Source organism: Lithobates pipiens, unplaced genomic scaffold (genome assembly GCF_037356315.1).
Source record: "Lithobates pipiens isolate NorthernLeopardFrog02 unplaced genomic scaffold, aLitPip1_a1.2 Scaffold_8, whole genome shotgun sequence".
Lineage (NCBI taxonomy): Eukaryota > Metazoa > Chordata > Amphibia > Anura > Ranidae > Lithobates > Lithobates pipiens.
Genome location: NW_027507903.1, coordinates 181604267 through 181676355, shown reverse-complemented (window position 1 = coordinate 181676355; position 72089 = coordinate 181604267).

Here is a 72089-nt window from a genome sequence, read left to right as displayed (position 1 = left end):
TGTATAAAAGCATCAAAAAAGGCCTTCTTTGGCACTCCTGTCACATGAATTGGACACACATGAACAATGTTGTCAAATCTGGCACCTCTGGAAATCACTCAGGGAATCCTCTGAAATGCAAAATATATACAGGTCGACCGGAAGACTCAAGCCCAGTCTAGAGTTGGGATGAATGAGGCGATGTCTGTCTATAAACCTAAGGCCGCGTACACAAGGGCGGATTGTCTGCCCAACTAAGTTCGGCAGACAATCCGACAGACAGTCCGTCCAAATTTTAAATGAACGGACTTGACCACACACGATGAACAGACAGTCCGCTGAAAACTTGCGCAATGACGTGTACAGCACGTACGACAGGACTAGAAAAACGACGTCCAATACACTGCAATGCAACCTTCGGCCGTGTAAATCCTTTCTGAGCATGCGCCATACTTAGTTCGTCCAACTTGCCTACACACGAGCGGACTGTCCGCTGAAACCAAGTTTGGACGGACAAAACCAAGTTTCAGCGGACAAAATTACGGAAATTCCAAAAGACAAAGTCCGTCAGACTGTCCGCTGAAAAAGTCCGCTGAAGCCCACACACGAGCGGATTGTCCGCTGAAACACGGTTCAGCGGACTAAGTTGGGCAGACAATCCGCCCGTGTGTACGCGGCCTAATCCGGGCTGCATCGTGTGTTTTTTTTTATTTTTTATTTATTTTCTCTTTTTCTTCTTCTAGTTTCAGTTTGGTCTTGTTATGTGTGAGGTGTCCTACACCCTTATGAGAGTTGAAGATGGGAAGTAGGAAACCATAACACAATTTTGTTGGGATGAGGAAGATTGGTTAGAGTTATTCTCGCAAGGGGTCCAACAATCTAAGTAACCCAGTGTATTATTTTATTACTTCCTTGAAACAGTGCCTTTCAAAAGTATTGACCCCCCTGGCTTTTTACCTATTTTGTTACATTACAGCCTTTTATTTCAATGTTTTTTTAACCTGAATTATATGTGATGGATCAGAACACAATAGTCTAAGTTGTTGAAGTAAAATTAGAAAAATATAAACATAAAACTATTTTTCAGAAATTAAAAACTGATAATTGGCATGTGCGTATGTATTCACCTTTTTGTTAAGAAGCCCATAAAAAGCACTGATGCAATCAATTACCTTCAGAAGTTACATAATTAGTGAAATGATGTCCACCTGTGTGCAATCTAAGTGTCACATGATCTGTCATTACATATACACACCTTTTTGAAAAGCCCCAGAAGCTGCAACACCTAAGCAAGAGGCACCACTAACCAAACACTGCCATGAAGACCAAGGAACTCTCAAAACAAGTAAGAGACAATGTTGTTGAGAAGTAGAAGTCAGGGTTAGGTTATAAAAAAAAATCCAAATCCATAACCGAATGGAAAGAACATAGTACAACAGCAAACCTGCCAAGAGACGGTGTCATGGTCGTCCCCGGAATCCAGTGGCTTATGGAAGGCCTGCCCGCGGAATCCCCTCGTTGAGAGTTAACAGGTATCCATGGGCACGCGTTGGCGCGAACGGACGCACGCGGGTGCGTGTAGGTATGATCGCGCGCACGCGGGTGCGCGATGTTGCAAACGAGCGCACGTGGGTGCGCGAGGGTACGAACGGGCGCACGCGGGTGCGCGGGGTCACGAACGGCTGCACGGTTTCACGCGGGCGCGCGCAGACACGCCGTGTGACCGTTCTTGGCGCCCAAAGGGCTACTTAAGGATTCTGTTACTGTGCCTCGGTGCTGTCCAGTCTACAGCGTGTCCGGTTACTCTGCCTCCTGTTTATCTGATTGTTCTTGATTCCTGTTACCCGGCCTGTTCCTGACTACGCCTGCTTGCTGCCAGCCTCTGACCTCCGGACTGTTTGACCACGCTTTGTCTTCTCCTGTGTACAGTTGCTGCCCCCCTGTTACCGACCCGGCTTGTACCTTGACTTCGCTTCTTCTACCAGCTGTTCCAGTTTGACCACCTGTGCCTGCTGCTGTCTGCTGACCGCCTACCAGTTGTTCCAGTGTGCCCACCTGTGCCTGCTGCTGTCTGCTGACTGCCTACCAGCTGTTCCAGTCCGACCACCTGTGCCTGCTGCTGTCTGCTGACTTCCTACCAGTTGTTCCAGTCTGACCACCTGTGCCTGCCATCATCAGCTGTCAACTCTTGGTCCGGTTCTACCCACACCAGCTCGGCACTTGTGCCCTCTGAACTCTAGAATTCCTGTTCCCCACTTCCAGGGATTCTCGAGCCAGAGGCTTATGAGAGGCCACTCCCTGCATTCTGGGCTCCTCTACCAGGTACGTGACAGTACTGGACAGCCATGTCCGAGCCCACGCAGGGAGCCTCTCCTATGGACGAACTTTTCCGTCATCTTGCAGGACTTACTCAAGCGGTGAAGAACCTACAAGAGGGCTATAGCCAGTTGGAGGAACGGGTCCAGGCCCTGTCTACTTCTACACCACCTGTTTCCGGGACTTCTGTTGCACCTTCCGTGGTGATGTTGCCTCCTGAACCTAGGGTACCCACACCCGAAAGATTCTCTGGCCACCGGGGAAGATTCCGGGCTTTCCACAACTCCTGCGAGCTTTTCTTTGCCCTTCAACCTAGGACCTTCTCCTTCGAATCCACCAAAGTGGGATATGTCATCTCCCTGTTGACAGGCGAACCCCAGTCCTGGGCTCATCGTCTATTGGAAAAGAAGGATCCTTCTCTCGATACTCTGGACACCTTCTTTCAGGCCATGTCACGGCTATATGAGGACCCACAATTAACTGCTACCGCTGAAGCAGCCTTGCACACACTACAACAAGGCCGTAGACCCGTGGAAGACTACGTATCGGAGTTCCGACGTTGGAGTTCTGACACAAATTGGAATAATGCAGCACTTCGTTACCAATTCCGTATGGGTCTTTCGGAACCCCTGAAAGACGAGCTAGCCCGAGTGGGCACCCCTGAGACTTTAGAAGCCTTAGTGGATTTGTCTATCCAAATAGACAGACGCTTAAGAGAACGTCGTTCGGAACGCTCCACGTCAACCCCTCGTCCAGTGTGGATGCTACCCCGGGTACCTAACTCCTCTCATCCAGCCTCTTCTACTTCCACCACAGTGAACCAGGACCCTCCTGAACCCACGCAGCTGGGCTTACTTAGACCTTCCCTGACACCTGAGGAACGCCAGCGCCGTCGGGCAGGAAACCTCTGTTTGTACTGCGGAGAACCAGGACACTTTGTGCGCACTTGCCCTGGCAAGCTCCGTAAGTGCCTCTCCATGTCTCCTGCCCTTACTTCTGACTTACCAAGTATTACTTCCCATCTGACTGTACCCATTCTTTTGCAGCTCCCAGGAGGGAACATCCGAGCCAACGCCATTATTGACTCGGGAGCCTGCAGTGGCTTCATAGACTTGTCCTTCGTCTCAAAATATAATATTCCCCTTCGGCCCAGGACAAAGGGACTTTCCGTACATCTGGCCTATGGTTCAAATCTCAAGTCTGGTCCAGTAACTCAAGAGACTCTGCCTTTGTTTACCACCATTGCTGGGATTCACCAGGAGTTACTGTGTTTGGACGTCATCACGTCCCCTTTATTTCCTATCATATTAGGCATGCCCTGGCTGAAGGCACATAATCCCCAGATTGACTGGTCCACCGGAGAGATGAAATTCCTTTCACCCTACTGCCTCCAACACTGTTTGTCGGGAACCGACCAAGCTTCCTCCTCTTTGCTCTGCCTGGAAATAGACGCAGAAACCAGTCAAGCCGTACCCCCAGTTTACCACAACTTCCTCGACGTTTTTAGCAAGAAGGGTGCTGAGACTTTACCCCCTCACAGGCCGTACGATTGTCCAATAGAATTGCTTCCAGGTGCAGAAATTCCTTTTGGGAGAATCTTCCCATTATCAGAAACTGAATTGGTAGCCCTGAAGACCTATCTGGATGACAACTTAAGAAAGGGATTCATTCGTCCCTCTACCTCCCCGGCAGGCACAGGAATCTTCGTGGAGAAGAAGGACCAATCTTTACGCCCCTGTGTTGACTATCGGGCACTCAACAAAATTACCATAAATAACCTTTATCCCTTGCCGCTTGTGCCTGAACTGTTTCAAAGACTGGGATCCGCAGCAGTGTTTTCAAAACTGGATCTTCGGGGTGCCTATAATCTCGTCCGCATCCGGAGTGGAGACGAGTGGAAGACCGCTTTCCGCACTCGCTTTGGGCATTTCGAGTACTTGGTCATGCCCTTTGGCTTATGTAATGCCCCCGCCACGTTTCAGCATTTCATAAACGACATTTTTAGAGACTATCTGGATCTATTCGTTATCACCTATTTAGACGACATCCTGATCTTTTCTCCTTCCCTGGCCGAACATCGGAAACACGTCAGGAACGTGCTATCACGACTCCGTCTTCACGGATTATACGCCAAGCTGGAAAAATGTACCTTCGAACAACAAAGTATTCAGTTTCTTGGGCTGATCATTTCCGTAGACGGCATTGAAATGGACCCCCAGAAGATTTCTGCCATTCGAGAGTGGCCCGCTCCTACAGACAGGAAAGGGGCCCAACGGTTTATCGGATTCGCAAACTTCTACAGAAAATTTATTAGGGGATTTTCTACCATCATTTCTCCCATCACAGGACTAACCAAACAGGGCCAGAAATTCCAATGGTCTCCCAAGGCTCAAAGGGCCTTTACCACACTGAAGGACTTGTTCGTTTCGGCCTCTATTCTTAAGCACTCCGACCCAACTTTACCATACATTCTGGAGGTCGATGCCTCTGAGATAGCGGTTGGAGCGGTACTTTCCCAAAGACATGGTCCAAGATCTCTTCTGCACCCAGTTGCGTTCTTTTCCCGCAAGTTATCCGAGGCAGAGAGCAACTATGATGTCGGAGATCGGGAGCTATTAGCCATCAAGGTGGCTCTTGAAGAATGGCGTTATCTGCTGGAAGGAGCAGCCCATCCTATCCTCATTTACACGGACCATAAGAATCTGGAGTACCTGAAGTCTGCCAAGAGATTAAGACCTCGTCAGGCCAGATGGGCACTTTTCTTCTCCAGATTCTCCTTCCACATAACTTACCGTCCTGGGTCAAAGAATACTAAGCCAGACGCTCTGTCCTGTATGTTCAACGAACCCGAAATCTCCTCGCATCCGGACACCATTCTGCCCTCAGGGAACTTCCTCCTGCTTCAAGGAAATTTGCTGTCCCAGATCAAGCAGGCATCCGTTAGTACTGCTCTACCACCTGACATCACTCTTCTGGCCAAGGACGAACTCCTCTGGTACAAGGACAAGATTTTCGTTCCTCAGGAAGTACGAGTTCCGGTTCTCAGCTCTTGTCATGACCATTTGTTGGCTGGCCATTTTGGAGTTCATAAGACCTCCGAGCTGCTTCAACGAAGATTCTGGTGGCCACAGTTGAAGTCGGATTGTAAGAGATACGTGGAGGCATGTGTCACCTGCATCCAGAACAAAGGCAGTAAGTCCAGGGCTTGGGGCCTGTTGAAACCACTACCTGTCCCAGAGAGACCCTGGCGGATGATCTCTATGGACTTCATTGTCGAGCTACCACCGTCAGAAGGCTTTTCCACGATCTTTGTGGTTGTGGATAGGTTATCTAAGATGGCCCACTTCTTACCAATGAAGGGTACTCCCTCCGCCGCAGAAACAGCCAAGATATTCATTAAAGAAATCGTGAGACTGCATGGCATTCCTGCGAATATCACATCGGATCGGGGAGTACAGTTCACGTCTAAGTTCTGGAGGGCACTTTGTGGGGTCTTGAAGATCGATCTCTGTTTCTCTTCTGCCTACCATCTTCAAACCAATGGGCAAACTGAACAAACGAACCAGACGTTGGAACAGTACTTGCGCTGCTTCTCGTCATTCTCTCAGGATGACTGGGCTCCCTTACTACCACTAGCCGAGTTTGCATATAATAACTCCGTTCATTCCATTCCATTCCATTCAGCCACGAAACAGTCCCCGTTCTTCGCAAACTACTTTTTCCATCCTCTATTCTTGTCCAACGATCTTCCGGAATGCCCGGTACCAGCGGTTCAGGAAAATCTTGACTTCTTCAGATCCAACAACAGGCTTCTGCAGGAGACCATGACCAAGACCCAGAAGTATAATAAAGAGGTGTTTGACAAGAGGAGAAGGGGAGAACTTAATCTCAAGGTCGGGGATCAGGTCTGGCTATCCACTTTGAACCTAAAAATGGCTTGTCCATCTAAGAAGTTGGGTCCAAGATTTGTAGACCCATTTCCTGTTGTGAAAAAGGTGAATGATGTGGCGTATGAACTAAAGTTGCCAGAATAGTTTCGGATTCACCCTGTCTTCCATGTAGCTTTGCTCAAGCCAGCCGTTCCTGATCCCTTTGACAGCCGGAAGGTTGCTCCACCTGAACCCGTAATCATCGATGGTGAAGTCGAGTATGAGGTGGAATCCATCCTGGACTGTAGGCGAAGACGCAATCAAATCCAATTTTTGGTAAAATGGAAGGGGTACGGGCCTGAAGAAAATTCTTGGGAGCCTGAGTCTAATATTCATGCCAGGAGACTGATACTTGCCTTTGAGAGGTCTCATCCGGGTAAGATGGCACAATTGGGCATCCGGAGGCTGCCCCTTGGGGGGGGCAATGTCATGGTCGTCCCCGGAATCCAGTGGCTTATGGAAGGCCTGCCCGTGGAATCCCCTCGTTGAGAGTTAACAGGTATCCATGGGCGCGCGTTGGCGCGAACGGACGCACGCGGGTGCGTGTAGGTACGATCGGGCGCACGCGGGTGCGCGATGTTGCGAACGAGCGCACGCGGGTGCGCGAGGGTACGAACGGGCGCACGCGGGTGCGCGGGGTCACGAACAGCTGCACGGTTTCACGCGGGCGTGCGCAGACACGCCGTGCGACCGTTCTTGGCGCCCAAAGGGCTACTTAAGAATTCTGTTACTGTGCCTCGGTGCTGTCCAGTCTACAGCGTGTCCAGTTACTCTGCCTCCTGTTTATCTGATTGTTCTTGATTCCTGTTACCCGGCCTGTTCCTGACTATGCCTGCCAGCCTCTGACCTCCGGACTGTTTGACCACGCTTTGTCTTCTCCTGTGTACCGTTGCTGCCCGCCTGTTACCGACCCGGCTTGTACCTTGACTTCGCTTCTTTTACCAGCTGTTCCAGTTTGACCACCTGTGCCTGCTGCTGTCTGCTGACTGCCTACCAGTTGTTCCAGTGTGCCCACCTGTGCCTGCTGCTGTCTGCTGACTGCCTACCAGCTGTTCCAGTCCGACCACCTGTGCCTGCTGCTGTCTGCTGACTGCCTACCAGTTGTTCCAGTCTGACCACCTGTGCCTGCCGTCATCAGCTGTCAACTCTTGGTCCGGTTCTACCCACACCAGCCTGGCACTTGTGCCCTCTGAACTCTAGAATTCCTGTTCCCCACTTCCAGGGATTCTCGAGCCAGAGGCTTATGAGAGGCCACTCCCTGCATTCTGGGCTCCTCTACCAGGTACGTGACAGACGGCCGCACACCAAAACTCACGGACCGGGCAAGGAGGGCATTAATCAGAGAGGCAGCACAGAGACCTAAGGTAACCCTGGAGGAGCTGCAGAGTTCCCAAGCAGAGACTGGAGTATCTGTACATAGAACGACAATAAGCCGTACGTTCCACAGAGTTGGGCTTTATGGCCGAGCGGCCAGAAGAAAGACATTACTTTCAGCAAAAAAACTAAATAACACATTTTGAGTTTGCATTATTAAAATCACTGCTCCCAAAAAATTGATGTTTTTAAAACTTTTTTTGCATTGACACTTGTCCCCTGGGGCAAGACCCAGGTCCCCAAACACTTTTTATGACAATACCATGCATATAAGCCTTTAAAATTAGCACTTTTGATTTCTCCCATAGACTTTTAAAGGGTGTTCCGTGGCTTTGGAATTTGCCCCAAACACCCAAAATTGTTCACTGTTCGGCGATCTGGCGAACAGCCAGTGTTTGAGTCGAACTCATGTTTGACTCAAACATAAAGCCCATCACTAGTAGCAACTGAGAAGAGGTATCTGATATAGGCTGTTAAAGGGGGGTGTGCCATATCCCAAAAACATATAGAACTAGAGGACCCCCTATGGGTGGGACTTTAAAGGCGCTACCACATCAAATCAATAAAAAATTGAATTTATTATACAAAATAGAAAAATACATATATGATACATAATACAGGATGCATGGAGATATACAGACACAAGTGAAAAAGACAAGTTACAACGACATTTCGGAGATAAGTTGTATTCTCCTTCACCAGGGGTTATTCACAGGAAGTAGACTGTCTATAAAATTTAAATGTAAAGTAATCAGCCAACAATTCCCACATATAATGTTGCATGGTCATGTAGATAGAACATACAAGGCTGTAGTTACATAGCAATCACTAACAACGGTACATCTAGGCATCCAAAAAATAATCCCTAGTAGTAACTACAACAGTTAGTATATGTGCCTCCCACTTTTTAGGGGACCAAAAGTAATGGGACAATTGACTGCTCAGCTTTTCCATGGCCAGGTGTCTGTTATTCCCTCATTATCCCATTTACAAGGAGCAGATAAAAGGTCCAGAGTTTATTTCAAGTGTGCTATTTGCATTTGGAATTTGTTGCTGTCAGCTCTCAATATGAGATCCAAAGAGTTGTCACTATCAGTGAAGCAAGCCATCATTAGGCTGAAAAAAACAAAGCAAACCCATCAGAGAGATAGCAAAAACATTAGGTGTGGCCAAATCAACTGTTTGGAACATCCTTAAAAAGAAAGAATGTACCGGTGAGCTCAGCAACACCAAAAGACCCAAAAGACCATGGAAAACAACTGTGGTAGATTCTTTCCCCGGTGAAGAATACACCCTTCACAACAGTTGGCCAAATCAAGAACACTCTCCTGGAGGTAGATGTATGTGTATCAAAGTCAACAAAAAATAGAAGACTTTACCAGAGTGATTACAGAGGGTTCACCACAAAATGTAAACCATTGGAGAGCCTCAAAGGCCAGATTAGAGTTTGCCAAACAACATCTAAAAAAGTCTTCACAGTTCTGGAACAACATCCTATGGACAGATGAGATCAAGATCAACTTGTACCAGAGTGATGGGAAGAGAAGAGTATGGAGAAGGAAAGGAACCACCTCATCAGCGAAACATGTTGGTGGTGGTGTCATGGCGTGGGCATGTATGGCTGCCAATGGAACTGGTTCTCTTGTATTTATTGATGATGTGACTGCTGACAAAAGCAGCTGGATGAATTCTGAAGTGTTTTGGGCAATATTATCTGCTTATATTCAGCAAAATGCTTCAGAAATCATTGAACGGCGCTTCACAGTGCAGATGGACAATGACCCGAAGCATACTGCGAAAGCAACCAAAGAGTTTTTTAAGGAAAAGAGGTGGAATGTTATACAATGGCCAAGTCAATCACCTGACCTGAATCCGATTGAGCATGCATTTAACTTCAAGAACAAGCAGGAACTGAGGACAGTTGCAGTAGAGCCTGGCAGAGCATCACCAGGGATGAAACCCAGCGTCTGGTGATGTCTATGTGTTCCAGACTTCAGGCTGTAATTGACTGCAAAGGATTGCAACCAAGTTTTAAAAAGTGAAAGTTTGATGGTGTCCCATTACTTTTGGTCCCTTAAAAAGTGGGAGGCACATATATAAACTGTGGGAATTCCTAAACCATTCACCTGATTTGGATATAAATACCCTCAAATTAAAGCTGAAAGTCTGCAGTTAAAGCCCATCTTTTTAATTTCAGTTCAAATACATATAATGTGGTGGTGTATAGAGCCAAAAAGATTAGAAATGTGTCGATGTCCCAATATTTATGGACCTGACTGTAAATGTGTTGGAATGGCCTAGTCAAAGCCCAGACCTCAATCCAATAGAAAATATGTGGTCAGACATAAAGATTGCTGTTCACAAGCGCAAACCATCCAACTTGAAGGCGCTGAAGCAGTTTTGCAAGGAGGAATGGGCAAAAATCCCAGTGGTAAGATGTGGCAAGCTCATAGAGACTCATCCAAAGCGCATTAATGAACTTTATATGCATGTGGAATTATCTTGCATTGTTTGCACAATTTTTTATATTTGCAGCACTGGCACTTTTGTTTTAATATACAGTAGGGCACTACTGATTTTTATGTCTTATATATTTATTTGTTATTTGCACAGTCACTTGAACTTCATTAATAAATTTGATCTATATATGGAATTTTTCCTTTTTATCTATTTATTCTGCTCTGTTTGCACATTTTTAGTCATGTGCGGCACTGGTGTTTTTAGTTGTAATATTCAGTAGGTCTAGAAATTAAGCTCTATAACAACAGTACTTGACATTGTTATCATATAGCTTACAGGTGGAAATGTTTCACTTATTAACTAAATGTGTAAAATTATGCATGAGAGGGCATGACTCTAAAAATGTACACTTCTGGAAATTTTGTTCTATCTTCACTTAACACATTTATAACTATTTGGCTGATGCTTTGATAGAAATGCCTATTATAATTATTTTAAATGATCTTATCCTTGGGTAAATAAATTAAATCTATCTTGGCAAGAAGGTTAGGAAAGGTTCTAGGATGAAAGAGAGATTTTCATTGTATCTTCATTTTTGTTCTTTAACTCAACCTGTGAATTGCTATGCTCATAGTCTCTTTCGCACTGGTGGAATTAGTTTCTCTGTTTCTGCAGTTGAGAAATGAAATGAGTTATGTGAAGGAAAACAACAGGTGAAGCATTGGCGGAGATTGTGCTCATTTATATTAGACTAGCCATCCTTTTAAATGATTAAAAACGAAATGAATACAAAGGGTGCAAGGCAATAAAATTGTATATATTCTAAAGATACTTGTAAAAATATTAAGAAGCAAATTTTTTTTTTTCTTTAATAAGTTGTACTTTATACCTTCTGTAAAAATAGATTGCTAATTGAGTAAATAGTATACATTGCCACGTCATAAATCTCAACTTATACACAGTAGCTGAGTTGTCATTATATTCACTAATATATAAAATATTCTGTGTCAGGAGAAAAAAAATCCCCTCTTGATGATCAATGTACATTGCATTGATTTTACCAACCTTTGTAGCCTACCTGTTTCTATTCTTAAAGTGCTTGTAACATCTTTTTTTAAATAACAAACATGTTATTCTTACTTGTGGCCCGATCCTCCTCTTGTATGGTTGCCAATTGGTGCTCCTGTCTCCTCCCCTTTTCTGTGCACGCCATAGGAAGTCACTTGATCTTGAGCCATGTTGCCTGTGAAAATAGACACACACAGAGCAGCTCAACCCCTCCCCCCCACTCCCTCATCACAAGATTTAACTGACAGTAGTTGGAGCTAATTTCTCCTGCTGCCTCAGCAAAGCCTGTGCGAGCTGAGATAGAGGATAGAGTCAATACAGATGGGTAGAGTGATGGATCAAGTGAGGACTAGGTAAGTTTAAGGGGGGATGAGGGGATGATACTACTTTCGGGGCACATTTTTACTTTAATGCAGGGAATACATTAATTTAAACAATGTTTTTTTTATGTCATAATGTAGAGTATAATATGTCCTATCATTTGAGCCCAGTCTTGCCACAAAGAGTTAATCCAGTTTTGAGCAATCCTCTTTTATTGTTCAGTGAGATAAATCTTGACAAACAGAGAAAAAACTTTGTCAAATCCTCCCCCTTAGAAAAAATGGGGTTCCCTCGCGCTATCAAAGTGAAAAATATCTGAATGTGGTATGTCGCTTAGATTGCTGCTAGACCTAAAGTGTATACCATGCACTTGAACAAAAATAAATAAAAAAGGTGATCAGTGCAAACTATATACCATATATTACTACAAAGATGCAAGATCCTTGTTTGATATGTATTCTACCTCATAGATAAAGTGCAATAAATCAATAATTATACCAATACTAATGGTGAATCCTAATCCAAATTGCTACTGTGCATGCAATTATTTAGCTGCTGTGCAAACTGCTACTGTGCAAGCTACGCAAATAAATTATTTGCTGTGCATGCGATTAGTTAGCTGCTGTGCGAACTGCTACTGTGCAAACTACGCAAATAAATTATTTTCAAAAAATGCACCCAACACATTACCATAAATTCATGAAGTGAATAAAATAGCTGCTGCTGTGCAAATAATTAAAACAAACAATTAATATAGTGCAAAATCATGAAAATCATCATCAGGTGCTAAATATTAAATAATAATTGAATGAACACTAAATAGTGCAAAATGGTGCAAGATTATCATAAAGTGCAGAGTATCAAATGATCCTTTTTGTACACCTTTAAGTGTGTAGTTGTACCAATACAGTCCTATTTATTAGTAGTAGTAGTGATACCCATAAACGTTCATCCATAAACAGTAAACGTGCAAATTAGTGCAAAAAGTGCTGGTGTGCAGCAATGTGACAGGCAAACTCTTCAGGCGGCATCCACTGTGTACTCTTCGTGTGCTCCACTCAGTGCTCTCTATGCGCTTACCTCTAAATGGGTAAGAAATGCCACTCAGATATTTCTAATGATGAGCCCTCCTGAGTGTGGTAACCAGGGATGATGTCCTTAAGAGTGCTGTATTGCAATAATGGCTCCCAGTTGCTTAGTTTGCCCATTCATCCACAGCAAATGAAAGCGGGGAATAAGCAGAAAGATCCCATAGCGTAATATGTCTCAAATAGGTTTATTTATGTTTAAAAAATGGCTACTTACAACAATGCTGAAAACGGCAGGCAGATCAAACAATGTGCGGTGTTACAAACATTTCTATGCATCACTTCCAATTGCTCCTTAATCCAGTAACTTTCCTATGCATTATGTCACAAGTCGTGACTTCTCCCCCTTGCTGTGAGTGACAGGTGATTTACATATCTCGTGCACTAGCCTAAGAGACATGCATTATTTTTTAATTCCCTCCCACTCCTTTCTTCTGCTGCTCTGCCAGGATTGGATGTTCCCCATCTCAGCATAATTGGGCATGCAGAAGTCATGTGGTTACTTTCCTGTCTTTTCACTGGATGTTAGAGATCATAGCAGAAGTCCAGTGTAAGAAATACACAGGAAAAAATGTATATTGACAAGGGGAGTGTAGAGGTGGGCGGGGAGTCTACTGACATCACGACTCCACCCGCCGAGCTCCAGACAACAGACCCACCCACAGAATCTGCAGTTTTTCGGTTCTCATAACAGACAGAGGGGAGACATTTGACAGGTAGGGATACATGCAGGAAGCATGTATATCCTTATAGATAACCCCTATGACAGTAGTTTAGAAGGACATTGGGTTTACATCCACTTTAAGCTTTAGAACCACTTTAAGAAAAAGCTGTATGTTCTACTACGTCCTTTGAATACTAATTCTTGAATGGGAGTGAGTGCGTTTAGTCTAATCAGCTGATGCACTTGAAGTGTTCTAATGAAGAAATTTGCAATGTCTACATCCCTTTAGAACTAATTAAACTTTAGGAAGTATCTCGTCAAAAGTATCATTCCTTTTGAAAAAGATGCATAAAATCTGAATTGCAGTTTTATGCTATTGGAAAATTCAGTGAGACAGTCACACAAGCTTGATATTTCTGGGGACGTTTTGTAGTTGATGTAGTCTGATGTGGAAACCTTGCAAAAAGATCTGAACAAATTAATGGGGTAGGAAACTACATGGCACGTGAGGTTCAATGTAAAAAAATGTAAAAAAATGCATTTGGGTGGCAAAAATATGAATGCAATCTATACACTGGGGGGAGAACCTCTGGGGGAATCTAGGATGGAAAAGGACCTGGGGGGTCTTAGTAGATGATAGGCTCAGCAATGCCAAACTGCTGCTAACAAAGCAAAAATAATATTGGCATGCATTAAAAAGGGGTTTAATTCCAGAGATAAAATGATAATTCTCCCGCTCTATAAGACTCTGGTCCGGCTGCAACCTAGAGTATGCTGTCCAGTTCTGGGCACCAGTCCTCAGGGAGGATGTACTGGAAATGGAGCGAGTACAAAGAAGGGCAACAAAGCTAATAAAGGGTCTGGAGGATATTAGTTATGAGGAAAGATTGTGAGCACTGAACTTATTCTCTCTGGAGAAGAGACGCTTGAGAGGGGATATGATTTCAATTTACAAATACCGTACTGGTGACCCCACAATAGGGTTAAAACTTTTTTGCGGAAGGGAGTTTAACAAGACTCGTGGCCACTCATTAAAATTAGAAGAAAAGAGGTTTAACCTTAAACTATGTAGAGGGTTCTTTACTGTAAGAGCGGCAAGGATGTGGAATTCCCTTCCACAGGTGCTGGTCTCAGCAGGGAGCATCGATAGTTTCAAGAAACTATTAGATAAGCATCTGAGCGACCACAACATACAGGGGTATACAAGGTAATACTGACATATAATCACACACATAGGTTGGACTTGATGGACGTGTGTCTTTTTTCGACCTCACTATGTAACTATGCAACTATATTGTTTGTCATAACCAGCATGCAGCAAGCACACCAGCATGGCAATATGAAGATCCTCATCACTTTGCACAGGCGTACCTAGGGTCTCCAGTGCCCTAGGTGAGAATCTGTATCGGAGCCCCCCGACACCCCCCTCATTCAGTACAGACCCCCCTAGAGTGCAGACACCCCCTACAGTACAGACCCCCCTACAGTGTAGAACCCCCTACAGTTCAAACTCCCCTACAATACACACCCCTCTACAGTTCAACCCCCCACAATACAGACCCCCTACAATACAGAACCCCTACAGTTGAACCCCCCACAATACAGACCCCCCTTACAGTGCAGACCCCCTCTACAGTGCAGACCCCACTACAGTTCAATCCCCCCTACAATATAGACCCCCCCTACAGTGCAGACCCCCACCTACAGCGCAGACCCCCCTACAGTGCAGACCCCCCTACAGTACAGACCCACCCTACAGCGCAGACCCCCCTCCTACATTACAGACCCCCCTACAGTGCAGACCCCTCCTACAGTGCAGACCCCCCTCCAACAGAACATACCCCCCTACAATACAGACCCCCCTACAGCGCAGAACCCCTTTAGACCCATAATGTACCTCGGCTCAGATGATCAGCACGGGACATGCACATAATGGAGGAGGGGGAGGCAGCTTCACTCTGCTCGTCTGTGTGAGATAGACGAGACTTATCAGAGCCGTGGCATGCCCATGAGAGAAGGGGATCATTGTGGCCGGGTCCTGGGTGTGCCAATGGGTGTCACTCGGGTGCGACTCGCAACCCCTCCTTGCAAAGCCAGGCGTGTGTGTTAGCTGCCGCTGCCTGTCACCGCACCCACGCTCTGTGCCACTGCTCAAACCCGACCCGCTGTCTCCACTTCAGTTGAGGGGGGGCACTGGCCTAACACCGCCCTAGTGTGTGGCACCTGGGGCAGCCCATCCTCCACTTAGTATGCCACTGGGCAAGACCAGTAGCCCAGCAGCAGTGCTCAGTGCCGCCAGCCCACCGCTGCTGTGCCTGTGCTGAAGTGAAGAACACTGCCAATTGGCACCCCCCCCCCCACGGCCTGCGCCCCTGGCGGGCACCAGTCTCGCCATTCGCTTGGTACGCCCATGTCACTTTGGTTTGACTTTAAGACTTTAAGAGCAAATGCTTGATACTTAAACAGTCCAAAGACCATTTGAGCATTCAGTGTAAGTTAGCTAAATACATTTCAGGTGCACCAAAACAAACGGTGGGCAAAGTCTTAGTTTGCTTTCTTTAAAAGTTAGCCCCCGACTGAGAAGAAAAGCCTGTGTCCTGTCAGCATGCTGCAGAGTTTGACCCTTGCTCTTTGTGGAGAAGCACTGGTTTATTTTCAGAGGTCCCACGTGCCCTTTGGTGAGTTAGTAACAGAGTTCTCCATTATTTTCTTTTTTTTTTCATTTTTTATTTATCGGTGTGCAACAGAAGACAGATGCAAATTTACTTCAGACAGCTAAAAAAACAAATGACAATGTTGCATACAGGATGAGCTCAGCTGTCATTGAAAAGTACAGTGGTTCAAGGCTGTAGGAGGTTGCTGTAATACACTGACTGATTGCTGCACTAATAACATATTAAATAAACATTCAAAGTACAAAAGCATTGGGATGTTGTGACTAATGTCACTTTAGCAGTAGCATCTGGGTTTGGTTGGTCATTGCCAATTAAAACTGATCAAGCAACCTGACTAAGGACTAGAGTTAGAGAAACAAACTGAGTGTGAGCACACCAATGCTTTTGGTAAAAATGTTTGATAGAGGTGGGAGAGGGTAATAGGGGAGATAAAGGCAGAGCAAACAAAAAAGGGGGGTGTAGAAAGAAAGGGGGGCCACAGAGGAAGCAAATGAGGCAATAGTTTGGTCGGTTATCACACTGGAAAAAGTGAATGGTTGAGTTCCTTCATACTAAAGGTATTCATCAGAGAAGCGAAGCAAAATAGGTCACAGTAAAACCACCTAGTGTTATGTTTCTCATATTTTCCCCAAAGGTTAGAGGTCAGATTTTCCATACATTTTATGTTGTTCACTCTGGCAAGCCATTGGGTCACAGCTGATGGAGGTTGTTGCTTCCACATGTTTGGAATATAGGCTCTTGCTGTGTTCAATAAGTGTTTAGGAATGGATTGGCAGTACCTTTTCCTGGAAAGAGGACTTAAGTTGACAAGGATCTGCTCCATATTATCGAACAGGAAGATACTGTATCTGTGAATCTGTGTATGAGCTGGATGACCAATATCAGAAAGAGCGTATATGAGGACACTCCCAGACAATATGCAGAAGTTTGCCTGTGTGTGAGCCACATCTCCAAAAGCAGTCACTTTGTTGTGGAAACAGTTTGGCAAGTATTGATGGGGTCCTGTACCAGCGAGTCATGATCTTGTATGTGGTTTCTTGGTATTTGCTGCAGAGTGATGGTTTGTAATAAAAAAATACATTCTTTTTGTTGGTCAGAGAATGTGACCTGCAGGTATTTTTCCCATTTAGTGAGAAAGTGGGGGTCTGATTGTGCATGAAGATCGAGTAGGGACTTATATAATGTTGATAAGGTTTTGTGTATTGGGCCTTCCTCTAAGCACAACTCCTCACATAAATTGAGACATCTGTGGAATAAAGTGGGCTTAGTTAGATAGGTAAAGTCCTTAAAGTGGTAGCAAAGGCTTTTATATTTTTATTTATTTATACATACAGGTAAGCCTATAATAAGGGTTACCTGTAGGTACAGTAAATATCTCCTAAACATGCACCATTTAGGGGATATTTACTTTAGCAGTGCAGGTGATGTCACTGGTGCATGTATGCTCCATGGACTACATGCTGTCCATAGAGAGAGTCATGCTGCGGCCATGACTCATACCATGATGCATGCACTGGAGTGACATCATTGTGCCTCAGCCAGTCAAATGGCAGTTGCCTGTAGACACAGATTGAAGATTGGGTGAAGATAGAAGCCTTGTCAGTGGTGACAGCGTGCCGCTGGAGGGCTTCTTTTTCAGCTAAGTCTTTCATAATGTGCTAGTATGCAAAGCATACTGGTCTAGCACATAATGACGCTAATTTGCAGGGAGATTTTTATGTGGTTTGCTACCAGTTTAAGCTGTGTGATAGTTGGTTAGCTCTCCAATGGTTCAGAGATAGAGGCACAGAACTAGAGCACAAAGCCCCAATGGAGATCCTTTCATGCAAACATAGAAAATGGGATGCTCATAGAAGACCCTGGTCATATTGAGATCTAAAGATCAAAACTGAAATTCCAGGAATAAACTTAGGGTGTCTGATTATCAATGTCATGGGAGAAGGAAAACTGTGTGAAGAAGTTAGTTTGTAAAATCTGTCTGTTTTTGTCAGTGTAGGTCCAATCAAGGGATGGGTTTGGAGGTGCAAAGTATATTGCTTACCAGCCCAGAGTAGACCCCCAATCGGAGGGAGTGTGGCTTCTTGATCCAAAGATACCCACAATTTTGGGGCTTTATGTCCACACCAGTCCACAACCCTGGTCATATGTGTTGCTTTGTAGTACAGGACTTGATCTGGAGATTCCAGCATAAGTAACTTTTTATTCAAACATTTTAATTCCTGTGATTCTTAATAAATGCAATGCACATTGTCGCTGGAAAGAAGAAACCTTAACACTTCGCTGATTTACATAACTTGGTGTTTTTACACTGAGTTACCCAACTTCAAACTTTAGAAACACCTTTCACACATTGCTTCCACTAATATCAAGTTCTTCTCACATTTGTTGCATGAGAGCTTTGCTTACAGTTTTATGCTACTTGATAAAGTAACAACAATTTGCAGTAGCCCAAAGCTAAAAGTCAGCATTAAATCTGACGTAAGTCATATTTAATAATTCAGTATTACAGTAAAACTGTTCTAAACTTTTAAAGTAGACTTAAGGTAACAAGCTTTCATCAAGTTTGTGCTTAAACAATTCAGAGTATACAGAAAAAATGCAAGATATGTGTAAATAATTCTGTAGCGCATATCTATGCGTTGCTTTAAAATATTATGCATAATTCTACAGCTTAAGGTAGCACATTACCTTGTATAAAGGTTTTCATGCATAACATAATCCAATTAAACATTATTACCAACTTTTTCTTTGTAGAATTAATTACATGCCTTTGAAGATAAATCCAAGGTGATTCTGCACATTAGTGCCCACAGCTGTTTTAGGCTCTTAAGTGTTAATGTTTTTATGTAATAGATGTACGGTTCATTTAAAATGATCAAATTTGCAAACAATTGAGTCGCCATAACTTCCATTCCAGTCAATTTTGACTCAATTTCAAGCAGATTCAAAAAATGAACAACCGCCTTGCATCGATCGGCAGCATTTAGATACTTTGGTCCTGAGTATGATTGTGTTTTGATCAGTCAGAACATAAAACTACGTAGTAGAAACAGCGATTGATAACTTATGGGGTTACTCAAATATAGATCAATTATTGCTATCAAAACAGATCAGTCTGGAAAAAGAAACAATAATTTATTGAAGCGTGTGTGACCACAATTGCGCTTAGTATTCTCGCATACCCTCCCTCAGCACCCCTGATAAGCACACACCTGACTAGGGATGAGCTTCGTGTTCGAGTCGAACGTACGTTCGACTCGAACATTGGCTGTTCGGCCGTTCGGTGAATTCCGAACGTTTTGGGCCGTTCGCGTCAAGATTCGAGTGGCGCGCGCGGACCACAATGCACTGCGGTGGCGCAGTGCATTGCTGGCTCATGATTGGCCAAGCATGCACTGTGACCCCGCATGCTTGGCCAATCGTAGCGCCAGCAGCGAGGAGAGCCATGATTGGCCACAGGCATCCTGCCTGTGGCCAATCATAGCTCAGGCTGTGTAGTGCACGCCCCACACTATATAAGGCCGCCTTTGAGGCGGCCTCGTGTAGTGTGTTAGCATCTGAAGCAGTGGGTGTTCTGTGTACCTTCAACACAGTACACACCGATCGTTTTTGGCTGATTTCCTATCTTGCTGCTGTGTAGTGGTTGTTGTCTGTGCCCTGACCGCAGTATACACCACTATATTCACCTCACCTATATAGCTAGTGATCTAGCTTTAACCACTTAACAACTGCCCATTGCCGATTAACGGCTTCAGGGCGGTTGTTTAACTCTGAGAGGCCGTTAATTAACGGCCTCCCAGAATTCTGCTCTCGCGCGCCCCCTGGGGTGCGCACTCGAGAGCATCCGTGACCGCCGGGTCCACAGGACCCGGCGCATCACGGATCACGGTAAACGCCCGCTCGTCGCGGCCGTTTACCACGTGATCGCTCCGTCAAATGACGGAGTGATCACTTGTAAACAAACCGGCGTCATGTTATGACGCCGGTTCCTCCCTCCCCTCTCTGTATCGATCGGTACAGCGGAGGGGAAAGAGATCGGTGTCAGCAGCGATGTGGGCTGCATCTGCAGTGCCCACATCGCTGCTCACCGAATTTAACCCCTCAATTCCCTGCCAATACTCTGCAATACCAGTGCATACTCTGCAGTACCCTGCCATTACTCTGCAGTACCCCGCCATTACTCTGCAGTACCCCGCCATTACTCTGCAGTACCCCGCCATTACTCTGCAGTGCAGTACCCTGCCATTACTTTGCAGTACCCTGCCATTACTCTGCAGTACCCCCCATTACTCTGCAGTACCCTGCCATTACTCTGCAGTACCCCCCATTACTCTGCAGTACCCCCCAATACTCTGCAGTACCCGCCATTACTCTGCAGTACCCCGCCATTACTCTGCAGTGCAGTACCCTGCCATTACTCTGCAGTACCCTGCCATTACTCTGCAGTACCCCCCAATACTCTGCAGTACCCGCCATTACTCTGCAGTACCCCGCCATTACTCTGCAGTGCAGTACCCTGCCATTACTCTGCAGTACCCTGCCATTACTCTGCAGTACCCCCCATTACTCTGCAGTAACCCCCATTACTCTGCAGTACCCTGCCATTACTCTGGAGTACCCCCCAATACTCTGCAGTACCCTGCTATTACTCTGTAGTACCCTGCCAATACCCCGCCAATACTCTGCAATACCCTGCCATAAATTGCCATACCCAGCCATACTCGGAGATACCCAGCCATACTCGGTAATACCCTGAAATACCCAGCCATAGACGCCCCCCACCCCTCACCGCCCTCCGGTGCTTCTACCAACTCGCCAGTACGATCAAAGCCAGAATCTTTTTTTTATTTTTTATTTCAGGCTTCCCAGCCTAGAGGTGAGATGTGGGGTCATATTGACCCCCAGATTTCACTGTAAAGAGGACCTGTCACCCCATATTCCTATTACAAGGGATGTTTACATTCCTTGTAATAGGAATAAAAGTGATCAAAAATATATTTTTGGGGAAAAAAATGTCAAACTAAAATAAATAAAGTAAAATGAACAATAAAAAAAAAAAAATTTTTTAAAGCGCCCATGTCCCCATGTGCTCGCATGCAGAAGCGAACGCATGCGTAAGCCCCGCCCACATATGAAAACGGTGTTCAAACCACACATGTGAGGTATCGCCGAGAACGTTAGAGCGAGAGCAATAATTCTAGTCCTAGACCTCCTCTGCAACTCAAAACATGTAACCAGTAAAAAAAAATTTAAGCGTCGCCTATGGGGATTTTTTAAGTAGCGACGTTTGGCGCCATTCCACGGGCATGTGCAATTTTGAAGAGTGACATGTTTAATATCTATTTACTCAGCATAACTTCATCTTTCACTTTATGCAAACATTGGGCTAACTTTACTGTTTTTTTTGTTTGTTTTTTAAGCACAAAACTGTTTTTCCCCCCCAAAAAACGCGTTTGAAAAATTGCTGTGCAAATACCGTGTGAGATAAAAATTTGCAACGACCACCATTGTATTCTCCAGGGTCTTTTGGTATGCATATGCTGTGTGTGTGAAATAACCTGATAATATGACAATTTTGTGGAAAAAAAAAAAAAAAAGGAAATAGGCCGTCAGTACTTCAGGTGTGATCAATTTTCAGATATTGGCACCATAGCTTGTGGACTCTATAACTTTCACAAAGACCAAATAATATCCACCAATTTGTACTTATTTTTACCAAAGATATGTAGTAGTATGAATTTTGGCCAAAATTTATGAAGAAAAAATTACTAATCTGCTAAATTTTATAACAGAAATGAAGAAAAATTCATTTTTTCGCAGAATTTTCGGTCTTTTTTCTTTTATAGCACAAAAAATAAAAAACTGAGAGGTGATTAAATACCACCAAAAGAAAGCTCTATTTGTGTGAAAAAAAGGACAAACATTTCCTATAGGTCCAGTGTTGCATGACTGAGTAATTGTCATTCAAAATGTGAGGGCACCGAAAGCTGAAAATTGGTCTGGTTATTAAGGGTGTTTAAGTGCCCAGTGGTCAAGTGGTTAATAATAGAGCTTGCAGTCAGTAGTGTTAGGAGATAGTGCGTGCTGTCTGCGTGCTCTGTACCCAGTACATACCGCTATAATATAGGGCAGGCCCCTACTTTCAAACATCCAACTTACAAACATCTCCTACTTGCAAACGCAAGGAGACAGCAGCAAGTGAGATGAAAAAAGATGGACGACAAAACAAATTATACAGGGGTGATAACCCTTCCCTATGTTTTCCAAAAAGCTTAAAAATTGTTTGTTTGACTGGAGCTACACTTTAAAAATGTACCAGTTGAAAATTACAAACAGATTCAACTTAACACAACAAACCTACACAGTCCCTGTCTTGTTTGCACCGCCTGTATACTGCTGTTCTGAGTATATAGGGCCTGGGGGCCACACGCATTTCCTTTTTTTAATATGGGTACGGGGTTCCCCTTAATATGCGTACAAGACCCAAATAGGCTGGTAATGGGCAGGGAGGGCTACCCATGCCATTTTTCTGAATGATTTTCAACCATATTGCAGGAACCAGATATAACATTAAAACCGCAAGCAGTTTTAAATGGTGTTATTTCCGTTTAATGTCATTTTGTGCAGGGACTGTTCCAAACACGGGAAACACGTGGCACTTCACAGGCATACTACAGACACCCCCCAGGCACCATATTTAAAGGAATATTTCACCTTTTTTTTCACTTTAATCGTCATTAAAATCAGTGCTCCCGCCAAAACTGCAGTTTTTAAAACTTTTTTTTTGCAGTGACCCATGTCCCCTGAGGCAGGAGGCAGGTCCCCAAACCCTTTTTAGGACACTATCTTGCATATTAGCCGTTAAAATTAGCACTTTCCATTTCGAACGTTCGAGTCCCATAGACTTCAATGGGGTTCTAATGTTCGTTTCGAACGCGGGGGTCGTTCGCAAGTTCTGGTGCGAACCGAACCGGGGGGTGTTCGGCTCATCCCTACAGCTGACATTGACAAGCAAGTTGAATAGTGATAGATCTTGGCAGAGTGACAAAAGGTATACCCTTTTCACCTGAAGAACTGTCACATGTTGAGAAGTAGCCAAGACAAGTAGAAATAGTATTCAGTAAAACAGTGATTGTGGTATGTAGGGCTGAAACAGTTCATCAACATTATCAATTATAAAATTAATTGTCAAATATTTTCATAATCAGTTAGTTGGTTAGCCAATTAGTTGTCTTGCATACACAATGCATTACTTGTTTACATATCAGGAAATACAGTGTAGTAAACATACATCTCGGTAAACTATCCATACATACAGTATCAGTAAGTGCCAGAGAACCTGTGAATGAGGGAGCAACAATGCCTCAACATATAGTCCTGGGCGGGAGAAGGTAATGATTTAAAAAACCTTCTGTGACAACCCCCCCATATGCTTACATGATTCTGATTTTGAGCTAGTGCTGTACCTGAGAGCACCAGCACTGCTCTCTCTCTCCTCAAAGTACACATTGGCACCTGCTGCTGTCAATCACAGCCTCAGAGGAGGAAGCAGGGGAGGAGTCGAGAAGCACTGTGTGTGTCAACAGAAGCACATAGTGCAGCTAGGGATCGAGTCAGTTCAAGTACACGATAGCAAGCTGCTTTCCATAGGAGCACTCTGAAGGCATGAGGAGCCAGAAGCACCAGTGGGGGGCCCCAGAAGAGGAAGGTAGGGCTGCTCTGTGCAAAACCATTGCACAGAGCACGTAAATATAACATGAAAAACTATAATGTAGCGCTAAAAAATAAATACATAAATGTGAAATATAACATGTTTGTTGTTTGAAAGAAAAAATAAATAAAACATTTACAATCACTTTAAGGGCTCCGTGTATGGTAGATCAACATCTGAACCCAGAGAAGCTGGCAGCTGATAAACTGGAGGTAATATAAGGCATTATATAATATATTAGGCATTAGTATTGTGCATTGTATTTAAAATGAATATATCCATGCAAAAAAGCCCCAGCCTTTAGTTCTACTTGAATATAAAATATTTATATCCCCCCTCCACCCTTCATGTAGCTTCAGGTCTGACTCCTAGGTAAAATACCCTGTATATCCTACATCTGGGTATAGATACTGTGTGTACACCCTTCACATTTTTGTGAATATTTGATTATATCGTTCATGTGACAACACTGAAGAAATGACACTTTGCTACAATGTAGTGAGTGTACAGCTTGTATAACAGTGTAAATTTGCTGTACCCTCAAAATAACTCAACACACAGCCATTAATGTCTAAACCACTGACAACAAAAGTGAGTACATCCCTAAGTGATAATGTCCAAATTAGCCCAATTTTCCCTCCCCAGTTTCATGTTACTCGTGTCAGGTGTGAATGGGGAGCACGTGTGTTAAATTTGGCATTATCGCTCTCAATCTCTCATACCGGTCACTGGAAATTCAACATGGGCACCTCATGGCAAAGAACTCTCTAAAGATCTGCAAAAAAATTGTTACTCTAAATGAAGATGGCCTAGGTTATAAGAAGATTGCCAAGACCATACAGCTGTTTAACAGGACAGGTTCCACCCAGAACAGGCCTTGCCATGGTCAACGAAAGAAGTCGAGTGCACATTCTCAGTCTCCTATTCAGAGACTGCTGCCAGCATTGCTGCAGAGGTTGCGGGGGAGGGGGGGGTAGCCTGTCAGTGCTCAGACCATATGCCACATGCTGCATCAAATCGGTCTGCAAGGCTGTCATCCAAGAAGGAATCCTCTTAAAAGGTTATGCACAATAAAGCCACTCAAACAGTTGGCTGAAGGCAAGCAGACCAATATAAACGTATTTGGTTCAGATGGTGTGAAGAGTGTGTGGCAGCAACCAGGTGAGGAGTACAAAGACAAGTGTGTCTTGCCTACAGTCAAGCATGGTGGTGGGCGTGTCATGGTCTGGGGCTACATGAGTGCTGCCAGCAATGGGGAGCTACAGTTCATTGAGGGAACCATGAATGCCAACATGTACTGTGACATACTGAAACAGAGCATGATCCCCTCCCTTTGGAGACCGGGCCGCAGGGCAGTATTCCAACATGATAACAACCCCAAATACACCTCCAAGACAACCACTGCCTTGCTAAAGAAGCTGAGGATAAAGGTGATGGACTGGTCAAGCATGTCTCCAGACCTAAACCCTATTGAGCATCTGTACGGCATCCTCAAACAGAAGGTGGAGGAGCGCAAGGTCTCTCACATCCACCAGCTCCTTGATGTTGTCATGGAGGAGTGGAAGAGGACTCCAGTGGCAACCTGTGAAGCTTTGGTGAACTCCATGCCAATGAGGGTTAAGGCAGTGCTGGATAATAATGGTGGCCACACAAAATATTGACACTTTGGGCCCGATTTGCACATTTTCACTTAGGTGTGTACTCACTTTTGTTGCCAGCGGTTTAGACATTAATGGCTGTGTGTTGAGTTATTTTGAGGTGACAGTAAATTTACACTGTTATACAAGCTGTACACTCACTACTTTATATTGTAGCAAAGTGTAATTTCTTCAGTGTTGGCACATGAAAAGATATAATATAATATTTACAAAACAATGAGGGGTGTGCTCACTTTTGTGAGATACTGTGTGTGTGTGTGTGTGTGTATAATATATATATATATATATATATATATATATATATATATATATATATATATATATATATATATATATATATATATATATATATAGCACTAACCCCCGAAGGAGCTGCTGGTTATTTTTGAGCTTACCATTACCTTCCTCTTCTTCTTGTTGCATGTCTAGGGGATGTCCCATGGTGGGTGACCCAGTAACTTGAGACTGACAATAGATCCACTTGAATGGATTTTATTTGCAAACGTCAACCATTAAATAGTCTTTAACTTAGGATCAGAGGGATGGGAAGGAATTCAGCTACTCTCAATGTCAAAGTCTATAAACGTTAAAGAACCTGCTTACTTTGACTGCATCCAGAGAATAGCCATTCGCAGCTGGATGAACATTCAGGTTGGACAGTCCCTCTCTCACAAGGCCTAGCAGCCAACAAGGTGCTTATTCAGGAACAAAGTGTTTATCACCGACATTGTTACAGAACACGTAGGGAAACTAAGCTGTAGAACACTTGTAGGATACCTGGATCTTTCAGCCTGCTTAGCGATATCCACAAGACCGGATTCTCTCGGTTACTTCAGCCCTTCCAGGCTCTTGTTAAGAAGACCAAACTCACACGTGGTATTTTTCTAAAGAGTCCTCCCCTGGAATGCTCAAAGTTCAATGGGTCTCTCCCGAACCGGAGACAGCACCCATCCACCTTGAAATCCTTCCTTAGTTCCTTTGCCTTGGGCTAGCCAGCCCTGAGGCATTAAAGTCAGGTGGATCCGCACCCCAGAACATAGCCTTCCTGGGGGGCTGGTCAGGAAGACCAGGACCATGTAATCAGCACAGCATACTGGACCAGAACCCCGAATCACGTGACAACTGCATCTTAAATACCCTCTCCCAGAGGGCACAGTGAGAGGACCACTCCCACTGACCTGACTCCGAGAGAGAGTAAATGAAACACCCAACCAGACCATAGTTCCACGCCTGCCACCAGACACAGCGCCCCCCTGTGGCCCAGTCAGACTGACACAGAAGTCAAATTTAGGCAAATAGACCCAAACCAAACTGTAGTTTGGGTAAAGTTACATTTTGAAAAACACATACTGTGGAGTGTCCATCTGTTTTGAAACCGTCAAAGTTACTGATCTGTGCTCATTAGCTGTGGAGACGATGTATGAGCCATTTATTCTGATCCTGTTTAGATCAGTGAATTTGAGAGGCATTGCTATCATGGGTATTGTTCCTGTTTGGGGATGTAAGTGAGAACACACCCAGCAGTCACTAGCGTTGCTATGGGTTGCATACAATTTTTACATTTGGATGAAAGGGTTATGTTTCCATGTCTCAGTTCTCACAAACAACAAAAAGAAAAGGAACAGATTCACAGGACTCAAACACTGTGTTTAAAATGTCCGTTCAGTGTCAAAATGTATTATTACATGTTATTTTATACATAGATAAGAAAGGGGTGGTGTGAGATGTTATTAAAAACTAACAAATAAAAATGTGTTATTGAAAGCTAACAAATAGAAATATATTATTAAAAGCTAGCGAATAGATCAATTGCAAAGGTAAAACATTGAGAAGGGGGGGGGGGGGAGTAGAGAGTGTTTAGTAGGAGATGTTTCTGTGTGTTAGGTGAAGGTTACAGAACACATTTCAGCAGCGAGAACAAAATGGAGTCTCTTGTGCTTAAATGAACAGTACAGTAAATGTCCATGTCCATATATACAGTACATCCCTTCTGTCTGTTATGCTCAGAGTGGATTCGATATTTTTTTCCCGAGCCATATTAATACTTTACATGTTAACTTAACTTTTTTGAGGTTTTAATCAGAATAATCAAAACAATAATCGGCCAACTTGTCAGAATGTTTATACTGAAATATATAACAGTTCCCATTTATGACAATAAGCAATTAAATCTAATTTGTTTATCTGTGCTAACCTGAAGACGAAAGGAATACAAAAGGATCTGACAAAAATATATATATTTATTTACTAAAATTCAGTGCAAAAATAATATCAAAATATAATTGGTGACAAACAAGGAATATGGATCAACATTTCAATAATGTAGACAGTACAGGTAATGAGAAATAACTACAGGATCTTATTTAAAAATATAAATGTAACAAAACTGAGTAATTTCTTTAATGCCGCGTAGACACCACCGGACTTTCCAGCAGACTAGGTCTGACGTTCTTCCCGAACAGAGTTCCGACAGACTTTCCAAACAAACGGACTTGACCACACACGAACAGACTAAGTCCGTTCATTTTGAACCTGATGACGTAAGACAGGACTAAAAAAGTAAGTTCAATAGCCAGTAGCCAATAACTTACTTTGCATCGTATTTGGTCCGTCGGACCAGCACACAGACGAACGGTTTTCCCAATAGGAATTGAGTCTGTCAGACAGATTTGAAATATGTTCTATTTCTAGGTCCATCTGATTTTTTTAATGAAAAAAGATCGGATTAGCCCACACATGATCGGATTGTCCGACGGACTGATTCCGTTGGACCTAGTCTGCCGGAAAGTCCGGTCGTGTGTACACGGCATAAGAGTGATTAATAGCTCAGCAGAATGTGACAACAACAAGGTGTTGAGTTGACATGTGATCTTTCACAGACAACAGACATTTACAGCCTCAGATTGTTTTAACGGCACATGGACAAATTTGTTATACCATGTCCAGAGCTAGTGATTTTAACCAGACAATTTCCAAAAATGATTTTAATTAAACTAAACCATTGACTATAAACTGAATCAGCTTCAGTGAGATAATCCACATGTGTGTATCCTTCTCTTTGAATTGAAAAAGCAACAATTCATACTGTAGTTAGAATTATCACAAATTCAAATCTTATACTACAAAACTTAAGAGTTCAGCTATATGTATGTCTTGTTCAATTGCCTGCAGACAAAAAATAGAAATGTATATTTTACCAAAAATCTCAAAATCTTTGTCTGAGAGATGTCAGCTGTTTGTTCCAATGGACACCTCTTCCTCCTTTGATTTTTCTGTTCGCCTGTTCTCAATCTTACTCCACACTCTTATCCCACAAAGAAAACAGGCGTGGATGTGTTTTGCATGTAATCAATGACGTAAAATGACGTATTATCTACTATGTAACCATGGAACAACTACCTAGGGGGCAGTATTGGACTCTTGACATAGCTACCAAAAGGGGGCTGTATTGGATTAAAAATTACTTTGGAACGTTACTTAAAATACCACGATTGTTCTCAAATAACCTCTGCCTTAAACAATAGTTTTGACAAACTGATCAATTATGAAAATAATCATTAGTTTCAGCCATAGTGGTATGCTAACTTTGGGAAATAAAAGTAACTATATATTCACTGCATACAATGTATCTCAGAGTGACTGACTGCCCCAAATCTCAACAGAGTGTGAGTGGGGCTTAGACACCCCAGTGGGAACAAGTGGAACTGCCTTGACTAATGCATGAACTTCAGGCTGGGAGCTGCGGTCATGTGGAAGTCAACATTTGGGTAGGTCTACCAGACTTAGAAGCGAGCTGAAGACACTGGTTCCATTACACTGATGACATTTAAGCACTCTTTTTGCATAGAGGACACCTATCCCGGGGTGTAGCATTTTGAAGCTGGTACTGGGCTCCACCAATCCATCAGCTCATGTCACCTCTCTCTTAGTGACACATCCTATGGTTGCTATGGGATACAGGAAACACTCTCTTTCTCTCTCTCTCTCTCTCCAGCCTCTGTGCTTGCTCTTTTCTCCAGTGCCCACACGCTTCTGTGACTTCAGTCTGGGTCTCTAGGCACTTTGTGCTATGGATCCAGTGCCAATGAGTTGGGAACTACCAGAGGAACCATTACCTCTGCAAGTCGCCCATCTCCTGGCTGATTGGGTGCCTTAAGCAATGACACATACACTGTAGTCCTTAGCAACAATACATTAAATTCCACTGGATAGCACTGTGTGTTAGACCCATGTATTGTATCTTCCTCTATCTCAGTTCCCTTATTGTTTTGAAAGCCCTGTTGCAAGCTGTGTCTGCACCCGTCTCTTAAACAATGTAAATCTTTTACTGAGGTAGTTGCTGAGTACAGCACAGTTCTCATAAACAACTTTAATGTAAATCCTGTACAGAGCTCTTCTAACATCCATAGAGTGTGCATAACTATACAGAGGGCAAGTCCAGAAAGTAATCACATTTAATGAAATAGTCCATAAAGGCAACTATCCACATAAGACACTACGAGTGCCTTAGAGTCCATGATTGGCAGTAATCCACAAAGGCAGGAGGTCCATGATTAACAGTTACAAGTCCATAATCTCCCCAGGCCTGAGACCCTCTCCAGGAACCTAGGAAAGGCTCCTATCACCTACTACATTTTGGCAGTATTTCCACAGGAATTGACCCAGGAGCTTGGAGGCAGCCCCTTTTGGCAGCATTTCCCCAAGAATCGACCCAGGAGCTTGGATGCAGCCCCTTTTATGTTGGTTGACCTGAAGGTGGCAGTAACCCAGCTGAAAGTTGCAGGGAAAACATTAACCCTTGCAGCCTGGTTACCCCTAGCTCACAGGTCACTCTGAGGACACAGGAAAACATATAAACCTTGTAACACCTGGCTGGCTCAACTAACAGAGGAAATTAGCTCAGCCAGGGGAAACATGGCACAACACAGAAAAAAGAGTTAACCCCTTGCCTGTGTTATGCGTCATGGCTGAATATGAGCTAATAGTACTGAGGTGTAATAGTGACAGGTCTGCAAGCAATTACACTTTTAGTGATATGGTCCTCTAAACAACAGAAATCACGATCCAATAGAAGCAAACAAAATGGACAGTTGGGAAAATACACAGGTTGTGTAGCCTGTTCAGGAATCTGACCTATTCCAGGTTCAAGAACAAAAATTTGTGTGCTACTGCAAGATTCAGGAGCTCAAAATGGAGGATGAGTTGGACGAGCGGTGTGTGGAGGAGAGACAGGCACTGACTGATGACAAGTGCTATGATTGCCCATTTGTTACCTACGTATTGTAAAAATTGCCCATTTTTTCTCATATTGTCACGCTTGCCCATTTGTTGCCTGCATATTTTAATGCTTGACCATTTGTTGCCTGTGTAGTTTCACAATTGCCCATTTTGTTTGCCTCTATTGGCAAGTGATTGTTGTTGTTTAGAGGACCATATCACTATAAAATGTAATTGCTTGCAGACCTGTCACTATTAAACCACAGTACTTTTAACTCATATTTGGTCATAACACATAATATGCTCTGTTAAAATCTTTGCTGCGCATGCCGCTGTTTTGCCTTTCCAACCACCCAACCACAATACCAGCCTTGGCAACTTTGGAAAGTCCATAGGTATTCTTTATTCTTCAGTATATGCACTATTTATTTTCTGACTAAGCATTTCTTTATAATGTGAGTCTAGTTTTAATACAACTTGAGTTTTTAGGATTGGGGACCTAGTTCCCCACTTTTACCCCAAGCACCAGCACAGCAACTCCAAAAAATGGAGCTGCCCCTGGTTGTCAGTAAAAACCTTCTACTTTACTTGGTCCTACAAAGGTATGGTGTTTAACAATTTTCTAAATTAGTATTGAAATGTATATTTTTTGCTAGAATTATGGCTTACTTTGATATAACATCTAGGGAATTCAGGTTTTTCAGTCACATAAAATTGTAGCTTAATTGCAAATTCAGAATCTTACATTTTACAACAAGGAGAATATTTTGCTTTCATTCTTCAAAGTAATACAAAGCCTCAGAATAATAACTAAAAACACTCAACATACAATTACACAATAAGGGCTATTTAATAATGAAAATCAAAGGGCTATTGTAATGTGAAAAGTACCATAATCCATACCAACAAGCAATATCATTTCCATCCATTTATTGTAGTCAGAATAATAAGGGATGATTGCCTATAGGTCAGTTTGGGTTACTACAACATGACCAGGGCTTTTTGTCTTTCTAGATCAGACCAAATGTGTTCAGGCCTGCAGAGAATAATACAGAACGCTATCTTTGCTTTGTGCACTAAAATACTTCTGATGCAGGTAGGGAGAGAAATACTAAGTTTTTTCTCTCCCTTCCTGCATCAATAATTATTTATGCAAATGCATATTACAGAGCACTATACATCTCCATATTAGCTGCACTGAATTCTCATCTTTAAGCCCTAACATAGCCATTCAAAATAATAGTAATTGATCTTCAGGAGGGCAATATTCATCACGACTGTTCCCTACCCTGTCATTGCTGTTCTCTGTCCTCAGCGCTGGATTGTTGGAGGAAAAAAGGACATTCTATTTGCTGAAGACTGAGAAAGCTGCTGGCTATTGGGGTTTTACACTATCTTCTTGATCAACTGTGAAATTAGAGTTATATGGAGGCAGGTCTTTACCAATGTTACTTTACGTATCTTTAGATAAAGCAATTGCTGTCATGCTAACTGTACTGAATACTTGTAAAGCATTTGATCTGTAAGTTTCTTCCTTTTATGAATTTACAGCATTTCTGTAGTCAATTCAATTTGGACCTGAAGTATCTAGAAGTAATGTTGTAAAAAACCCAGAAGAATATCCTCATGGCATCTCAGAAAATACTGTATGTATAAAAACAAATGGGTCATTTTGTTGAATATTAATGAAAAACCTTCAATACTAATGTGTCTGTCTGTGTTAGGAATCCATTTATCTGCATTATCTAAGCTTTTCTATAATGCATATGCTTTTACAGAAATGAGTGTCCCTTTAATACATTTTAACTTTTAACAGTTAAGTTTACTTTGAAATTACATACCATGTTATTTAAAGTATGTTGGGACAATGTTTAGATTGACTTTAAAAAACAGCCTTCTATAAACATTCCAAAGCTGTTTAACCACTTCAGCCCCGGAAGAAGTTACTCCCTTCCTGACCAGAGCACTTTTTGCGATTCGCCACTGCATCGTTTTAACAGACAATTGTTCGGTTGTGCGACGTGGCTCCCAAACAAACTTGACATCCTTTTTTCCCCACAAATAGAGATTTCTTTTGGTAGTATTTGATCACCTCTGTGGTTTTTATTTTTTGCGCTATAAACAAAAAAATAGGGACAATTGTAAAAAAAAAAAAAACGCATTATTTTTAACTTTTTGCTATAATAAATATCCCCAAAAAATATTTTAAAAAACATTTTTTTCCTCAGTTTAGGCCAATACGTATTCTTCTACATATTTATGGTTGCGCAAAAGTTATAGCGTCTACAACATAGGGGATAGTTTTATGGCATTTTTAGTGATAATTTTTTTTTTACTAGTAATAGCGGCGATCAGTGATTTTTATCGTGACTGCGACATTATGGCGGACACATCAGACAATTTTGACACATTTTTGGGACCATACAGCGATCAATGCTAAAAAAATTGCATTAATTACTGTAAAAATGTCACTGGCAGTAAAGGGGTTAACCACTGGGTGGCGCTGTAGTGGTTAAGGGTGTCCTAGGGAGTGATTCTAACTGTGGGGGAGAGGGGCTGTGTTTGACACGTCTTTGGTTAGTACTCCCGATTACAGGGAGAGCTGATCATTGACAGTGTCACTAGGCAGAACGGGAAGATGTTTGTTTACATTAGCATCTCCTCGTTCTTCCTCACCACGAGACGATCACGGGTATGCCCTGCGATCACGGTCACAGAGCTCCCGGGCACACGCCTGCAAGCCACCTCTTAAAGGGCAACGTACAGGTACGTTAATTTGCCTGTACGTGCCCTTCTTCCACAGTATATCTGTGTGAGGCAGTCAGGAAGCGGTTAAAACCCTAAAGCCCCATACACACTCAGATTTTCTGCTGATTTTTTCCTTCAGATTTACCAAAACCATGTAGTGCAAGGGCCTGCCTGATTGCATACAAATTGAAACTCCTAAGGTTTGACCTCATATTATATGGTTTTGGTAAATCTGAAGGAAAAAATCCTTCAGATTGTGTATGGGGCTTTACAGTGAACCTTTCAATAACCTTCCAAGACTGCATGAATAAATTCCTGGCATGCTACAATGTACAGAATTTGTATCCCTTTTTTTTTATAAATGCTTCTTCTTTTATCGGGATAAATATTCCATGAGCTCCAATCCAAAGACTTTACCTGAGCTGAGATGATTTCATGATTCATGATTTCAGTTTGCTGCTAGTAAGGAAAAGCATTTCATCAGTCTTCCTGCGTCAGTGATTGCAACATTGTATCATTGTAGCAATTAGTGATGAACGAACTTCCGACGCAACGTTTCACAAACACGAACGCGGCCAAAAGTTTGCGAACCGCAAAGTTTGCAGCGGACCCGATTGACTTTAATGGCAGGCCAACCTTAAAAACCTCCAGGTCATATTTTCAGCCACAAAATACTTACTAGCTGTGCACACATAGTCCCACAATATGGATACTGACATAAAAAAGTATTAAGTGAATCTGGGACAAGCATTCTTTTTTTATCTGTGAAATTTTGACAATTCAGGAGCACATGAAGGCCATGGAGGAGAGGCAAGGTCAGGGCAGGCTATGAAGGGGGTGCAGGAAATGATCAGTGCCACAGTCAGGGCAGCGCAGTCCTGTGCCAGTGTCCCAGTGTGCCAACCTGTGCTTGAGCCCCTCCCTCTGCCCGGCCCTTACCCCCACCTATGCAGGGCTCCACTGCGGTGGTCCGGAGGTGCCAGTCCAGTGCTGATCCTTAGCCATGGTGCTGGCACTGCCTGTTGATTGGCTTCTCCGCTGCTATCTCCCTCACTCTCTGAAACCAGCACCGCAATAGAGACTGAGCACTGACATCAGCACCGTGATAGAGAGCACTGACACCAGCACCATGATAGAGAGCACTGACACCAGCACCGATATAAAGAGCACTGACACCAGCACCGTGATAGAGAGCACTGACACCAGCCCCGAGATAGAGAGCACTGACACCAGCCCCGAGATAGAGAGCACTGACACCAGCACCGTGATAGAGAGCACTGACACCAGCACCGTGATAGAGAGCACTGACACCAGCACCGTGATAGAGAGCACTGACACCAGCACCGTGATAGAGAGCACTGACACCAGCACCGTGATAGAGAGCACTGACACCAGCACTGTGATAGAGAGCACTGACACCAGCACCGTGATAGAGAGCACTGACACCAGCACCGTGATATCACTAGACACGTCATCATCAACGTCACCTTCCCCACCACTATAATTAGAGATCTCAGAGTAGGCAGCAACAGCAGGGACCAACCTCTTTTGGCTGATCTGGGTACTGTCGTCAGTGTGCTGAGTGGTGGTTGTTGCTACCTCCTCTCATCCAATGGCAAGAATGGCTGTGCATCGGAAATGTCTTGTGATGGATCGGAAAATAATTCCTGTGACTCAAGCGGAAGGTATATGGTGGTGGTGGTGTTGGTGATAGTGTCTTTGGGGGTGCACACAGCAGAGAGTGAAGAGGGTGCAGATCGAGAGGATGAGGAGGGTGCAGAAGAGTAAGGCTGAGTGAGCCACTCAACCAAGTCTGGTGCATCCTTTGACGTAATGGCACGCGCCTTCTACAATTTGTTACTTTGGCTCAAGTCTGTTTCTCCTGCTCTACCCCTACCACCCCTGTGGAAGGGCCTGCCTCTTCCTCTGCCTGTCATTTTTTAAATGACCCTGTGACAAAAGTCTCTAGAGAAGTGCAGTATGTATGTGGAAGAAGGTATATAACACCCACTTCAATCTGTCGTTTTTGGGGGCCACTTGTCTATCACACCAGTTATAATACTTTTTTTTTTATTGCGTTTGTCACTCTTTGTAGTATTGCTGCAGAACCGCTCAGCAGTCACAATGCTGCATAGTGGAAATCCACTATACTATGCTTTCTATATGTGCAAGTATTTTATACGTGTATTACACCCCTATATACTGCACACCAAATAGTACACCTATACCAGTCCTTACAAGGACCTTTGTGGACCTAGGCGAATGGTGAAAACGCAAAATTCGCCACAAATCGATCGCCGGGCGAACCGCAAAGCCATCTCTACCCGCAAATCTTTCTCCGGGAGTGGGAATTCCTCCTCTGCCAGTGAACGCAAAAGCAGAATGCAGCATTTCTCGAAGCAAGGCCTGTAAGTGCTCCATTCTGACAGCCCTCTGTGAGGGTGGTAACATTTCCGTCATTTTGTGTTTGTACCGGGTGTCTAAGTACGTTGCCACCCAGTATTGGTCCTTGACCTTTATGCTTTTTATACGGGGGTCCCTGTTAAAACACTGGAGCGTGAAGGCCCTCATTTGCACTAAACTGGAACCGGTGTGGTGGCCTGGCTCCTGCTCATCATCCAGGATAATGTCATCCTCCTCGTTCTCCTCTCCCCATCCATGCACAACAACAGGGATCCCAGAAAAGTTTAAAGCATGCTCTTCTTGCTCCTCCTCATCTGCCCCGGCACCATCCTCCTCTGACAACTCTTCAGACTCCTGTTGTTGACTTGTCTCAGATAGAGTAGCCCCCCTGGGAATTCATCCAGAATTGCAACTTCCTCATCTTCCGGCTCCTCCATGGCTTTATCAATGACACGACGCAATGCACGCGCCATAAAGAAGGCATAAGGTACCATGTCACTGATGGCGCCATGGCTGCGACTGACCAGTTTGGTGATCTCATCAAATGGCCACAGAAGTCTGCATGCGTCGCGCATGAGCAGCCACTGGTGCGGTGAAAAAAAAACAAGCTCCCCAGAACCTGTTCTGCCGCAGAGTTCGTACAGGTAGTCGTTAACTGCACATTTCTGCTGGAGCAGCCTATCAAGCATATAGAAGGTTGAGTTCCATCCCGTCGGGCAATCACAGATAAGACGTCTGACTGGCAGATTGTGAATGTCAGCAAGGCGAGCCATGGCCATGTAAGATCTTCTGAAATGGGCCGAGATTTTCCTTGCCTGCCGCAAGATGTCCTGGACCCCAGGGTATTTGACAATGAATTGCTGCACAACCAAGTTTAAGAAGTGTGCCATGCATGGCACGTGTGTAATTTTGCCATTTCAATGCGCTAAGCAGATTGGCACCATTGTCACACACCACTTTACCAACTGTCAAATTGAGCGGTGTTAGCCACTGATCTGCCTGTGAACGCAAACCTGAAAGGAGTGCAGGGCCAGTGTGGCTCTTGGCTTACAGGCACAACAGACGCAGCACAACATGGCAACGTCTCACCTGGCATGTTGAATAGGTTCTGGGGATCTTGGGCGGCGCAGCAGAAGAGGCGCTAGCAGCGGAAAAGGAGTCAGCCAAGGAGGAGAGGGAGGAGGATGGAGTAGGAGGAGGAGAAGAAGAGCCAGGCCTGCATGCAATCCATGGTGGTAAAACCAAATCTACACGGGTGCCACGGGTTACATGCTTGACGGCCATCAGAAGGTTAACCCAGTGGGCAGTAAAAGTTATATACCTTCCCTGCCCATGTTTGCTAGACCACATGTCTGTGGTCAGATGTATCTTGGCACCGACACTGTGTGCCAGAGATACATTCACTTGCCACTGAACATGGCCATATAGCTCTGGGATGCCCTTCTGTGAGAAATACTTCCTTCCTGGGACCTTCCATTGTGGTGTTCCAATGGCCACAAATTTTCAAAAGGCCTCCGAGTCCACCAGTTTATATGGCAGTAGTTGGAGGGCTATCAGTTCTGACAAGCCAGTTGGGCAAGAGGGTTATGCGGCATCATCATTTTTTTACGCTCGAACATTTGGCCCACGGAAGCCTGCCTTTTTCCAGAAAAACGTGAGGACGGCATAATGGAAGGTGGAGTGGAGGACAATTGTGAGGAGAGAGGAGAAGGAGAAGTAGAAGACGAAGCTGGAGGGTGAGAGCCTGGAGTGTGGCTTTGTGGTTTCCGTTGCTCCCACTGGGCTCGGTGATAGCAGCTCATGTGCCTTCTTAAGGCGGTTGTCCCTAGGTGAGTGTTGGGCTTACCGCGACTTATGCGTTGACTGCAAAGATTGCAGATGGCAACACTATTGTCAGCAGCGGACACTGCGGAGCCATGTGACGGCATCCTGGGAGTGCCAGATGTGACCGTACATGGTTGATGCCTCGCTCCTGATACATTAGCAGTCTGGTTTGTCCCTCCTGTGCAATCTAAGTTCCGCCTGCTTCTTCTCCCTATCTGCTGGTCCATATCTCCCTCTGAACTCCCCTCCTCTTCCTCTCTTGTGGGCACCCACGCGACATCACTAGACACATCATCATCAATGTCACCTTCCCCACCACTATAATTAGAGATCTCGGAGTAGGCAGCAACACCGGGGATCAACCTCCTCCTTGGGCTGATCTGGGTACTGTCGTCAGACTGCTGAGTGGTGGTTGTTGCTACCTCCTCTTCCTGATCAAATGGAAATGCACTATACTATGCTTTCTATATTTGCAAGTATTTTATACGTGTATTACACCCCTATATACTGCACACCAAATAGTACACCTATACCAGTTCTTAAAAGGACATTTGTGGACCTAATAGTAGCTAGCTAGTAGCTAGTGAATTGCAGACTTTCCCTGCTCCAAACACCAAACTGTCCCTCCCTACACTGAGAAACGACAGGAGGTCTAGAGCTAGAATTATTGCTCTCGCTCTAACGTTCGCGGTGATACCTCACATGTGTGGTTTGAACACCGTTTTCATATGTGGGCGGGACTTACATATGCGTCCGCTTTTGTGTGCGAGCTCACGGGGACAGGGGAGCTTTACTTTTTTTTTTATTGTTAATTTTATTTTTATTTTTTTAGTTTGACACTTAAAAAAAAAAAATTGATGACTTTTATTCCTATTACAAGGAATGTAAACATCCCTTGTAATAGGAATATGGCACGATCGGACCTATTTACAGTGAGATATGGGGTCAATAAGAACCCATATCTCACCTCTAGGCTGGGAAGAATAAAATAAAAAAACGATCCTGGCTTTCCTGCCAAATGGGCACCGTTAATTTGAATACCAAGGCCGGGCGTGACGTCATAACATTGCGCCCAGCCTCCAAACGATCATAGAGACTCCGGGGACGATCTAGTCTGCCGGAAATCTCTATGGTAACTGGCGGGGGCCGGCGGATCCTGTGACGGACTCATCGATGGAAGCGGTGAGTCGGTACAATCACCGGAGGGTGGCGGGAGGGGGGGCGCCCCTCCCGCAGCCCGTAAGAACGATCAAGCGGTGGAACAGCCGCTATGATCGTTCTTATGGTGCAGGGAATTGCCGGCTGAAAACGCCGATATCTGAATGATGTCTGTGGCCTCAGGCACCATTCAGATATAACCACCGAAAGCCCATGACGTCAATAGACGTAGTATGGGCGCCAAGTGGTTAAACTGACTGTCCCTGCTCCACACAGCGTCCTTTCCCTACACTGACAAAAGACAGCTGCAGAATTGGTCAGCAGTGCACTCAGCAGCACAGCAGTCATCAGCAGTGCACCAGAATATACATTTTATATTTGAAAGTATATTCTAAGTGTATTACAACCCTATATACTGTACACCTATACCAGTCCTTAAAAGGACTTTTGTGGACCTAATAGTAATAGCTAGTGATTAAACTGACTGTCCCTGCTCCACACAGCGTCCTGTCCCTACACTGACAAAAGACAGAATGTAAAATGGCCGCCAGATCAGGTCTATTTATAAGGTAGGGGGTATGTCCAATTGTCCATGTGCTGAAATGTCTCAATTGGCTGGCCTGTACCCAATGATGGATGTGTCATCACGGGTCAAAGTTCTTCACAATGTAAACGCATATGTCCGCCGCGCCAACAGCGCCAGAAGTCCACTGGTTTGGCGAATCACGAACGAGCAAAATTTGCCGCAAACCGACCACCGGGCAAACCGCAAGGCCATCTCTAATCTGTTCTACTGGTCTACAACTGACCGAGCGACCATCTGACTGAGAACAAACTTCTTGATCCTCTTCAATCTGGATTTCACCCTCAACACTCCATGGAAACTGCTCTCCTTAAACTCACAAATAACCTACTAACGGCTAAAACCAATGGACATTATTCTGTACTACTCCTCCTGGACCTCTCTGCTGCCTTTGACACAGTGGACCACCCCTTCTCCTCAAAAAAACTCCACTCCTTTGGTCTCTGTGACTGTATAGGCAGTCCCGAGTTAAGAACAGGTTAGGGACTGCCTGTTTGTTCTTAAGTCGGATTTATTCGTAATTCGGACGTGCATGCGCAGAACGGCGGTTTCCGATGTTTTCTGATGTTTTCCGATGTGCTCGCCGGCACCACCTGCCGTTCATAAGTAGGAGTTGTTCATAAGTTGGAGGTTCATAACTCAGGGGCTTCCTGTACTCTTAGCTGGTTCTCATCCTATCTATCCCACCGCACCTTCAGTGTCGCTTACAATTCTACTTCTTCCTCTCCTCTTCTTTTCTCTGTCAGGGTTCCCCAAGGTTCTGTTCTTGGACCTCTCCCATTCTAAATCTACACCTCCACCCTGTGCCAGTTGATTGCCTCATATGGCTCTCAATACCACTTCTACCCTGATGACACCAAAATCTATCTCTCTACCCCACAGCTCACTCCATCAGTCTCCCCAAGCATCACCAACTTACTAACAGATATATCAGCCTCGATGTCACACCACTAGGGATGAGCTTCGTGTTTGAGGTGAACCCATGTTCAATTTAAACATCTTCTGTTCGTCCGTTCGGCGAATTCCAAACATTATGGGCCGTTCGCGCCAAATTCGAGTGGCGCATCATGCCTCATAATTCACTGTGGCATCGCAGTGCATTGCTGTCTGATGATTGGCCAAGCATGCACAATGACCCGCATGCTTGGCCAATCAAAGCGCTATCTCATCTGTCTAGCGAGCTGTAATTGGCCAATACAGTCGATGTATTGTGCCACCTGCACCGTGTACACCTAAAGCTACCCCAATAGCTGGTGTTCTGCTGCTCCCATACCACAGGCAGGCAGCTGCAGCAATTACTGGTGTATTGTGCCACCTGCACCGTGTACACCTAAAGCTACCCCAATAGCTGGTGTTCTGCTGCTCCCATACCACAGGCAGGCAGCTGCAGCAATCACTGGTGTATTGTGCCACCCACACAGTGTACACCTAAAACTACCCCAATTGCTGGTGTTCTGCTGATCCTATAACACAGGCAGGCAGCTGCAGCAATTACTGGAGTATTGTGCCACCTGCACAGTGTACACCTAAAGCTACCCCAATTGCTGGTGTTCTGCTGATCCTGTACCACAGGTAGGTAGCTGCAGCAATTACAGTCAGTGTATTGTGCCACCTGCACAGTGTACACCTAAAGCTACCCCAATTGCTAGTGTTTTGCTGATCCTATACTATAGGTAGGAAGCCGCAGCAAGTACAGTCGGTGTATTGTGCCACCTGCACAGTGTACACCTAAAGCTACCCCATTTGCGGGTGTTCTGCTGCTCCTATACCATAGGCAGGCAGCTGCAGCAATTACAGTTGGTGTATTGTGCCACCTGCACATTGTACACCTAAAGCTACCCCAATTGCTGGTGTTCTGCTAATCCTATACCACGGGCAGGGAGCTGCAGCAATTACAATCTGTGAATTGTGTCACCCGCACAGTGTACACCTAAAGCTACCTCAATTGCTAGTGTTCTGCTGATCCTATACCACAGGCAGGCAGCTGCAACAATAACAGTCAGTGTATTGTGCCACCTGCACAGTGTACACCTAAAGCTACCCCAATTGCTGGTGTTCTGCTGCTCCTATACAACAGGCAGGCAGCTGCAGAAATTACTGGTGTATTGTGCCACACGCACAGTGTACACCTAAAGCTACCCCAATTGCTGGTGTTCTGCTAATCCTATACCATGGGCAGGCAGCTGCAGTAATTACAATCTGTGAATTGTGTCACCTGCACAGTGTACACCTAAAGCTACCTCAACTGCTAGTGTTCTGCTGATCCTATACCACAGGCAGGCAGCTGCAGCAATAAGAGCCGGTGTATTGTGCCACCTGCACCGTGTACACCTAAAGCTACCCCAATTGCTGGTTTTCTGCTGCTCCTATACCACAGACAGGCAGCTGCAGCAATTACTGGTGTATTGTGCCACCCACACAGTGTACACCTAAAGCTACCCCATTTGCTGGTGTTCTGCTGCTCCTATACCATAGGCAGGCAGCTGCAGCAATTACAGTTGGTGTATTGTGCCACCTGCACATTGTAGACCTAAGCTACCCCAATTGCTGGTGTTCTGCTAATCCTATACCACGGGCAGGCAGGCAGCAATTACAATCTGTGAATTGTGTCACCTGCACAGTGTACATCTAAAGCTACCTCAATTGCTAGTGTTCTGCTGATCCTATACCACAGGCAGGCAGCTGCAGCAATAACAGTCGGTGTATTGTGCCACCTGCACAGTGTACACCTAAAGCTACCCCAATTGCTGGTATTCTGCTGCTCCTATACCACAGGCAGGCAGCTGCAGAAATTACTGGTGTATTGTGCCACCTGCACAGTGTATACCTAAAGCTACCCCAATTGCTGGTGTTCTGTTGATTCTATACCGCAGGCAGGCAGCTGCAGCAAGTACAGTTGGTGTATTGTGCCACCTGCACAGTGTACACCTAAAGCTACCCCAATTGCTGGTGTTCTGCTACTCCTATACCACAGGCAGGCAGCCGCAGCAATTACAGTCAGTGTATTGTGCCACCTGCACAGTGTGCACCTTAAGCTACCCCAATTGCTGGTGTTCTGCTGCTCCTATACAACAGGCAGGCAGCTGCAGCAATTACAGTCAGTGTATTGTGCCACCTGCATAGTGAACACCTAAAGCTACCCCATTTGTTGGTGTTCTGCTGCTCCTATACCACAGACAGGCAGCTGCAGCAATTACAGTTGGTGTATTGTGCCACCTGCACAGTATTCACCTAAAGCTACCCCAATTGCTAGTGTTCTGCTGATCCTATACCACAGGCAGGCCGCTGCAGCAATTACAGTCGGTGAATTGTGCCACCTGCACAGTGTACACCTAAAGCTACCCCAAATGCTGTTATCCTGCTGCTCCTATACCACAGGTAGGCAGCTGCAGCAATAACAGTCGGTGTACTGGGCCACCTGCACGGTGTACACCTAAAGCTACCCAAATTGCTGGTGTTCTGCTGCTCCTATACCACAGGCAGGCAGCTGCAGCAGTTACAGTCGGTGTATTGTGCCACCGGCACAGTGTACACCTAAAGCTACCCCAATTTCTGGTGTTCTGCTGCTCCTATCCGCAGGCAGCTGTAGCAATTACAGTCAGTGTATTGTGCCACCTACACAGTGTACACCTAAAGCTACCCCAATTGCTGGTATTCTGCTGCTCCTATACCACAAGCAGGCAGCTACAGCAATTACAGCCAGTGTATTGTGCCACCTCCACAGTGTACACCTAAAGCTACCCCAATTGCTGGTGTTCTGCTGCTCCTATACAACAGGCAGGCAGCCGCAGCAATTACAGTCGGTGTATTGTGCCACCTGCACAGTGTACACCTAAAGTTACCCCAATTGCTGGTGTTCTGCTGATCCTATACCACGGGCAGGCAGCTGCAGCAATTACAATCTGTGTATTGTGCCACCTGTACAGTGTACACCTAAAGCGACCCCAATTGCTGGTGTTCTGCTGTTTCTATACCAGAGACAGGCAGGCAGCAATTACAGTCGGTGTATTGTGCCACCTGCACAGTGTACACCTAAAGCTACCCCAATTGCTGGTGTTCTGCTGCTCCTATACAACAGGCAGGCAGCCGCAGCAATTACAGTCGGTGTATTGTGCCACCTGCACAGCGCACACCTAAAGTTACCCCAATTGCTGGTGTTCTGCTGATCCTATACCACGGGCAGGCAGCTGCAGCAATTACAATCTGTGTATTGTGCCACCTGCACAGTGTATACCTAAAGCTACCCCAATTGCTGGTGTTCTGCTGCTCAATACCACAGGCAGGCAGATGCAGCAATTACAGTTGGTGTATTGGGCCACCTGCACAGTGTACACGTGGGAAGGCTGGCCGTAGGCCAGCCTGTATTTGTGGGAGGAGTCAGAGACTATATAACCCTCCTCCTCTGTCAGGGCCAGGGTTGGGGTTTTCTAGGTGGGAGCATGTCTTTGCAGAGCGGCGGTCGGCCGCCTCTCTCCCTCATCCCTGGGTCCACTGGCTTGTGGTGGCCGCCCTGCCGTCACCCCCCCCCTTTTTGTTCAACCGTATTCCAGCAGGGAGGGGGGTTGCTTCTCCCGGCATTCGGTTATGGGGGAGGACGGGACAGTTCATCCATCCGTCCGTCCTATTTCCTCCCTTCACCACCCACAGCTCTGGCTGGCGTGCCGCCCACCTCCTTCTCCTGGTGCTCATGCCGGGGGGAGAGGGGGGGCGTCCTTCTGTTGTATTCCGCCTCTCGTTGGGGGGATGTTCACCTGCTCCACGGGGGAGCCACCCGCCAGCTCCGCTCTCCAGGCATCATTTCACAAGGGAGCCGCACGCCTGGTGAGGGGAGGTGGAGATAGTCGGCCTCCCCCTCGTGGGGGGGAGATAATCGACCGCGCCGCCTCCCCCTCCCTCACATATGCTCTGTTCCGACGATTCTCCTGGCGGGGGGGAGGGGGAGGTAATCGCCCCCCCCCCCATACACACATATGCTGTACACCCGCCGATTCGGCCGTCCTTCACTCTCCCCTCCCTCAGCTCTCCGGCAGGCAGTCGGCTCAGTGTTCCTGCGGGGGGGGGGGAGGTGATCGGCCGTCCTTCGCCCACATTCTCCCCTCCCTCAGCTCTCATGCGTGCAGTCCGCCCTTCCCACCATTTTTTCCCGTGGGGGGGAGGGGGAGGTATTCGGCTGTGCTGGCTCTCCCCCCCCCCCCCCACATAGGCGTTTTCCTGTAGTAAAGTTTTAGCACTGTGTGCAGGCTCTGACTAAAGTGATTTTAAACCTTCAATTATTTTTATTAACAAGCGTGTGGTAAATACCAGTCCGATTCTCCCCTTCTGGGTTCCCCCGCTGGTCATTTTCTCTTCAGCGATTGGTTCTATAGGAAGCTAATTCCTATGGGGTCACTCGTGCAGACCCCATTCCAAGCTACTCTGCCTGCGTGCACATAGACAGACAGCTTAGCTTGGTTCTGCCCCTCACTCCATCACAAGCTGCATTATGTTTTCATTGATGCTGCTTTAGTCATTGCTTTTCTGTCATATCGTTCTGCCAGCGGTTTCTGTCATATCGTTCTGCCAGCGTTTTCCGTCACTGCGTTCTGCCAGCGTTTTCTGTCATAGCATTCTGCCAGCGGTTTCTGTCATAGCGTTCTGCCAGCGTTTTCTGTCATAGCGTTCTGCCAGCGTTTTCTGTCATAGCGTTCTGCCAGCGTTTTTTCTGTCATAGCGTTCTGCCAGCGTATTTCTGTCATAGCGTTCTGCCAGCGTATTTCTGTCATAGCGTTCTGCCAGCGTATTTCTGTCACACCGTTCTGCCTGCGATTTTCTGTCACAGCGTTCTGCCTGCGATTTTCTGTCACAGTGTTCTGCCTGCGATTTTCTGTCACAGCGTTCTGCCTGCGATTTTCTGTCACGCGCGTTGGGCCCAGCAATTTCTGTCACAACGTTCGGCCCAGCATTTCTGTCACAACGTTCGGCCCAGCATTTCTGTCACAGCGTTCTGCCCAGCATTTCTGTCACAGCATTCTGCCCAGCATTTCTGTCACAGCGTTCTGCCCATCATTTCTGTCACAGCGATCTGCCCAGCATTTCTGTCACAGCGTTCTGCCCAGCATTTCTGTCACAGCGTTCTGCCCAGCTTTTTCTGTCACAGCGTTCTGCCCAGCTTTTTCTGTCACAGCGTTCTGCCCAGCTTTTTCTGTCACAGCGTTCTGCCCAGCTTTTTCTGTCACAGCGTTCGGCCCAGCATTTTCTGTCACAGCGTTCGGCCCAGCATTTTCTGTCACAGCGTTCGGCCCAGCATTTTCTGTCACAGCGTTCGGCCCAGCATTTTCTGTCACAGCGTTCGGCCCAGCTTTTTCTGTCACAGCGTTCGGCCCAGCATTTTCTGTCACAGCGTTCGGCCCAGCATTTTCTGTGACAGCGTTCGGCCCAGCATTTTCTGTCACAGCGTTCGGCCCAGCTTTTTCTGTGACAGCGTTCGGCCCAGCATTTTCTGTCACAGCGTTCGGCCCAGCATTTTCTGTCACAGCGTTCGGCCCAGCATTTTCTGTCACAGCGTTCAGCCCAGCATTTTCTGTCACAGCGTTCGGCCCAGCATTTTCTGTCACAGCGTTCGGCCCAGCATTTTCTGTCACAGCGTTCGGCCCAGCATTTTCTGTCACAGCTTCGGCCCAGCATTTTCTGTCACAGCATTCGGCCCAGCATTTTCTGTCACAGCATTCTATCTAGCTTTCCTGTCATAGCGTTCTGTCCAGGTTTCGGTCATAGCATTTAGTCCAGCTTTCTGTCATAGCGTTCGGTTCTGTATTTCCATCATAGCGTTCGGTCCAGTATTTCCGTCATAGCGCTCTATCCAGCATGGCGGTCATAGTGTTTTGCCCCTGGGTTCCTGTCATAGCATTCTGCCCGGCATGTCTGTCATAGCGTTTCTGCCCCAGGTTATCTGTCAGAGCGTTTCCTCCCCAGGTTATCTGTCATAGCGTTTCCACCCCAGGTTATCTGTCATAGCGTTTCCGCCCCAGGTTATCTGTCATAGCGTTTCCGCCCCAGGTCATCTGTCATAGCGTTTCCGCCCCAGGTTATCTGTCATAGCGTTTCCGCCCCAGGTTATCTATCATAGCGTTCCCGCCCCAGGTTATCTGTCATAGCGTTCCCGCCCCAGGTTATCTGTCATAGCGTTCCCGGCCAGGTTATCTGCCATAGCGTTCCCGCTTCAGGTATTCTGTCAGTGTTCTACCCCTGGATTTCTGTCTTTGTGTTTTGCCAGCATGTCGCTCATAGCGTTCTGCCCCGGGATTTCGCTCATCGTTCTACCCAGGTTAACTTTTAGCATTCCTGTCATGGCATTGTCGTGACATTTTTTCTGTCAGTATTTCTGTCAGTATTTCTGTCATAGCGTTTCTGCCCAGCGTTTCTGTCATGGTGTTCCAACCTCGGTGTTTGGCCTCAGAGTTCTCAGAAGGGTGTTGTTCACTTATGATATACTCTGGTAGGTTTGTCTGCATTGATTGTCTGTCTCATCGCATCTGTGTTCATGTTTGTACCGGGGTCAGTTAGCTAGGGCTCGCACATCGGGATCTGTCACGTCTACAGATCCATACGGGCTGAGGTTTCGTTTGTTAATTGATTGTTGTCCACAGTCTTCTCACCCGTATACCATACGTCATACGATGCATGTTTCATTCACCACATCTTTACGACTACCCACCACGGCCTGTAGGTACACTAGCCCTGAGTTTCCAGTCAATTACCTGTATCTGTGCTGCAGGTTACTCTGGCTCACTTGCCACTCACACAAGGGGGGGGGGGGGGTCTGTCGTCAGGTTCATGTACGCGCAGTGGTCTGGACATTTCTGCTCATGTTTCATAGGTAGACAGAGGGGCGTTGTTGTTCTCATGTCTGGTTGTCTGTCATTTGTCTAGTTTGTGTTTTAGGTTGGGCATCCATACCAATATCGACCGTGCTTGCACTCACTTCCTTCAGTTCGGCCATGGTTGGGGGGGGGGCTAGCGGATTGGTGCCGATATCGTTTCGCCATTGGGTTCACCCTTGGGTCAGAAGCAGTCGTCTATTTTCTTCAGTTGATGTCCTGTTGTGTTGAGGCCCTGGTTACCGCCCAGGGATGTGTAGTCAGGGTGTGTCTTAGCCACGGTCCTTGGGTGGTGGGTTTTATATTTTTGGGCGACGTCATCATGATTCTGGATTCCACTCACAGCTCCGAGCTTGTGTCTAGGAGGTTGCCTGGAGTACTGCTCAGGGACATCGGTCCTGTCATCTTGCTGATCCCCGGTCTGTTCCAGGGGGGGGGGCTTCAGTCACTTGGGCATGGCTGTAACATGCCATGGGACTTATTTCTCTGGGTTGGAGTCTGACTCTCCTTCCTCGGTTAAGGATTCGGTCTTGGTTGTTAGGTCTCAGGCTGAAGCATGACCTGTTCGCATCCGGTGGGACCAGTCTGTCTTGGTGTCTCCATGTTGATGATGCTCATTGCCATGGCACCTACTCCATCACATCCATCGGGCAGCCAGGTTTCCTCTCCTATCACTGGTATTTTTGGCACTTACCCTCTCACTTCCTCTTATCAGGTATAGGAAGGGGTGTTTCACGGTGCTTCTTCTGGTGTCTGTTGTAAGGGTTCTTCGGGTCAGCCCTTGCTCTCTTTTCCCCACGTATCCTCTCATTCATAGCAGTTCATTCTCATGTCCGGGTTACCTTGGGCATCAGGCTCATCCTATCCTTCATGGGACGTTCAATTGGGTTTGCGTAGCTTGCAGGCTCTAAGGAGGTTCCTTCTCATCTCCAGGTCAGGAGTCGGTGGGTTCTACTCTCACAGCAGATACTTACCGGTTACTTACGGTTGGCGTTTGGGCATACATCATTTATGGATGGGATCTTTACCTTCCCTCTCCCATCTAAACTTGTGTCTTTTTGCCCTCTTTTCAGGCATACTGACCATCCAGGCCATGGCACACCTCAGGCCTTGTTTCTTAAGTAATATTGCATTTCCCACTTGAAGACTCCGAATACAAGTGGGAAGGCTGGCCGTAGGCCAGCCTGTATTTTTGGGAGGAGTCAGAGACTATATAACCCTCCTCCTCTGTCAGGGCCAGGGTTGGGGTTTTCTAGGTGGGAGCATGTCTTTGCAGAGCGGCGGTCGGCCGCCTCTCTCCCTCATCCCTGGGTCCACTGGCTTGTGGTGGCTGCCCTGCCGTCACCCCCCCCCCTTTTTGTTCAACCGTATTCCAGCAGGGAGGGGGGTTGCTTCTCCCGGCATTCGGTTATGGGGGAGGACGGGACGGTTCATCCATCCGTCCGTCCTATTTCCTCCCTTCACCACCCACAGCTCTGGCTGGCGTGCCGCCCACCTCCTTCTCCTGGTGCTCATGCCGGGGGGAGAGGGGGGGCGTCCTTCTGTTGTATTCCGCCTCTCGTTGGGGGGATGTTCACCTGCTCCACGGGGGAGCCACCCGCCAGCTCCGCTCTCCAGGCATCATTTCACAAGGGAGCCGCACGCCTGGTGAGGGGAGGTGGAGATAGTCGGCCTCCCCCTCGTGGGGGGGAGATAATCGACCGCGCCGCCTCCCCCTCCCTCACATATGCTCTGTTCCGACGATTCTCCTGGCGGGGGGGAGGGGGAGGTAATCGCCCCCCCCCCATACACACATATGCTGTACACCCGCCGATTCGGCCGTCCTTCACTCTCCCCTCCCTCAGCTCTCCGGCAGGCAGTCGGCTCAGTGTTCCTGCGGGGGGGGGGAGGTGATCGGCCGTCCTTCGCCCACATTCTCCCCTCCCTCAGCTCTCCTGCGTGCAGTCCGCCCTTCCCACCATTTTTTCCCGTGGGGGGGAGGCGGAGGTATTCGGCTGTGCTGGCTCTCCCCCCCCCCCCCCACATAGGCGTTTTCCTGTAGTAAAGTTTTAGCACTGTGTGCAGGCTCTGACTAAAGTGATTTTAAACCTTCAATTATTTTTATTAACAAGCGTGTGGTAAATACCAGTCCGATTCTCCCCTTCTGGGTTCCCCGCTGGTCATTTTCTCTTCAGCGATTGGTTCTATAGGAAGCTAATTCCTATGGGGTCACTCGTGCAGACCCCATTCCAAGCTACTCTGCCTGCGTGCACATAGACAGACAGCTTAGCTTGGTTCTGCCCCTCACTCCATCACAAGCTGCATTATGTTTTCATTGATGCTGCTTTAGTCATTGCTTTTCTGTCATATCGTTCTGCCAGCGGTTTCTGTCATATCGTTCTGCCAGCGTTTTCCGTCACTGCGTTCTGCCAGCGTTTTCTGTCATAGCATTCTGCCAGCGGTTTCTGTCATAGCGTTCTGCCAGCGTTTTCTGTCATAGCGTTCTGCCAGCGTTTTCTGTCATAGCGTTCTGCCAGCGTTTTTTCTGTCATAGCGTTCTGCCAGCGTATTTCTGTCATAGCGTTCTGCCAGCGTATTTCTGTCATAGCGTTCTGCCTGCGTATTTCTGTCACACCCTTCTGCCTGCGATTTTCTGTCACAGCGTTCTGCTGCTCCTATACAACAGGCAGGCAGCCGCAGCAATTACAGTCGGTGTATTGTGCCACCTGCACAGCGCACACCTAAAGTTACCCCAATTTCTGGTGTTCTGCTGATCCTATACCACGGGCAGGCAGCTGCAGCAATTACAATCTGTGTATTGTGCCACCTGCACAGTGTATACCTAAAGCTACCCCAATTGCTGGTGTTCTGCTGCTCAATACCACAGGCAGGCAGATGCAGCAATTACAGTTGGTGTATTGGGCCACCTGCACAGTGTACACGTGGGAAGGCTGGCCGTAGGCCAGCCTGTATTTGTGGGAGGAGTCAGAGACTATATAACCCTCCTCCTCTGTCAGGGCCAGGGTTAGGGTTTTCTAGGTGCTGCTTTAGTCATTGCTAACCCACCTGTTTCCCCCAGTTTATTCACTCATACTCATAGCATTTTTTCTTATTCTTACATTCAGGGTATGCCCTCTTTTCAGGCATACTGACCATCCAGGCCATGGCACACCTCAGGCCTTGTTTCTTAAGTAATATTGCATTTCCCACTTGAAGACTCCGATTACAAATAAAGCTACCCAATTGCTGGTGTTCTTCTGCTCCTATACCACAGGCAGGCAGCTGCAGCAATAACAGTCTGTGTATTGGGCCACCTGCACAGTGTACACCTAAAGCTACCCCAATTTCTGGTGTTCTGCTGCTCAATACCACAGGCAGGCAGCTGCAGCAATTCCAGTCGGTATATTGGGCCACCTGCACAGTGTACACCTAAAGCTACCCCAGTTGCTGGTGTTCTGCCGCTCTTATAACACAAGCAGGCAGCTGCACCAATTACAGTCGGTGTATTGTGCCACCTGCACAGTGTACAGCTAAAGCTAACCCAATTGCTGGTGTTCTGCTGATCCTATCCGCAGGCAGCTGTAGCAATTACAGTCATTGTATTGTGCCACCTGCACAGGGTTTACCTAAAGCTACCCCAATTGCTAGTGTTCTGCTGATCCTATACCAAAGGCAGCTGCAGTAATTACAGTCAGTGTACTGTGTCACCTGCACAGTGTGCACTTAAAGCTACCCCAATTGCTGGTGTTCTTCAGATCCTATACCAGAGGCAGGCAGCTGCAGCAATTACAGTCGGTGTATTGTTTCATCTGCACAGTGTGCACATAAAGCTACCCCAATTGCTGGTGTTCTGCTGATCCTATCCGCAGGCAGCTGTAGCAATTACAGTCATTGTATTGTGCCATCTGCACAGTGTGCACCTAAAGCTACCCCAATTGCTGGTGTTCTGCTGATCCTATACCACAGGCAGGCAGCTGCAGCAATTACAGTCGGTGTACTGTGTCATCTGCACAGTGTGCGCCTAAAGCTACCCCAATTGCTGGTGTTCTGCTGATCCTATACCGCAGGCAGCTGCAGTAATTACAGTCGGTGTACTGTATCCTCTGCACATTGTGCACGTAAAGCTGCCCCAATTGCTGGTGTTCTCATATTAATAATACTACAAGCAGGCAGTTGATTCTGCTAGCTGCAGTATATCAGTATATATGTCCCAGCTTTGTGCAGCTACATCTCCCTGCAGGGCATTAGTATGTCTGGAAGGCCAACAAGGAGAGGCAGACAGTCACGAGCCAGTAAAAGAGGGCAAGCAGGCTCTGTGTCTAGAGGCAACAGTGCTGGTCATGGACGTGGTGCATCCTCATCAGCACTTGGCCATGGGACACGCTTGTCCTTATTTTCGGCAGCTGAATGTGTTGAGCCGCAACATGCCGAAGACTTGGTAGAGTGGATGACCAAGCCATCCTCATCATCCTCATCCTCTCTCACCCAGGCTCAGGGTACTGCCAAAGCAGCTGCCAATGCGGTCTCTTCCCTCAGCTCAATGGCATCTGTCACTCTTTCCCTAGCCCCACCATGTCCTCCTGAGGAGTCCCACGAACTGTTTGAGCACAGTGTTGGGTACATGCTCCAGGAGGATGCGCAGCATTATGAAGACTCTGATGATGATACTCGGCTAGAGGAAGGCAGTAACGTGAGCCCAGAGAGAGGGGGTGCCCAAGAAGGGCAGCAGTCTGGCATTCATGTTCCCCCAGCTGCAGCATACTGCCAGGTTTGCTCTGGTGATGAGGAGGGAGGGGATGATGAGGTCACTGACTCTACATGGGTGCCTGATAGTAGAGAGGAGGAGGAGGAGAGGCACATCTCCAACAAGGCCGAATGCCCTCCAGGTGCCAGCTTAAGGGCAGCACACCGACTGCATCACACCTCAGAGCTCCGCTGGCCTTTTTTGAGATGAGTGCATCAGATCACACTGCTATTTGCAACATAAGTCATGAGCGTATCTTGCATTGCCAAAACATCAGCAGCTTGGGCACCACATGCTTGACCAGACATATGTCGACCTGCCATGCATTTCCTTGGCAAGTATACCTAAAAGACCCACACCAAAGAACAAAGTGGACCTCTCCTTGCTCCTCGTCAGCTGGGATCTCCAACCCCACTATACCTTCAGTCCTCCCTGAAACCTGCACTGAGAGGAATGAAGGTGTAAAATTAGGTGTGTCACAGCCAAGTACTTGCGGGCAATCTGCTATCGGTACACCGACGTCCAATTGTACCAGGCAAATTTCCCTGCCCCAGCTGCTGCATCATCAAAAGAAGTTCACTCCCAGCCATCCACATGCCTAGCGGTTGAATGCTAGCTTGGCTAAATTGCTAGCACTTCAACTGCTGCCTTTTCAGTTGGTAGAATCTGGCCCCTCCGGGAGTTTGTGCAATGTGCAGTTCCTCAGTGGCAGGTTCCCAAACGCTTTCTACCGGTATGTGGAAAGCAATGTCCATGCCTCGCTGGACAGGGTGGTCAGTGGTAAAGTGCATATTACCGCTGACTCATGATCCAGCAGGCATGGACAGGGACATTACCTATCTTTCACGGTGCATTGGGTGACTCTTCTGGCAGATGGGAAGAATGCAGGACAAAGTGCAGTAGTGTTGGAGGTTGTTCCGTCACCACGCCACCAAAATGCTACTACTGGTGATTTTGACACCCCTCCTCTTCTTCCTCCATGGCCTCTTCCTGTACTTTGTCCTTGGAACTAGTGGTGCTCCGTAGGCATTCAAGGGGCTACACAAGTACGCAGGCAAAAAGATGTCATGCCGTGCTTGCGCTGGTGTACTTGGGGGACAGGAGCTACACTGGGGCAGATATTCTGTCAGCTCTGCAGGGGCAGGCTGAAAAGTGCTTGACACCACACCAGCTTAAGCCAGGAATGCTGGTTTGTGACAATGGCACCAATCTCCTCTCTGCCCTCTGACAGGGACAACTGTCCCATGTGCCCTGTGTGGCTCAAGTCCTTAACTTGGTGGTGCAGTGGTTCTTGGGCAGGTACCCGGGCTTACAGGATGTCCTGAGGCAAGCCAGGAAAGTCTGTGTGCATTTCCGCCAGTCATATAATGCCAGTGCTTGGCTGGCTGACCTACAAAAGGAATTTAGCCTGCACAAGAACCGCCTAATCTGTGACATGCCCACCAGGTGGGACTCAAAGTTGGCAATGCTGCAGCGGCTGCACATGCAGCAGAGGGCCATGAATGAGTATCTGTGTGACTACAGCACCAGGACAGGGTCAGGGGAGCTTGGTTTTTTCCCACACACCAGTGGGCCATGATCAGGGATGCAAGCACTGTCCTGTCACCATTTGAGGAGGCCACGAGGATGGTGAGCAATGAAAGTGCATGCATCAGTGACACCGTCTCCCTTGTCCACCTGGTGGAGCACACATGGAATAACGGACAGGGCACTTGAGGCAGAACTGAGGCAGGAAGAGGAGGACTTCCTTACCTCTCAAGGCCCCCTTTATCCAGACAGTGTTCCTGCTGGCCCGCCGATAACACAGGAAGAGGAGGAGGAGGATTGTGTCAGCATGGAGGTGGAGCCTGACACTCAGCATCAGCAGCAGTCTTTTAGGGATCATTTACAGTCCCAAAAAACCCCTGGACTTGTACGTGGCTGGGAGGAGGTGGCTGTGGATCATGTCGTCCTTAGTGACCCAGAGGACTCCAGACCGAATGCCTCAGCTAACCTACACTGCATGGCCTCCCTGATTCTGTAAAGACTGTGGAAGGATCCTTGTATTCGTCGGATCAAGGAGAGGGATCATTACTGGCTGGCAACCCTCTTTGATCCATGTTACAAGGATAAGGTTGTGGCCCTTATCTTGCCATTGCAGAGGATGAAACATCTTCGGGAGGCCTTGCAGAAAGGTCTGTGCAATGAGACTGGGAAGTTACAAATTCTTGGTCCTGGACAACGTGTAGCTGAGGTTTCGGTCAGTCACAGAAGGAGCGGTGGAGAAGGTGGCCATCTGACCGATGCATTCAGACAATTTTTTAGTCTGCAGCCTCAAGGTATGATCAGTTCCAGCAACCATCGCCAGCGATTTACATGGTGCAGGAATACCTAGGGTCAAGATCAGACTTGGACACCTTTCCCACCGAAAATCCTCTGGGTTACTGGGTTTCAAGGATGAATCACTGGCCAGAGCTTGCACAGTATGCAATTGAGCTACTGGCCTGTCCTGCATCCAGCGTTGTTTTGGAATGCACATTCAGTGCTGTGGGAGGCTTTGTAACCGATCACAGCCTGTCCACCGACTGTGTTGATCGACTGGCCTTCATAAAAATTAATCAGTCTTGGATCACCACCAGCTACCAAGCACCTGATGCTGATGTAACCGAATATTTTTTTTAAAAATGTCAGATCCCATCAAGACTGCCTATGCTAATGCTGAGCGACTATCCTGTTATGCTGAGTGACTATCCCCTTCCTCCTCAATGATCATGCTGATAGCTTTTAAGAACATTTTTGCTTCTGGGCGCCGCCACCAGTGGCTAAGGCCCAATTTTTCAGCCCCTGTTTAACAGTGGCGTGTAATTAAAATTTTTGATGCAATATTTTGCAGGAGGGTTCGTTGCTGCGCTCAACTACAATATTTGTGAGTGGTTGCAGTGTTGTGGCACCAATGCCTAAGGCCCAATTTTTGTGCCCCTGTTCAACAGGTGCATGTAATTACAATTCTTGATATAATATTTCACAGCAGGGCCCGCTCCAGCGCCCTCCAAGAGTAACTGTGAGGACTTACAGTGTTATGGTACCAGCGGCACCACCACCAAAGGCCCAATTTTTCTACCACTGTTCAACAATGGCATGTAATTACAATTCTTGATACAATAGTTCACAGCAGAGCGTTCCAGCGCCCACCAAGAGTCACTTTGATGGCTTACAGTGTTGTGGCAACACCAAAACCTTAGGCCCAAATTTCTGCAGAGCATATAGGGCAGGCCCCTACTTTCAACCATCCAACTTACAAACGTCTCTTACTTGCAAACGGAAGGAGACAACAGGAAGTGAGATGAAATCTACCCCTAGGAAGAGAAATTCTGTCCTGTAAGAGTTGATATGGGAACACGTGTCTCCTCTCCACTAATGCTTTATCCCAATCCTTGTTTTACTAAAAAAAACAAATTTTCAAAAAACATTTGTCATTGGGACAGAAAACGAGGGGAAATCTTCTGCAGAGTTGCACAAACAGCAAAAAAAGTGATACAGGGGTGGAAAACAGGGTTATCCCTTCCCTATGTTTTCCAAAAAGCTTAAAAATAGATTTTTTGACTAGAGCTACACTTTGTACCAGTTAAAAATTATAAACAGATTCTCCTGTCTTGTTTGCACCGCCTGTATACTGCTGTTCTGAGTATATAGGGCCTGGGGGCCCCACACCTTTCCTTTTTTTAATTTGGGTACGGGGTTCCCCTTAATATCCATACAAGACCCAAAGGGGCTGGTAATGGGCAGTGGGGGTACCTGTGCCATTTTTATCAATGATTTTCATCCATATTGCCAGGACCAGACATTACATTAAAACCACAAGCAGTTTTAAATTACTTTTTTTCCGTTAGAAATGCAATTTTCTGCCATGTCACAGGCATACTATAGACACCCCCCAGACATGATATTTAAAGGAATATTTCACTTTTTTTTTCACTTTAAGCATCATTAAACATCAGTTTTTAAAAAAAATTTTTTGCATTGATACATGTCCCCTGGGGCAGGAACCGGGTCCTCAAACCCTTTTTAGGACAATAACTTGCATATTAGCCTTTAAAATTAGCACTATTGATTTCGAACGGTCGAGTGCCATTGACTTTAACGGGTTTCTAAAGTTTGCACAAATTTTCGGTCCGTTCTCAGGTTCTGATGCAAACCGAACTGGGGGTTTTCGGCTCATCCCTACACACCACTTCCTCAAACTCAATCTGTCCAAAACCAAGCTCATAACATTTCCTCTCCCATGTGCCTCTAACCCTGATTTCTATGTCAAAATGAATGGCTCAACTATGAACCCATCGCCCCATGCCTCATAACAACTTACAAAGCCATCCAGAATTCAGCCCCCCGCTAGATCACTAACCTAGTCTCAAAATACCAACCAAATTGTCCTCTTCATTCTTCTCAAGGCCTCCTGCTCTCTAGTTCACTTTTTCACCTCTGCTTGCCTACAGGACTTCTCTAGAGCGTCTCCCATCCTCTGGAACTCTCTTCCCCAAACTGTCAGAAAATTCAACTACTGCCACCAGCATATAACATTAACTATAAGTACTATATGTAGCTGCACACTAGTAGGGAAATAATGCAATGTTTATATAAGAAAAGATTAATAATAGATCCAATGTACAAGCAGGTATTATCAACAAAGGGCCAAGCAAGGGTCTTGGTGCAATTGTGCACTCATATTCAGGTATATAGTTATTAATACAGATAGATTAATGCTGCAGCATAATCCAGTTGCAGGGACCCCTGAGGATGAGCATGAAGCGGCATTTATCTTGGTGTCAGAGACCTGAAGACAAGATCTGCAGTAATTAGATCCTCTAGCCATTTTCCAACCAGCCTGGAATGCATCTTTTTTCCAACAGAATCTGTGGTGTGGCAGTGGACCTCAAAGTCAAAGTCAGCCTATCTCCTCTGCACCTAGTCCCTAGTGGTGTCTAATCTTTCATGCAACTGGACCTCTAACTACCAGAAGAGGCTGTCGGATGCCTAACCTGGCTCTAGTTATAGAAGCTCAGACCAGAAGACACTGGGTTAACTAAAATAACAGGAGCAGCACATAAACTCTACCACTACACACACACTAATGCAGACCTAACTATCTGGCACTGTGTATGTGAGATAATAATAGAACAGAAATACTCTGTCACTAAGGATGAGCTGAACACTCCCCCAGTTTGGTTTGCACCAGAACTTGTGAACAGGCAAAAAAAAATTTGCGAACACCATAAACATCTATGGGACACGAACATGAAAAATCCAAAGTGCTCATTTTAAAGGCTTATATGCAAGTTATTGTCACAAAAGGTTTTTGGGGACCCGGGTCTTGCCCCAGGGGACATGTATCAATGCAAAAAAAGTTTTAAAAACTGACATTTTTTCAGGAACAGTGATTTTAATAATGCTTAATGTGAAACAATAAAAATGAAACAGTCCTTTCAATATCATGCCGGCGGGGTGTCCTTGGTATGCCTGTAAAGTAGCGCATCCTTCCCGTATTTAGAACAGTACCACAGCAAAATTGCATTTCTAAAGGAAAAATTGTTATTCAAAACTGCTTGTGGCTGTAATGTATTTTTGGATCCTGGCAATATAGATAAAAATCATTCAAAAAACAAATCCATGCCAGGCCCTTCAGGTCTCGTATGGATTTTAAGGGAAACCCTGAGCCAAATTGTTTTTTAAAATGGCGTAGGGGTCCCCCCAAAATCCATACTGGAACCCTTATCCATGCACGCAACCTGGCAGGCCAAAGGAAAAGGGGGGATAAGAGGACCCCCCTCCTGAACCATACATGCCCTCAACATGGGGAGGATGCTTTGGGGTCCCCTCCAAAGAACTTTGTCCCCATATTAATGAGGACAGGGGCCTCATCCCAACAACCCTTGACTGGTGGTTGTGGGGGTCTGGGGGCGGGGGGCTTAGTAGAATTTGGAAGCCCCCTTTAACAAGGGAACCCCCAGATCACAGTAGACAATTTGGGACAAGTCCTTTATTTAAAAAAAAAAGTGCCCCGAGATGTAACTCCATCTTAGATCACAACGTCCGATGACCCAAGAAAAAAAAACTGCAAAAACTTGCAGCGCATTGACAGTCTAGCCCTTCATTATGGCAGGTTCTGTGAGCACTCAAATTTCCTGTGAATGCCCCATAATGTTCGGAATTCGGCAAATGGATGAACACCGATGTTCAACTTGAACATCAGCTCATCCCTACCTGTCACAAGGAGTCAGATACACACTCAAGAAGATATGGGTAGCTGCAGTTAAACTATTAAAACATTACAATACTTGCATAATAGTCTCTGGTCTTGGGTGAGATACAATAGTAGCACTAGCTCCAGTGTAGGTAAGGCAATATGTTGCAGTTGCTCTCTCTCTAACTTCATTTCCTCCTTCTGGGTGTTTTTTAACCCAGACCAGCAGAGACAGGATGTGATGTACACAAATAACTCGCAGCACAGCCACTTCCACATAAAGACAGTAGAGGGTAGCAGATTCCTACAGTAAATTCTGTTGTCAGCTTTTTCTAAACCCTGTATATTTTCTCTGCCGCATGTTGTTTGAGCTTGCCCCAGCATGTTGTTTGAGCTTGCCCCAGATAGGATTCTGGGTTTTGGATATCTAATTGCCTGGGGAATCAGTGGGTCTCAGGAACCTGTTAAGGCATGCTGGAAAAATGATTAAATATATGAGCCACTTGCTGTTCTGTCTTTTCCCTCTTCGGTTTCTGCCCTGCAAGGATGTCTTCTTGGAGGTCAAGTCTCACTTTGGCCTTTGTCCTAAGCACATGGATGCATACAAGGATCGCCCCTCTTGGAGGGAACCCCTGAGGGTGTTGGTTGATAAAAGAAAAGAGCATAAGGACTAGGAGAAGCAGGCTGCAACTGCACCACACATATGGAGATGTGAAGAGTAATGGTTGAGTGGGAATGTACGTATAACCAGGAACCTTTCCCTGCTGTCTTTCCCTGGAGATAAGGAGTGAGATAACCTCCATAGCCAGAGTCAAGGCAACACAGTCTTTGATTTTGAAGGTAACATTCAGAGACTTTAAGAGAGATTGTAAAGTGAGGTGTAGAAAATACTGAGGCCTAGTTTGATGTTGTGATTCGGTGTACTTGGAGATATCCTGATCCATGTATATCACTCTCATTTACATTTTGTATTTGCAATAAATCCTTTAATTTTTTTGAATCTCTTACAGTGACAAGCTCCCAATATTTCTTAACATAATTGTATATTGTACTGTACTGTATTTAAAAAGATGTACTGCATTCTTAATGTAGCTTTTTGATAGCTGAAGATCATTATTCACGTGTAGCTATTGAAGAGAAGTAAAATAGTACTATAGTGGTCAAAAAGTAAGTCCATCTTTCTGTGAACATTTCAGTTTGTTACCGCATCTTTTTGCTAATGACTGCTGGGGTATTCTCATAGAGATGTGCCTTTCTGCAGGAGAGGAAAATCCTAAGATATGATGTGTCTGTAAAATTTACACATGTTGCATTGTTAAGATTAACTTTGTAAACTGTTGAAAACCACCTACTTAAGTCAATTTGACAATGACGTTACTAAGGGCCACTATTGTAGTCCTAAGGAACATCGAGTCACTGGGTCACCAAGAAGGGGATGAAGGCCAGAATTAGTAAGCTATTTAACTGCTCGGTGAAGCATACTATCAAAAGAAATTCATCTTTCTATTCACTTTATTGTATTTGATATTGTTTCTAATATCTTGTCTTTTTAACCACTTCCCGACCAGCGCACGACGATGTACGTCGACAGAATGGTACGGGCAGGCATATTGGCGTACAGGTACGTCCAATATTCAATGCCGCCCTGCCATCGGGAGCGCGCCGCCGGCAGCATGCTCCCGCGCTGGTCGGGACCCCCGTGAGTCCAGTCGCGGGTCCCGCGGACTCGATCGCCGTGGGCATCCCCGCGATCGTCTCACGGAGCGGCCGAATGGAGGAAATGCTGTGTAAACAACATTTCTCCATTCTGCCTAGCAACTAGTGACGCTGATCTCTGCTCCATGTGATTGGAGCAGAGATCAGTGTTCACTAAATGAAAGCCCAACCCCCCCACAGTTAGTAACACACCCCTAGGAACACTTAACCCCTACACTGCCACCCACTGGTTAACCCTTTCACTGCCAGTGTAATTTACACAGGAATCACTGCATTTATATAGCAGTGATTACTGTATAAATGACAATGGTCCCAAAAATGTGCCAAAAATGTCCGATGGGTCCCCCACAATGTCGCAGTCACAATAGAAATCACTGATCGCCGCCATTACAAGTAAAAAAAAAATAATAAAAAATTATTAATAAAAATGCTATAAAACTATCCCTATTTTGTAAACGCTATAACTTTTGCGCAAACCAATCAATAATCGCTTATTGCGATTTTTTTTACCAAAAATATGTAGAAGAATACGTATCGGCCTAAACTGAGGGAAAAAAATGTTTTTTTATATATTTTTGGGGGATATTTATTATAACAAAAAGTAAAAAATAATGCGTTTTTTTCAAAATTGTCGCTCTATTTTTGGTTATAGCGCAAAAAATAAAAACCGCAGGGGTGATCAAATACCACCAAAAGAAAGCTCTATTTGTGGGAAAAAAAGGACGTCAATTTTGTTTGGGAGCCACGTCGCACGACCGCGCAATTGTCAGTTGAAGCGACGCAGTGCCGAATCGCAAAAAGGGGTCTGGTCTTTGACCAGCAAATTGGTCCGGTCTGCAAGTGGTTAAAAATGTATCATAAATGAAACTCGTAACTCTGCCATGGCCGGTCCCAAGCCCAGCTGCAAAAAGAGGAGGGTTGGGTGCTGGGACAAGCAAACCAGCCCTGTAAAACAATTAGCTACTGCGGCCAGGCACGTCAGTGAAAAAGCCACTGGGGATTCATCAGGATCTATGCCAAACAGGCCTAAGAATGACTGCACCAAGCATACTATTACATGCAGCACCACACTTGGGTGTGTCTAAAGACTTTGTGGAGCCTTGTCTACTCTGTTTCTCCTACATGGGACCTTGGTCATGGGTCAAGGTCATGGGACCTTGATCTTGTTTTGTTGCAATTATATTTCAAGTGTTGAATTTATAAAAAATTAAAATAAATGAAACTCGTGCAGTTCCATATTAGTTTCTATCCATGTCCATTAACTGTACAATTTTGCCTGAGTATCTTACATAAGCTTATTTTCTGTAACTTGTGTGTCATCTGTGCTTGTTGTGTAACTTAATTCTCACCACATACAGTATTGTTGTCGAGATCAATAGTGCTAATGTAAACCATTGCAAGTTTATTTCTTCACTTTCACTGTATTAAATCTGTGAATGTCTCTCCTTTAGTTTTGCAGATTCCCAAGTCACCTTTCTGGTGCTAGAATTTTTATTATGAACCCAATGCAAACCTGCTTTGAATTATCAAGTTAAGAAATGTCAAACCTTATACTTGGTTATATTTCAAATCTTTTTTTAATTAATAGTCTCATTGTTTTTGTTTGAAATACTTGGAAAACTGAGTGAATATTTGGACAGTTAAGCCTATTGGTAATGATGGTATTGACAATGTAATCAAAGCTGTAATGTATTTTTATGGGCAATGTACACAAGTACTGATTTCAATTTAATCTCTGCATTTTGTGTTGTGAGATATCATGGACTTAAGAACAGAAGCAAAAGTGTACCCATTCATCAAATAGCATTAAACAGCCCCTTGTGCTTAGAAAGGCCCTGCCATTCGAATAATGAGGAAACGTATTCCACTCACCAAATTGAACCCAGTGTCAATACAAACTTAGAGATTGATGTCATCACAAGCAGGGTCTTAATGGTTTTAGTAAAAGTAAGACACCATCATCTCCATGGACTGTAGATGGAAACTGACCAAAATGTAGAACCTCACAGTTTTATAGAGGTCAGCATGCATCTGTAACTCCAGATAATCAGATATCCCCACTAAAGAGCATATAGCAATATAACTGAAATTTCAATAGAGACACGATGGATTTACAGCATAATTTGTTTTATAGATAGTACATAAAGTGATATGTATGCTCTACTATACTTAGTATGCGGTAATATGAAGTTAGGGGTTACATGGGAAAATATTATATACAGTGCTGTGAAAAAGTATTTGCCCCTTCCTGATTTTTTTTTTTTTCTTTGTCTATGTCTGACACTTAATTGATTCAGATCATCAAACAAATTTTAATATTACAGAGTAAATCCAAGATGCGTTTTTTTAATTATTATTTATTAAGGGAAATAAGCTGTTCAAACTTGCCTGGCCCTATGTGAAAAAGTAATTGCCGCCCCCCCCCCCCCCCCCATGCTGAATCATGAGTGAACTGTGATTAACCACAATTTTTTGGAAAGCCGAGTTAAATTTCACTTGCCGCACCCAGGCCTGATTACTGTTAGACCTGTTGAATCAGGAAGTTACATAAATATAAGCCGCCTGATAAAGTGAAGCATGCTAACAGATCACAAAAAGCCACACATCATGCCACAATCTAAAAAAAAACAAGAACAGATTAGAAACAAACATGTATCAGTCTAGGAAGGGTTTCAAAGCCATTTTCTAAGGTACCACAGGGAGAGCCATTATCCACAAATGGAGATATCTTGGAACAGTGAGTAGTCGGTAACCTTCCCAGGAGTGGTCAGCCTACAAAAATGACTCCAAGGGCATGATGACAACTCATCCAAGAGGTCATAAAAGAGCCCAGAACAACATCTAATGTACTGTAGGCCTCACTTCCCTCAGGTAAGATCCGTGTTCATTATTTAATAAGAAGAAAGAGTCTGGGCAAAAATGGCATCCGCGGGAGAGTTCCAAGGCCAAAACCACTGCTGACAAAAAAGAACAAAAAGGCTCATCCCACATTTACCAAAAAACAGCTTGATTATCCCCAGGACTTTTAGGCAAATATTCTGTGGACCGATGAGAGAAAAATTCAACTTTTTGAAGGTATGCGTCCCGTTACTTCTGGCATAAAACAAATACAGCATTTCATAACAAGAATATCATACCAACAGTCAGACATGATGGTGGTAGCCTGATGATCTGGGGCTGCTTTGCAGCTTCAGGACCTGGGCGACTTACCATAATCAATGGTACCATGAATTCTGAATCCTACCAGAAAATCCTAAAGGAGAATGCCCGGCCATCAGTTCATGACTTCAAGCTCAAGTGCACTTGGGTTATGCAGCAGGACAATGATTTCGAAACACAACAGCAAGTCCACCTCCACCTTATACAGGCCGTTCATGCTGGAAAACCCTCAAAAGTGGCTGAATTACAACAATTCTGCAAAGAAGAGTAGGCCAAAATTGCTCCACAGCAATGTGACAGACTCATTGCCAGTTATGTTAAACGCTTGATTGTATTTGTTGCCACCAAGGGTGGCACAACCAGTTATTAGGTTTAGGGAGCAATTACTTTTTCACATAAAGCCAGGCAGATTTGGACAGCTTTTTTTATTAATAAATGAAATAATAATTTAAAAACTGCATCTTGGATTTACTCTGGTTATCTTTGTGTAATAAAAAAAAATTGTTTGATGATCTGAGTGTGACAAATATGCAAAAAACGTTTTCACAGCATTACATATTATATATATATTAATTTATGATTTCTTAGCCATTTTTCTGAGAATATGAATGATAACATAAAAAAATTTTTTATTTCACTCATGGTTAGTGTTTGGCTGAAGCCATTTATTATCAATCAACTGTGTTTACTCTTTTTAAATCATAATAACAACAGAAACTACCCTAATGACTTGATATCGTGTATTAAAAGTAAGGGGGTTTGTAGGTCGCGCTATGGATAGTGGTTTGGGTAAGAGCAGCCCCTATTTAAATTCCTACCCAGTAAGAGAAGGAATAAAATGAAATAGGGAGGGGGGGGGAAATAGGATTGGCGCTATACCCTTTAAAGGTTGGAGACTAAGGTATACAATTAGCAAGAAATTTCCAGCAGGCTGGATAATAAAATAAAAGTAAAATAGATGTATGTGTCAATAAGTGTCAACAATTATTGTGTCCTTTAGGGACCATAAGTGTCATAACGTATCCTAAATGCATAAATCATTAAACAATTGTAACAGCATAAAATTATATAAAGTGCAAGGTGCTAGTGAATAAATTCTGGTAATTGTGACAAACTTATATAAATGAAAAGTAAAGCTTAGTGTATGGAAGAAATATGTATACAAAATATATATATATAAATATAAAAATAAAAATAAAAATAAAAAATATAAAATATATAAAAAATCGATTTATCTGTTACACGTATCAAGTCCTCACGTAGTGTAACTGTGATGAAAGGTACATATTACATAAGTGGAAAGATACAAAAAGGTGAAAAAATGTGGTAAAATTTAGCAGTAAAAAAAGCAAAAAATGGAAATAAGAATGATAATTAAAAATATTAAAAAGTTAAAAAGTAGTAAAGAGTGTCCCTCAAAAAGGTGATTATAAATTAGTGGGGTGTCCACTGCGAGTGAAAGTGAAGTAAAGGGTGGAGGAAATTTCAGTTGTTGTTCCCGGTGCTCTGTGGCTATTTTTATGCAGTTGCTCTCACCAGAGTTAGGGCCCCTTCCGGGGTGGATCAACCTTCACAGTATCAGCCACTGTGTAGCTCTCTGGCTGGCCTCTGTTGCAGTTCCGGGAAACCTTCGTTCCTCCGTTCTTATGCCGTGTTAGGTTATATGTAATGAATAAGAGGCATATCCATGGTGCAGTACGTCTTATAAAACTTCGTATTTATTGTATAGGCAAAAATATTACTCACAAACATCCGTTCATATGCTTATATTGAGAAGGAAAAGATTCCGTTCGGCTAGCCCGCTTTCTGAGTTAGCAGTGTATGCTTCGTGGCCACGCCCTACGCGTTTCGTCATCAAAGACGTCCTCTGGAGCCAGAGGACTCTGTCACAATTACCAGAATTTATTCACTAGCACCTTGCACTTTATATAATTTTATGCTGTTACAATTGTTTAATGATTTATGCATTTAGGATACGTTATGACACTTATGGTCCCTAAAGGACACAATAATTGTTGACACTTATTGACACATACATCTATTTTACTTTTATTTTATTATCCAGCCTAATGATATCGTGTATTGCCCCCTTTAACATCAATAACAGACTGAAGTCTTTTGTGGTATTTGTGGATGAAACTCTTTATCTTATCAGATGGTAAAGCTGCCCATTCCTTTTGGCAAAAAGCCTCCAGTTCCTGTAAATCATTGGGCTGTCTTGCATGAACTGCATGTTTGAGATTAGGGATGGGTTGAACACCCCCCGTTTGGTTCACATCAGAACATGTGAACAGGCAAAAAATTTGTTTGAACACGTGAACACTGCTAAAGTCTATGGAACACGAACAAGTGCTAATTTTAAAGGCGTGTATGCATGGTATTGTCTTAAAAAGGGTTTGGGGACCTGGATCCTGCCCCAGGGTACATGTATCAATGCAAAAAAGTTTTAAAAACTGCCATTTTTTTGGGAGCAGTGATTTTAATAATGCTTAAAGTGAAACAATAAAAGTGTAATATTCCTTTAAATTTCGTACCTGGGGGGTGTCTATAGTATGCCTGTAAAGTGGCACGTTTCCCGTGTTTAGAACAGTCTGACAGCAAAATTACATTTCTAAAGGAAAGAGGTGCATGAAAGTGTCCCTAGGAGTATCACCTCGTTCATGATGGATATCAACTAAAAATAATAATGAATGACGGAGAAGTATAATTATCTGTAAAGTGACCCTGCAAGGCAGATGAGCTGAATGCAGTAAAATAGTATGTATGTAGATATTCATACACCAGGATGAATTAAATGCTGGTATGGACGGGGAAAATAAAGGGGTGATAAACATTATCAATAAAGTGTAAGAGAATAAATTAACAAAAATGTATGGAGTGCACTGGGGATAAAACATGTGGAATAATGTATGCTGAAGTGAAACCTGAGTTAAAAACTGCCAAAAGTTACCTGAGTGAAATACGGTTCTGAGAAGGTTAGAATCTTCCCCTCGTGGGGGTGAAGCTGTGGTTGCAAACAAGAGTGTGAATAAGAGATGCCAAAGAGATGGGACAAACCTAATGTTATATACAGAAAAAAAATCAAACTTTGAAAGATGTACTGGCACCTAGTGCAATAGATTCAACATAAGTTTGACTCGAACATCGGGTGTTCGCCGAACAGCACACATAATGCGGTGTTCACTGCAAATTTGAAAGCTGCCGGAACACCTTTAAAGTCTATAGGACACTAACATAAAAAATCTAAAGTGTTAATTTTAAAAGCTTATATGCAAGTTATTTCATAAAAAGTGTTTGGGGACCTGGGTCCTGCCCCGGGGAACATGTATCAATGCAAGAAAATGTTTTAAAAACTTACTTTTTTTTCGGGGGCAGTGATTTTTTTAATGCTTAAAGTGAAACAATAAAAATGAAATATTCATTTAAATATTGTGTCTGGGGGGTGTCTATAGTATGCCTGTAAAGTGGCACATTTTTCCTGTGTTTAGAACAGTACCACAGCAAAATGAAATTTCTAAAGCAAAAATTGTCATTTAAAACTGAGGCTGTAATGAATTGTTTTATAATAGTTTTATAAGAGCTGTCACAGCGAATATACATCAGTCAGCGGGAGCCTCCATGGAGGCGGATCGGTTGCAGCTTTTTTTTTTTCTTTTTTGGTCCGTCGGGCAGTGTGAACTTACATTTTGTGGGACATTTTTATTTTTTTAACCACTTCCCGACCGCCTCACCCTGATATATGTCAGCAGAAGGGTACGTACATGCAGAATCACGTACCTGTACGTTGCCCTTTAAGAGGCGGCGGGGGCGCCCGCGGGAAGCTCTGTGAGTCGGGCCGCGGGGGATACCCACGATCACCTCACGGAGAGGAAGAACTGTTCTGCCTAGCAACAGTGTCACTGATCTCTGTTCCCTGTGATTGGATCAGTTTTGTGAAAAACACAGCCATGCCCCCCACAGTTAGCAACACGCCCCTAGGACACACTTGTGGTTTATTGCCAGTGTCATTTACACAGGAATTAGTGCATTTGTATAGCACTGATTGCTGTATAAATGACAATGGTCCCAAAAATGTGTCAAAAATGTCCGATATGTCCGCCATAACGTCACAGTCATAATAAAAATCACTGAACGCCGCCATTAAAAAAAAAAGATTAATAAAAATGCCATAAAACGATCCCCTATTTTGTAAACGCCATAACTTTTACACAAACCAATCAATAATCGCTTATTGTAATTTTTTTAACAAAAATATGTAGAAGAAGAATAAGTATCTGCCTAAATTGAGGAAAAAACGTTTTTTATATATTTTTGGGGGATATTCATTATAGCAAAAAGTAAAAAATAATGCGTTTTTTTCAAAATTGTCGCTCTTTTTTGTTTATAGAGCAAAAAATTAAAACCGCAGAGGTGGTCGAACACCACCAAAAGAAATCTCTATTTGTGGGAAAAGGACGTCAATTTTGTTTGGGAGCCACGTTGCACGACCGTGCAATTGTCAGTTAAAGCAATGCAGTGCCGAATCGCAAAAAGTGCTCTGGTCAGGAAGGCGGTAAATTCTTCCGGGGCTGAAATGGTTAATAAAGGACTTGTCCCAAGCTGTCTCTTGTCTTTTTTACTATTTTGACACTTTTTTGTGAAATGGTAGGGGTAGTACCCCATTATCAATTCACGTGGGAATGAGTCTGAAAGAATCTGGAGATCCCATTGTTAAAGGGGGCTTCCAGATTTCAATAAGCCTCCTGCCCGCAGTCCCCCACAACCACCGGGCAAGGGTTGTGGGGATAAGGCCCTTGTCCCCATCAACATGGGGACAAGGTGCTTTGGGGGGCTACCCCAAAGCACTCACCCCATGTTGAGGGCATGTAGCCTGGTACAGTTCAGGAGGGGGTGCTCTCACCCCCCCCCCCCTTTTCCTGTGGTTTGCCAGGTTGCATGTTTGGATAAGGGTCTGGTATGGCCTCTGTGCCATTTTTTTTTATTTTGGAGCAGGGTTCCCCTTAAAATCCATACCAGACCTGAAGGGTCTGGTATGGATTTTGGGGGGGCCCCTACGCCATTTAAAAAAAAAAATTGTCACGGGCTTCCCCTTAATTTCCATATCAGACCTGAAGGGCCTGGTATGGATTTTAGAGGGACCCCCTTACTGTTCTAATGAATGAATGAATGAATTAAATACTTATATAGCGCACAATGCAAACTGAATCGCCTCTAGGCGCTGTGGCGAGCTTTGATCATCTGCTAAAAGAGGAAGGTCTTGAGTTTTTTCCTAAAAGCCAGGTGATTTTCTTCCAGGCGGATGTTGATTGGTAGAGCATTCCATAGCAGAGGCCCTTGGACAGCGAATCTCTGATCACCCTTGGATTTATACCGGGCTTTGGGCACGAGGAGGAATCACGGGACAAATGCGGCACTTTACAGGCATACTATAGACACCCCACAGGCACAGTATTTAAAGGAATATTTCATTTTTATTGTTTCACTTTAAGCATTAAAAAAAAATCCTAAAAGAAAAATCACTGCTCCCGAAAAAACTGCAGTTTTTAAAAAAACATTTTGCATTGATACATGTCCCCTGGGGCAGGATCCAGGTCCCCAATTTCTTTTTATGACAATAACTTGCATATAAGCCTTTAAAATTTGCATTTTTGATTATTCATGTTCTGCTGTGAACCGAACAGGAGGGTGTTCAGCTCATCCCTACTAAATTCTATAAGATCACAGATTTTATTACATGTGGAACTATAGGGGTAATCTATCTCCTTAGGTGTCCATGTGGCCTCCAGTACATTGGGAGGACCACAAGGGCACTTAACCACACACCGATCGGGCCATAGCCAAAAGATGGCTACAGCACGGTTGGCTTATTCTGGGAGGGCATCCATGGACGTCCTCCCCCTCCCAGAATTTTGCTCCCGTGCGCCCCCTGGGGCGCGCACCCGGGATCATCCGTGACCGCCGGATCCGGAGGACCCGGTGCATCACGGATCATGGTAAATGACAGCTGATTGTGGGCGTTTACAAGCGATCGCTCCATCAAATGAAGGAGTGATCACTTGTAAACAAACCGGCGTCACGTCATGACGCCGGTTCCTCCCTCCCCTCTCTGTACCGATCAGTATAGTGAGAGGGGAAAGGAGGAGAGATGGCAGCAGTGCTGTGGGCTGGATGTGACGTGCTCACATCGCTGTTCAGTGCCAATAATCTGCAATACTCTGCCAATAATGTGCAATACTCTGCCAATACTTGCCAATACTCTGCAATAAATTTTAAAAGAAATGTAGCGAGGATATAATGGAGTATTAATGCAATGGTGTTGAAAGATAACAGGAAGTGACTGTGTTTATGACTGTCATTTTGACCTTATCTACCCAGGAGTCTGTGTGACCTACACTTGAACACATTGATATGCAGTGCATGCTGGGTAGGGTATAAAAAGGACTGCAGCGCCCATTTCTGGTTTCTTGGAACCACGTTGCCTGCCTGTGCGGAACTGTGTGTGAGGTTCTCAGACGCATTGGTAGATAGTCACCGCAGAGTGCAAACCGGACTGTTTGCTGGGTGACTGGACAGAGCCAAGAGCTGGTGATCAGACCGACGGGGATCGGAGATGCTTGTTGGAGCAGCGGAGAGCAGGATCCAGTCGGTGGAGTGACACGGAGCATCTGGCCTAGTCAACGGAAGTAAGCTGCAGCTGTAGGACCAGCTGTAAGCCATCATTCAGAACTCTGATCCGGTTGATGAGCGGGTTGCGGCCCACCGTTTAATCTATTGCACGTACTTAGGCCGCGTACACACGCGGGGACTGTTCGCTCAACTTTGTTCGTCAAACAGTTTCAGCGGACAGTCCGCTCAAAATTAGCATGGACAGACTTGCCCACACACGACGAACGAACAGTCCGCTGAAACCGTGCGCGATGACGTGAACGGCACGTACGACGGGACTAGAAAACGACGTCCTATACACTGCAATGCAACCTTCGGCGTGTAAATTCTTTCTGAGCATGCGCGAGACTTAGTTTGACGAACAAGCCTACACACGGGCAGACTGTCCGCTCAAACCAAGTTTCAGCGGACAGTTTTTCGGAATTTCCGAAAAACTTTGTTCGTCAGACTGTCCGCTGAAACTGTCCGCTGAAGCCCACACACGAGCGGACTGTCCGCCGAAACACTGTTCAGCGGACAAAGTTGAGCGAACAGTCCCCGCGTGTGTACGCGGCCTTAGACTTACTAATAAGCCTTGCTGGAACCTGTTGTTTCACGGAAGTGCAACTGAGCAACTGACACTTAGTAGGCCCAAGGCCCGTTACACTTTGGTATCCAAGTGTGATTACAAGTTTCTGGAGTTATACCTGGAGTGTTCTAAGTTAACTTTCTCTACTTACCCCTTTCGATTACAATTATTTGAGAAACTATTTAAGCTAGCGAAGAAAGAAGATAAAGGAGGAAATACATTCAGTGAGGCCTCACTTTAGACTTTAAATAAGGGGAGCTCCCAGGTCTAGATAGTAACATACCTGCATGCTGTTTATTGTATTTGACTGTTGATTTATGCTGTGCTGACGTTCTACGTTGCAAACTCTGTAACCACCTATTTGCTATATTTTCAGTAAAAGTATTCCTGTTTAAGAGTACAAGTGTGTGGTTTCCTGTCTTTCCCCACCAGGTGGAGCCAGAGGATCCTGAGGGATAGACAGACACAGGTACATTATATTGTTTACACTGTATTGTATTATATTACACCACAGCTGTGCCAAGGGGATAGAGTCATTCAGAAGGGGGGTTTCTCAGTAGAATGCAGGCCCAATTTAAATCAGCAGCTCCTTCGGGGGTCAGTGCTACACGTGGGGGCTCGTCTGGGATTTCTCTCACTCAAGAGAGACCCCACCCACTGGCTACTATGGACCCCGATAAGGCAGTCCAGTGGTGTGAAGCAGAAGGGATATGCTGGGAGGCAAGTGTGGCTATTGAGTTTCCTGGAAGTGACTGGGGAGAGAAGGAAATTAAAGAAGTGGTACAGGCCTTGTCCCCAGACAAGAAAGCTTATGTGGTCTCAGTAAGACCAGGCCACGAAACTGACTGCACCTATGCACTGATAGAATGGAGGCAAGATGTCCCTGAGAACTTCCATGGTGCCAGCATAAAAATGTCTGAGAGAATGGAATTTCTTTTAACACACCCTAGTAAGAAAGTGTGGGGCTCTCCAATTCAGAAGCAGCTGGAGCCTTCAAGTCAAGAAACCTGAGTTGCTGCTCAGCAGGGAGCTGGACAACAGGTGGCTGATCTGAAGTGACACTTTGAAGAGATGAATGCGAAATTTCAGGAGGCCTCCAGACTTATGGCTGAACACCTCAGTGGAGCAAAAGCCTTTCATGAATGTTCCTCTGTTGGCCAAACGGTTGAGAGCCCTAGCCCCGTGCAGAAGATGCGCCCCTCGGGCCCTCTACAAGAAATAACCATTCGGAAAGATTTCCGCATAGATGGACAAATAGGAGCAAAGGGAAAGAAAGACAAGCTGTTCTACATCAGTCTCACAAATCAAGTGGAGTTGGGGCTAGAGAGAGGATACTCAGACTCTGAAATCAAGGAGGCAGTAATTAAGGCTATCAGTCCCAGGTCTAGTGTCAGGGCCATGTTGGAAAGGAAAGCTGGATTGGCCCTGAATCAATTGATGAGAGTCCTGAAGAGCTACTATGAGATGGAAGATACTCCTGAGTTGTATTATAAACTGATGAACATTACACAGGGTGATAACGAGACCTCCCAAAAATTTCTATTCCAGGCTATCGAGCTCCAGGATCGCCTGTTGGCAGCCACACAGGAGGAAGGACTCGGAGATCACTTTGGGGCTGAAATCATAAAATGGAAGTTCCGGAGATCAGTGACCACAGAGTGACCATGTCAAGGTAGCTCTGAGACAGTACTTGGAGAACCCCTCCACACCAGATGAAGTCCTTATAGAGAAGGTGAACGAAGCAGAGAAAGTAGAGCTTGAGAGAGACCAGAAACAGAGAAAACTTTGTCCCCCTAGTCCTTCCAGTGTTGAGGTCCGGCAAGTAGATGCTTCCTCAGAAGTCTGGGAGCCCAGCGTATTGGCAGCAAGGGCTGAACAAGGATCCTGGCTCTTGCCCAATCACCACCTTTCCGCAAGTCAGACCAGGCTGGAGAAGTTGCCCCAGACCCAGAAGGAAATTCTGGAAATGATGACAATACTGATGACTCAACTGGCAAGCCCTCATCTG